This window comes from Molossus molossus, unplaced genomic scaffold, assembly GCF_014108415.1.
Source record: "Molossus molossus isolate mMolMol1 unplaced genomic scaffold, mMolMol1.p scaffold_m16_p_6, whole genome shotgun sequence".
In the NCBI taxonomy this organism is placed as follows: Eukaryota; Metazoa; Chordata; class Mammalia; order Chiroptera; family Molossidae; genus Molossus; species Molossus molossus.
The window spans coordinates 17579804-17630745 of NW_023425399.1; the positions used below are offsets into that span (position 1 = coordinate 17579804).

At 49.3% G+C, this 50942-nt stretch overlaps 1 protein-coding gene and 1 pseudogene across 1 annotated transcript; one reads left to right on the forward strand and one right to left on the reverse strand.

Annotated features, from left to right (window-relative positions):
• Positions 1-7283: 7283 nt before the first annotated feature.
• LOC118619100 (bactericidal permeability-increasing protein-like) lies at positions 7284-35216 on the reverse strand. The gene is made up of 15 exons (XM_036245793.1): positions 35024-35216; positions 32813-32927; positions 31484-31612; positions 29855-30016; positions 28612-28675; positions 23716-23779; positions 22114-22205; positions 19158-19334; positions 18042-18101; positions 16304-16471; positions 15155-15222; positions 12872-12914; positions 10260-10323; positions 9225-9301; positions 7284-7627 (listed from the first exon to the last, which is right to left on the reverse strand). The coding sequence occupies exons 1-15, from the start codon at positions 35151-35153 to the stop codon at positions 7589-7591; spliced, it is 1452 nt and encodes a 483-aa protein (XP_036101686.1). The 5' UTR covers positions 35154-35216; the 3' UTR covers positions 7284-7588.
• An 11693-nt stretch (positions 35217-46909) lies between these two features.
• Positions 46910-47297, forward strand: LOC118619365 (annotated as a pseudogene).
• The last annotated feature ends 3645 nt before the right edge of the window (positions 47298-50942 follow it).

Here is a 50942-nt window from a genome sequence, read left to right on the forward strand (position 1 = left end):
TTGAGGCGGCGTGGTCCTGGGGAAATATTGTATTTGCATTAAGTAAAGATGATGAAATTTCATTTTGGAAAACTTAATTTGTAATAGGGATTGTGCTAACTTCATACGGATCCCTTCAGGACTCCCTATCTTTGTGAGCTTTGCTCTACCCCCACCTCCAGGAAGCCCTCCCTGATTACCTCTACTTTTCCCTGGGTTAGAGAAAGGTCTCCCTCTGAGGTCTTAGAATCCCCTACACTTTCTTCCTCGTAGCATTAACCATTCTCTGCTTTTTCATAATTGTGGGCCTTTAAAAATATGGCCAAAAAGTCTTTGATACTCCTCCCATCAAAAGGTGGGGTCTCTCCTGGCCAGGCATCTCAGTTGGTTAGAGTGTCATCCCGACTTGCCAAGGTTGTGAGTTTGACCAGGTCAGGCACATGCAAGAGTCAAGCAACGAATGCATACGTAAATGAAACAGCAAATCAATCTCTCTCTCTCTGCCCCCTTCCTCTCTTGCTCTCAAATACATTTTTTTTTTAAAAAAAAAGGTGGAGTCTTTGTGCCCTCCCCTTGAAATTTGGGTGGGCATAAATTGAGTGGGTCTTTGTGACTGCCTCAACAAATCAGACGTGGTGGAAGTAACAGTTTCTCCCCAGCGGGTCGTAAAAGGCACGAGAGTCGGGGTTAAGAGAACTTCCCACACTGAGCGCGGGAAAGTCCACAGCCGCCTCTCTGCTCCGCTGTCACCTGCTGGAGGTCTGTCGAGGTCCCGGCTGTTGCCCACCAGCTGGGTGCTGCTGAGGGCAGGGTTGGGAGGACTCAGCCATCCTGGGGCATCTGCTTCCTGGACCCCACCTGCCAAGGTGGGGACTGGTCCTTTGCTGGGAGTCAGGAAACCGTTGTTCTGACCTGCCATGTGACCCTCAGCAAGCCTGTTTCCTGCTGTACCTCAGTTTCCCTCTGTGAAATGAGGACAGAGCAGGTGACTCCCATGGGCCCTTCAGAGCGGGGGGAGGACAGTGTGGAGAGTGAGGACCTCATGGGGACACAGATATCACTCTTCTGGTGGCAGTTTGCAGCTGTCCCGGGGGGTATCTCTAAGGGGGGTGCAGATTCCCACAGCAGTGGACTTTGGACCTGAGACTTGCCCTGGCCAGTGTACCCTGTGGCCCAGGCCAGGCCTCCACCCCCTCCGTGCTCTCCCCTGCTCGAGTGCCCTTGGTGACCAGGACCCAGCAGAGGCCGCCCGCAGCAGTGTGACCCACAGGTGGTCAGAAGCCCGGCCTTTTTCCTGCCAGGCTGTCCCTCCATTTCCGTGAAAGACACGGTTGCTGCCATCCTGTCACCAGCAAGTCCGACAGCAAGTTCCTTTTCTAAAGAACAATACTGGCTGCGTTCTGATTACAAAAGTGCTGGTTGAAAAGACTAGAAAACCCAGAATCTGGAGACCACGTGCTGGGCCTACTGAGTGGCACGTAGGAGGAAAGGGTCCGAAGAGTGAATGAACACAGAGCAGAACACGGTGCAAGGCGTAGGGCGTGGGCTCCGGGACTGGAAGGCCTGGGTGTGAATCCTGACTCGACCACTGGGTACCTTGGGCACTGTGACTCAGTTTCCCCATCTGTAGTTGGGCTTAGCCAAGAGGTAGCACGCCAGGCAGTCAGAGGGTTCTGGCCATGGCTGTGTCACCCCTGAGCCTCTCACTGGGCTTGGACACCCCGACATCATTTTTGCTCTTCGAGCTTAGGAATGCTAGTTCCTGGAGCCTCAACATCCTTCACCGATTTCCTTAAGCCTTTCCCCCAGCTCTACAAATAGCCCTTCATCTGAATCCCAAGAGCCATCTGAGCTGGACTCTGGTTCCCTGATTGGCATGATTAGCACACTGATCTTTCGTAGCTGGTGCCTTCCCCTTGTGGAGAGCTCTGAGTTCTTCTCCAGCATCTGCAGGTCCTGTGCAGGGACAGTGGACTGAGAGAGGATGACACTCACGCTCTGCCACCACGGGGGTCTCTGGGAGCCACTGAAGAAGCCTCGTGGAGAGCTGACATACTCCTGGATCTGGAGGGTCAGAGGGCGGCTTGCGGAGGAGGTGCTGCCAAAACGAGGAGCCATAAAAGGGGAAGGACCGGCAGCAGGGAAGCCTTTCTGGGGTCTTCTCCTGATGGGCTGTGTGACACGGGGCACGCCATGTGCCTCTCTGATCTTCACTTTCCCTCCAAGTGCAGGGGAAGGTGTTGGACCAGGACAGCATTTCTCAAATCCTCCAGGGATCTTGTCTATTTATTTTTAAATGCATTTTTAATGAAATAGAGTCAACCTATAAGTGTAAGGTGTAACTAGCGTGTTGACTTGATATATTTATATCTTGTAATATGATGGCCACGGTGGTGTTAGCAGACATCTCCATCCTGCCACATAATTATCTGTGTGTGTGTGTGTGTGTGTGTGTGTGTCAGGAACAATTAAAATCTAGTCTCTTCACAACTCTGATGTTTATAATACGGTGTTGTTGTCTCTAAGCACTGCTGTGTATGAGGTCTCCAGGGCGTATTTATCTACGCGTTCTAATGTTGTCTTATCATCTCTCCTACTCCCTGCCCCCAGCCCCTGGTAACCATCAGTCCACCCTCTGGTTTTACGAATCTGGCTTTTAAAAATTCCACAGATAAGTGAGATCATACAGTATTTGCCTTCCTCTGTCACTCTTATCTCATTCGGCATAATGCTCTCAACTGTCACCCACGTTGTTGCAGACGGCAGAATCTCCTTCTTCCTCGTGGCTGAATAGTCTTCCACCGTATACACATACCACGACATCTGCATGAGGACTACCGTGCGACCCAGCAATTCCACTTCTGGGTATTTATCCAGGGAAAATGAAGACAGGGTATCGAAGAGATACCTGCACCCCCGTGTTTATTATAGCATTTTCCACAACAGCTGAGCCATAGAAACAACCCAAGTGTCCGCTGATGGATGCATGGATAAAGATGTTGTCGTGTATATATACCAAGGAGCTTGTTTAAACGCTAGGTCTGTTTCATGAGGCTCCTTTGGGGGCCAAGACTCTGCATTCTAACAAGCTCCCAGGGGGTGTTGACACTGGACTGTGCTTGGAGTGCAAGGGACAAAAGGAGCTCCAGTTCCCTCTAAGCTCAGCGGTGCTATAACCTTGTTCACTTTTATTTTCAATGCGGTTTCCCCTGACGTGCCCACACTCCTGAGAACATCAGCTCTCGCTGGAAGACAACGATGCTATGAATATATGAAATTCTGGGTCTCTGTAGGGCGCTTTAGATTTGAGGGTTTCATATCGTTGGCCCCTCTCCTAGTCCTCTCTCTCTCTCTCTCTTTTACACACACACACACACACACACACACACACACACGCACACATGAGCCCTGAGCATGTGGCTTTATAGAAGAAAAATAGTAATATCAGTGACAATCCAGTGAAGTTTGAAGCTTGTGTGTCACCTACTCGGGGTGCCAGGAGAGCCCCTGGAGCAGGGCTGGATGTATGGGTACACAGCCCCTCACCCCAGGGGGAATCTGAGGAACCCGAGAACCCTCTCCTCTCTCCCCCCCTCATCCCCTTTCCTCTGCAACCGGCCGCATCTAAAATCCCAGCAGTAGCCTCGTTTCACTGAGTCTTGATAGCTTTGGGGACCCTAAGGAGCTCCTGTTAAAATGAAGTTTCTCAGCGAGGAAAGATTCTTTAATATTTGCCAGAGCTCACGTTATTGGATTCCTTTCCCGGAGTCCCAGAGGGCCCTGGCTTTCACAGATGGCGAGACTGAAGCCCAAGAGGGAGAGGGGCTGATCCGAGTCTCGCTGCGAGCCCAGCACCGAACCCAGCTTTCTGGCCAGCCCGTGGTTCCGATTCTTGGGGTCAGGCCCATCCAGGCAGGCAGCCCAGGATCATACTTTGAGAACCACTGACATGGTAGCTTTGAGACACTCAGATGTGAATTCAAACCTTAGGTGCTTTTTAAAATAAATATTTATTGAGCACCTATTGTGTGCCAGGCATTGGGAATACAACAATGGCAATTCAGTCCTTCCAGTAGGAGGGAAGAATGGGCTTTACTCGTGTCTAGAGCTAACTTTGAATCCTACTTGTCGGGCCCTGGGCCCACAGACTGCACGTATACTTGATTCTCATAACGACCCTGTCAGGTTACTATGACTCAGGTAAGAAAAATCAAAGTCCTGGGATTTCATTGCCCAAGGCTACACAGCTGGTAAATAGCAGAGCTGGGGCTTGAACTCACAGAGTCTGGGGCACAGCCCCTGCTCTTAGCCATCGTGCCATGAGCTCATTGATGATACCGCTGATTCCTCCCAACAACCTCACGCCAAAGACAAGGGCAAGGTGTTTCCCTCTTCAGAGGAAGAAATGGAGAATCAGAGAGGTTACGTAACATTTGGAAAGTTGTGCGGCCCTTTCGGGGCTGGGTTGACTTTCAGAACCAGGGCCAGGTGCTTGGGCAGGCCACATCACCTCCCTGAACCTCAGACTCTTCATCCGGGGAATAAGGGCTCCTTGTCTACTCTCAGAGGTGTCCTGAGGATTAAATGAGATAGTCAGTGTAAGAGAGTGGCCCAGGGCAGGGACACTCATGGCCAGCAACGCGATGTGGGCAAAATGCTGAACACAGTGGTTAAGTCTCTGCGTGGCCCGCCCCTCGTCTCCCCACAGAGGGCACCCCTCCATCATATTAATGTCACCATCTCTAAAAGGAACCCCAAGAAGGTGACACTTAACCCTGAAGGGAAGCTGATTAAATGGTGAGCTTTTAGGCAGTGTGGAGTAGGCAATTCTTTCTGCTTTTTAGCAGCTTTATCGACATATATTTCACATACCACAACATTCACCCATTTTAAGTGTACAGTTCAGTGGTTTTTACTCTATTTACAGAGTTGTGCAGCTACCCTATGATAGACCACTCCCAGCACCCCCAGGGACACAGGCGCACGTCCGCAGTCCTGTGCAGCCGCGAACTCGGAGGGAGGAGCCGCCCTGCCAACACTCCGCAGGCAGCCTGGCAGATCCTCGACTGTCTCGGGGGGTGCGCCTCGGATCGCACCTCCAAACAGCTGCCTGTTTCTTAGCCATCAGGGAGAGGTCCCAGGGCACAGTGTGTTCCACTCACCAGTCCTTAGGTCAAGAAATACTGCTTTTTTTTTTTCTATAGAGAGTGGGTAGGGGCTGCCTGAATGCTTTGGAAAGTAGAGGGTGTGTGTGTGTGGGGGGGACGATGTGCAAAGAGAATGGCGGGAGATGAGAAGGTGGGGAAAGGCAGGGCTGTGTCCCTGTGCTTCCCAGCTCTGCTCCCGTTCCAGAGGGGTTATTTATTTATTTATTTATTTATTATTTTGTTTAGTCCTCACAGGAGAATATTTTTCTATTTATTTTCAGGTAGAGTAGGAGGGAGAGAGAGAGAAACATCAATGTGAGAGAGACACATCGACCGGTTGCCTCCCACACAATCCCCGACCAGGGCCAGGGACGAACCACAACCGAGGTATGTGCCCGGAATCGAACCCGCGACTCTTTGGTCCACGGGCTGACACTCTAACTGCTGCACCAAACCGGCCAGGGCCAGAGGGGTCTTGTGAAAACACGAAGTGGATTGTGTCATTCTCCTGCTCGTCCCGTGTGTGTTCCCACTCACTGTCTTCCTGCCTCACTGGCGGCTTTTCTGTTCCATTTCAGAGCCTCCGCCCGGAGAGCAGAAGAAGGTGCGTCCTCTGGGCGGGCAGATGAGAGGAAGGCTTTTGTTTGTCCCCTCTGCCAGACACCTGTCCTCAGTGCACAACCAGAGCAACGGAACATGGCAGTTCTGCCCTCAGCATCCCCGGCATCACTCAGACAAGAGTTTGACACCTGGGAGAGTGGAAAGGGCATGGGTTCTGATGCCAGAGGGGGTGGCAATCCAGCTCTGCCACGTGCCAGCCCAGCGATCCAGGGACAGAGGCTCAGTCTGAAAGGACTGACCGCTTCCTACTCAGGGGGTGAGAGTGCTGGGGGTTAAATAAAATTATTCATGGACGGTGCTTGATCAGTGACCCTCCCTTCCCCTGGGTGGCCCCAGAGCCTCTGCCTCCCTTAGAGAATTGATGATGTTTGCAGAACCGTGTGCATTTTTCTTTAACAACGCCTTTGATCTGCTTCTCATCGCTACAAACGCTATTCTCCATTTTTACCATCGCCGGCCCGGATGAAGTCTGAACAACAGGTTCCGAATTTGTGTCCACCCTCGTCCACTCTTGCCCCTCCAATGCTCTCGAAAACCACAGCCAAACATTTTCAAAGCGAAATCTGGTCACGTCACCCCACACTCCACTGACTGCTTCAGTCTTCCTCACGCTTCTGGTCTCAGACCACATGTCCACAGCTCAAACAAGCCTTCCAGAAATGCTCACTCAATTTGAAATAAAATGTTCTTAGGACCCATTTAATGGCCTGAGATAGCCACACCTCATGTCCCATGGCAGGGTCCCAAAGCCCGGGAGGAAACTCACTGAGCCCGAGGACAGTCTTGGCTGGTGATCTGGCTTCCACACCAGCCTGAAAAGTCATGGGGAAGTGTTCATTGTGGTTGATCATGGACCCATGGACCAAGAGGTGGCTGGTTTGATTCCCGGTCAGGACACATGCCTGGGTTTTGGGCTTGATGAGGGGTGTGCAGAAGACAGCTGATTGATGTGTCTCTTTCATTGATGTTTCTATCTCTTTCTCCCTCTCCCTTCCTCTCTAAAAAAATATATTACATATATAGATATATATAAACATATATATAAATATTTACATATATATATATTTCCATGTACATATATGGAAAACTCCAGTGGCCACTGTCTTCTGGCTCAGTTCTGCTTTGAGCCCAATGGCTGGGCAGGAGAGGAGAGCACAGATTAAAGGAATCACCGTCCTTGGGCAGGGAAAACAGGCTGTGCAAGATAGCTGTTCAACAGCGACACCATATGGCAATGGCAGGAACAGCATCCCAGTGGACCCATCCACTCTGCAAACTGTCTGGCATTAGGAAGCAAGACTTACTCCCTTTGGATTCTTGGCCAGTGTGGAATGAGGGGTGTCCTCAAAGAGGAACAATGACACTTTTTTCAAACAGAGGTGTATGGGGGCTCAAGAGAATAATTAGAGAAATAAACAGGTGACTGTATCTGTGCTGTACACTGATGCTACAGGCCATGCTGGGTACAGTCAATGACTGACTGAATGAATATAAAACAAGAAACAATACCACCACACAGAATGCCACATTTAAAAAAACCCAGGTATTTTTTGTGTGAGGCACAAAGAGAAATATTGTGGTTACTACTGAAATGCACTTCTAGGAGGAAATGTCAGAAGCTCATAATCCCTGAAACACACACCACACACTTTCCCGAGAAAGAAGGCTAAGTTTAGGTTATTTCTGAACCTGAGCTCAGAGAAATTTGCAAGGGTCTTAGAGTCAAGAGCTGGAGGGGGACCCTGGAGAAAGGTGGCCTGTGCCCCACGGGCCTGTCAGGAACGGGTAGTGACGACCCCTCCACTCCTGGTGTGGCTGACAGTCCCTGGCACTGTGCGACTTCAGCGGTAATGAACATCCGCTCCAAACAGCAGGAATTCCTAGGAAGAGATGTAAACTGTCGTCAGCAGGAAGTGCACGCCTCGTGAGGGTGGGGCTGCTGGGCTGTTAGAAGAAAACTGGAAAGGGGAGAGCAGAGTGGGGCCTGCCTGCTCACAGGGAGGCAGAAGTGAGTGGGGGCACTCGGGGTCTTGCCTCTGGGGCCTGCACATCACAGAGCCTGTGAATCTGTCGCAGTGTCCCTGGCAGCCGCTCCCTTCTCGGAAGTGGAGACCCTCCCAACTCCCTCCCCCAGGGCAGCCCTGGAGGCCTTCTTTGTCATCCGGGTCTCATGGCAGCTCCAGGGAGCCCTTGTTCCAGCCAAGGCTGCAAAACCACTTCCCTGTGTTCCTTCGTGCCCTTCACTTAGAACCTTCATAGGTAAAGAAGTTATACTGTGCCATGGGGTCATTTGCTTTTTTAAGGATAAACGTGGTAAAGGGTGGGCAACATAGGAGTTGTGCTTTCTCTGTTCTCTCATCTTTTTTTCTGTTAGCCCCATTAGTTCCCTGGTCTAAAGTGCCAGGGGCTGATTGGACGATGGGAGTGAGGGAGGGCGAGGAATCTGGGTGATGGGGTTTCCCATGAGGACCACGAGGTTGTCAGGAAAGCCGTTGACCAAGGTAAGGAATGCAACAGCAGGTGATGGTTTGTTGCAGAGTGACCAGCTTCGTTGGGACTGCTAGGGCCTTGGGGTGGCACAAAGGCGGCTGTTGAGCCTGAGTTGATGAGAGTGACCAGGGGAAGCCCATAGAGGGGGGAGGCAGAGGCCTGGGCAGGAACCCTGGAGAACACCCTCTGGGAAGGAAGGGGAGGCAGGAAGCAGCAAAGGAGACTGTAAAGGCCCCAGTGAGAGGCCACTGGAGAACAGGGAGAGTGGCGTCTTTGAAGCTAAGGGAAGAATACTCCCAAGGACGGGGTAAATAGTGTCCAGTGCTGTTGGGGTCAGGCTGGGAGAAAGGCAAGAGGAGGTGGTCCAGTCTAGTATCTAAATTCACCAGACGCTGACCAGGCTTCATGCCCCAGGGGACGAGAATGATGCTGATGCAAAGGGAGGCGTGCAGCGCTGTCTCAGTGAATAACGCAGCCACCACAGAGAAGGGGCTCCGCGCCAGCGAGGGGTTCCGTTTCCACTGAGTGCTGGCTGGGAAGGATGCAGCCCCCAGCTAGGAGCAGGGACCTGGCCTGGCTCGTGTGGCTCAGTTGGTTCGAAAGGTCACTCCTTTCATTCCTGGTCAGGGCACATTCCCAGGTCGTGGGTTCGATCCCTGGTCAGGGTGAGTACAGGAGGCAACTGATCAGTGTTTTCTCTCACATCGATGTTTCTCTCTCTCTCCCTCTCCCTTCCTCTCTCTCTGAAAAGTCAGTAAAACACATTAAAAAAAAAAAAAAGGCAGTGACCTGGCTTTGCAGCCGGACTTCATTTAACAGCCCTGTGGCATTTCTAAGCCGTAGTGCTTTTTCTGTTTGAGAGTACTCACCTTCCAGGCCATGGTAAGGGTAGGAGGTGTTTGGCACAGGGCTTGCTCAGAAATGCTTTTCAGCACCAGGCTGCTGTGGTGGTGGGAGACCAGATGCAAAGAGACTTTGGGGACTCACCTGGTAAGGCTGAAGCACCAGGTTGTAGAGCTGGACCCGGGAGGGCATCGGGAGAGGGAAGCCTTTCTGCAGCTTCTCTGCAAGGGAGGTGAAGATAGGGACCAGGGGAGGGAGAAGGCAGCGGCTAGGGCAGGGGGCCCAAGAGAGCCAGGTGGGTGGCCTCCCTGGACCGGAGAGAAACCTGGGACCCTCCCATTCCTGCCCCATCACCCAAGCTCACGTCCAGGACCTGTGCCGGCCTCTTGACCACAATCACCTGCTGAGGTGACGGCACTGCAGGTGGACACCAGGTCAGAGTGCCGCCAGGGGGCGCTGCTGGCACCGGTGTGGACAGCCCGTGGATATGCGATTGGGGGTATCTACTTGTGTGTGCAGGGAGCCCGTCGATGTTTAGGATAAAATCAGAGATGGGCAGTGGCCAGGGGCCAGCTCCTTCGACACCACCACATTCTGAACTGGAACTTCAGAGGATGCTAAATTCAAACCTGGTCTCCTGCTTCGTTATGAAGCTTTATGTGTTAAGGTGGGAGGATGAGTCAGACTCTATAAGCTAATTTGTTGTTTTTATTATTTTTAAATAGTCCAGGCGCATGTTATATGGGCCTCTCTGTGCGCCATTGCCCCCAGCTATGCCAAAGTTAGCATAGGCCTGCCGGGGGCCTTTACCAGTGTGGTGAGTGTGAGACCCTTCTTCCCTGGCCTTCCTCCCAGAGCTGGAAAAAGACCAGAGCTCTGGCTTCAGAGGTGGGATGAAACCCCAGCTCCATCCCTCACCCGCTCTGTGACCTGGTCATTTCACTTCTCTGATCTCTCATGAAAACTGGAGATATTAATAATCCTCATAAGGATTGGATGGGCATGTAATAGAGCTCCACCCACATGGGTTCCCTTTTCTCCATTCCTGTTCTGGGTCAGAAGCCATTTGAGGTGACCACCCCCAGCCCCCACAACTGGGGCCAGGTATTAAGTGGCTCTAGGAGTCACCCACGACTTCTCCTGGGACTAAAAATCAGTTGTGTCTCCAAAGCTTCTTACCATTAACCTTGGGAAGCACAATAGACGGCACGACGTAGTTCATGATGGACTGTAGCAGTTCAATCTGGAAAACAGGAGGACGGGCCCACGTGAGGGCCTTGAGGCGTCAGCAGGCCTCCATCACCAACTCCCGGCCCATGCAGGACAACCTCACAGCTGAAAAGCTGCTGGGAGATGGACCCAAGAGATGTGAAAACTCTGCAGTCCGATCAAGTCTCAGAAGTGATCTCTTTAACTCTAAAGGGCCCACATGTAAAGCAAGTTCTAGACTGTAAGGAGCAGGGCAGAGGTGAGGATGGTCAGCAGAGAGTATTTCAATGTGAAAATCTTTGTGTGAGTAAGTGCATTATCCCAGGCACTGCGGGCTAGAGGGCACCCTGGTTCACCCTCTCCCAGGCTGTTCGGCAATGTTCACCAAAAGCCTTAGAAATGTGTGTGCCTGGTGGCTGCAAACATGCCTCTGAGGCATTTATCCTAAGGAAGGGACTAGGGTGTGGGCAGAAACAGATGCAAGGATACTCAGAGTGATCAATATAACCGAAACAATGGAATACTACTCAGCAATAAAAAAGAATGAAATTCTGCCCAACATGGATGGACCTGGAGGGTAAATGATTCAGAGAAAGACAAATACAGCATGACTTCACTTATATGTAGAATCTAAAACAAACAAAACAAAAATGCCAAACGAACGAACAAACCGAAATCAAAACAGACTCATAGAAACAGAACAAACTGATGGTCGCCAGAGGGGAGGTTGATGGGGGGGGATGTAGTCAGTTACAGTGTGATAGCTTTGCACAGTGACAGGTGGATAGTAGACTTAGTGTGGTGATCACATTGTAAGTTGTATAAATGTCAAATCACTATGTTGTACACCTGAAAACTAATACAATATTGCCTGTCAACTACACTGTAATAAATTTTTTTAAAGGAGAATTTTATTTATTTATTTTTTATCCTTACCCGAGGACATTTTTCCATTTTTTGTTCAGATAGAGTGGGAGGGAGAGAGAGAGAAACATCAACGTGAAAGGGACACATCGAGTGGTTGCCACCTGCACGACCCAACCAGGGCCTGGGACAAACTGCAACTGAGGCACGTGCCCTTAGCGGGAACCAAACCCGGATCTCTCTGGACTGCAGGCCAGTGCTCTAACCACTAAGCCAAACCGGCCAGGGCAAACTTTTTTTTTTAATTTGGGGAATCAGAAATCTCTTATCCTTTGAGATGACACGGAGGGACCCGGAGAGCATTATGCTAAGGGAAATAAGCCAATTAGAGAAAGACAAATACTACATGATCTCACTTATTTGTGGACTGTAATGAACAAAATAAGCTAATGAACAAAATAGACCCAGAGACATAGAAAGAAGTATGGTTCAGACTGACAAACCTCAAAGGAGGGGGTGGGGGGAGATAAGAGATAAACCAAAGAATTTATACGCATATAAGCATAACCAATGGACATAGACAACAATGCTTGGGGTGGGAGGGCGGGATGGGGAGGAGGGTATCTGGGGGGAAAAAGGAGAAACATCTGTAACAAAAATAAATTAATAAACATTGGAAAAAAATAAATTAGGGTAATCATCTGGAGGACATGGTGGCACTTTGAGGCTAGGAAACTATGCAACTGTTATGCATGACTTTGTAGAAGAATAATTAGCATCACAGAGACACTCGTGATATTTTTCGAGTAAGGAAAAGCAGGCTGTCGAAACCCCAGAATTCCATATTGTTACTGAATATGCAGAGCGAAAGGTCAGGAGGAATATACTCCAAATTATTTACTAGTGGGGAAATTAGGAACTGGTTTTTATTTCCTCTCTTTTGTAAGCCTGTAGCTTCTGATGGCTCTATAATGTATAGTTCTATAATGCTCTGCTTTTGCAATGATAAGAAGAATTCAACAATAATGTAACACCTTCAGGAGAGTCCCTGCAGGGGTCGCATTTGCCACTTGTAAATATGTACATTTTTGTTTCTGGAACAATGGAGTCTTCTTTCCCAGGCTGTAATTCTCTGGGCTCAGCAAATGTGGTGGCCTTCTTCCCATGAATCTAAGAACTTAACATTTTTATTTTCTGCAGGAGCAGAAGTGGGTTACCCACTGAGCCATCCCACTGCGAGAGCCTGGGCAGCAGGAAGTCCATGGAAACACAGTGAGGTAGCCTTGGGCCCTTTGGTTTGCGGTACTCTCATCAGATAGAAATGGCTGGGTGGAGTTCCATCAGATCTGGGGGGATTGGAACCGTCTGACTTGGTGGGGATCCTGGGGGTGGGCATTTCAGAGATCCAAGGACATGTTCTGCAGGGATTCACCAAGAGGCCACATGCAGTAAGACTCTGTGGACAGAACCCCTGATTTGGGGGGAAGGGCTAAAGTTCCGAAAGGGAAGGTGACATGCTCAGGATCCCTAGTGAGAAGGCAAGGAGCAGAGATTGCAGCTCAGGTCTCTCTGCCACAAAACTCCTCCCATCGTTACCTCACATGCAAATTTTATGGAAATGACCAATGGCCTTCTGAAATGAGGCCAGAGCCCAGTGGTCTTCAAGACCGTTATTCAAGATCAGGGGAAGAAAGGAGCCACCACCACCTCAGACTCACCGAGAAGGGGCCAATGTCCGAGTGCTTCAGTTCCAGCAGCAACCTGTGGGAAGGGGATGGGGAGGCTGAGACACCATTTTCCTGACTTGTATGAGAATTCAGTTACTGGGGAGAAAGGGCCCACTCTGGGGAACACTGCCTGGTTTTCCCACCCAGTATTTATCCCCTTTCCTCTGGTCACAGCCCCCTGATTTTTCCTTTGGGGAAATCACCCATTCTCTACATTGTTAGTGCTGAGCTTGGGGCGGGTGGCCAGAGGGCAGGTCACCACAGTGATTGCTTCAGGAATGAACCTGGGACTCCTGCTAACTCAATAAGAGTTGGTCCCAGGAATTCTGTTGGAAATACTGGCAATGAGGGGTTCTTTTTTTCTCCAGGAAAGTTAGGGAGCTGCTGGTGACCATTTTTGTCACCACTTGGTGACAGTTTTCTAGAAAATGAAGCCAGCATAGGGGATAGCAGAGCCAAGAGATGGAGAGAGTCAGAGCCCCAAGGACCTATTTAAGCACCTGGATCCACCCATGCCTGAAACCCTTGGACTTTTCAATGACCTGAGTCAATAAACTATTTCCTCTTTACAGCCTTTATGGTATTTTCAATGTGACCTCAGAGAAAGGGAGAAATAAAGGGCTGTTTACTGAATCCCTGTCATTCACTATGTTGAATACCTCGTCCCGCTGAATTCCTACGACACCCCAAGAGGCAAGGGCCGTCAGGCTCCCATGTTACAGATGAGAAAACAGACACTCCGAGAGGTCAAACAACCTGCCCAAAGCCACTCAGCTAACAATGAACAAAGTAGGACTTCTAATAAGTCTCTCTGATGCCAAAGCTTTTGCTGTCTCCAATACCCTACAAAACTTGAAAACTCCCCCTTGTTCACCAAGAGTGAGGAGCCCAGGACTCCGCCCTGTGGATTCCACCCCACCCTACATATTTCAGAAAGTCTGTGCTCAGCCGACACCCAGCTGTACCCTCTCTGGCTCCTCTACTTGAGGGGCCCACGGGTGTTTCAAGGAAAATCAAATCCACGTGTTTCCAAAGCATTAACACTTCTCAAAAGGGTGTCACAAGACATGAGCAGCATGTCTCAAAAGGGTGTCATGAGAGACCGCAGGCGCTGATCTCAAGGTTAAGGAGGACGGCTCTGTGCCAGGGAGAAGGCAGGCATGGGCAGGAGTGTGGGTTAGAACGCAATTTAACCAGCGAGGACGTGAGAAAGAGGTGGATGCCAGGTCTAAACGGTGGGGCCACCCCATCCACTCTCTCCGAGTGTGCCCCCTCTTTTTCTTTGTGTCACCTCTTTCTCTCCCTCTTCCCTCCTTTTGTGTCTGTCTGTCTTTCTCTGAGAAAGACTGTGCCTCTCCATGCATCTCCCCATCTGCCTGTCCCTGTCCGTCTGTCTTGTTCTCACTCTGTCTCTTTTTTGAAGTCTCTTCCTTTCCTCCTTTCCTTTGTGTGAATGTCTCTCTTGGAGTATCTGTCTCTGTGCCTGTCTCTCTCTGTCTCTCCCCCAATTGCTGCGTTTCTCTTTTTCTGTGGGTCCCTTTCTCTTTCCCTCTTGCTTATTGAGCACCTATTTTTTTCCCTTGGGTGTTCCAAAAACGTCAACACAGATTGATGCCTCATCTTATCCTCACGACCTCGGGTTGGCCAAGAACAATTATTGGGCTTGTTTTACAGCCAGTGACTCTGAAGTTTGGAGAGTGGGTTGCGTACCACAGCGAGCTGAGCTTCAAATGCAGGACGCCTCGATGTCAGAGACCGCCCTCCCACAGCGCCCTCTGCCGGCTTCACGCCTGCACACGGCTCCCAGAGTCCCCCAGCGGGGCGGGCTGGCAGAGTCCCAGGGATGGGGGTGAAGAAGTTGAAGTGGGTTTTCCAAGTGCCAAGGAAGGCCGGGGACATGGGGTGGCTGGGGCGGCTGTCATTCTGTGTTGAGTGGCATTAGCCAGCACTGCCCAGCTATGAGTTGGCCCATGACTGAGGGGTGGCCTGGGACGCGGGACGTTCAGTGCTAAAACTGGGACACTCGGGGCACACTGAGATGGTTGGTTACCCTACGAGGTGTGGCCTTGGGCAAGTCACTTCATCTCTGAGTGTTAGTTTCACTGTCTGCAAAATGCGAACCCTGTGCCCTCTGCACACTGTTTGAAGCTTCAGTGTGACGGGGGAACAGGAAGCAATGACGTAGTACTTGGCACATCGCAAGGTCATTGCTGGCCCTTGGACACCACGAACGAATGGGTAGCTCCCTCCCGTTGTCCCCACAGGCTCACTTACTTGTCCAAGTCGAGCTCCCCGACCAGCCTGTCGGACATGGCGCCGACCTCCACAGAAACGTTCGCGCTCTGCAAAGCAACGACCCTGGAGGTGAAATCCTGAGCCAGGGCCTGGGGGCTCTGGAAGGCCTCCAAGACTGGGAGGGTCAGCTTCAGAAAGCTGGCAGAGGAGCCCACACTGCAGGTCAGACCCACAGAAGCCAGGGCCGGGGGTGGGGCAGGCTGGAGAATCTTCCTTTTGCTTCTTGCTTATTGATGAGTCTTGGCCCATGGACCAAGCACCGTTTTCTCCCAGGCCTCTTAGTCTATATCGGAGTTGCCCAGCTACCTGTGAGTCAGGCCATGGGGCTGGAATCTAGGCCAGCCCTGTCCTCACAGCTGTTCATTTATTTATTCATTCAACATATTTAGTGATTCAGAAAACTGAGGTTCCTGTGTGACCTTGGGGGACCCTGTCAGAACCCATTTCCTCTGCAAAGTGGGGAAAATGGGTCTCAGTTTGAGACTAGGCAGACCTGCCAGAGGTCTGTGAGTGCCTCATGGTGGGGAGAAAGTCTGGCCTTTACTCCCAGTGGCCAGAATGGGTGTCACCAAATGTTCACAGAGTGACACAGTGATCAAATGAATGAATGCACAAATCAACCATGGAATAAAAACTTGAATAAGTGAAGGACTGAACACACAAGTGAAGGAATAAACAAAGATATATGTGGATGAATAAATAATGAATAAAAGAACTAATATACAAATGAATGATCAACTGAAAAAAGGTATAAGTAACTGAATACATGAATAATACTGCATGCATGAAGCAGAAAAGGTATTGCATATTTCAAGTTCGTAATCTAATGAATAACTGAATGAATAAATGAATGAACAACACACAAATGTATGAGTAAATGACTGAAGATATAAGTGAATGAATCAGGAACAGTACACAGATTTCAGCCAACAAAGGAATGAATAAAAAAATGAATGAATGCCTGGAGGAACCCAAAGCAGTTGGTGTAATGGCTCTGGTCTCAGGCCCTGGTGCTACACAGTCCAGGTTTGAATCTGGGCAGGATTCACACTGGTCCCCTGACCCCGAGGATAGTGCTCTTGGCCCTGTCCAGGGCTCCCCATCTTCCCACACCCTGGAACAGCTTACCATGCCAAGCAGGAAGAGAGGGGCCAAGGAGGAGTTTGGGAGGACAGCGAAGGCCTGGGCCTCCAGGGCAGGGGTGAAGGCAAGGCCAGCAGGGGACACAGTGAGGTACGGTGGAGAGGAGGCTCTGATGAGGATCTCCATGTTCATGTTGGGGAACATCTTGGCCACCTGCAGTCCCCAGGGGGGGAAACCAACAGAAGAGGCAATTTTATCCTATCTCGTCCTGGCCCTGCATAAACACCGCCAATGTCTTCCCATTGCATTTTTTTTTTTTTTTAATCCTCACTGAGGACATTTTTTCCGTTTTTTGCACAGATAGAGTGGGAGGGAGAGAGAGAGAGAGAGAAACATCGACATGAAAGGGACACATCGAGTGGCTGCCACCCGCACGACCAACCAGGGCCGGGGACAAACTGCAACCGAGGTACATGCCCTTAGCGGGAACCGAACCCGGGTCTCTCCGGGCCGCAGGCCGATGCTCTAACCGCTGAGACAAACCGGCCAGGGCCCCATTGCATTTTGATTAAACTCTAAAGCCTGCATGATCTGGCAGCTGGCGCCCCAATACCTCATGCCATGCATCTCCAGTGTCAGCTACATGGGACTCCTGTTCCACAAATATGACCTGCTGTTTTCCTAAGACCCTTTGCACTCTCTGTTCCCTCTTGCTGAATGCTTGTCCCTCCATTCTTTCCTAGCTTGGCTCTTTGCCTTCCCTCAGGTCTTAGTGCAAATGTCACCTCCTCCGAAAGCAGTGGTGGCTTTAAGGGGGAATGAGGAGAGCTTTGGTGACACCCCATCTCTGCTGGCCTCCAATCTTCCCCCAGCTAAACTCATAATCTGAGTGAAAATAATGTGATTGTTATACAAATTAAACTTTAAGACAATTCCCCTGGCCACCTTATAAGTCACATCTCCACGCCACTACCTCCTGTATAAAATTTTCTATAGTATCACCACTGAAGAGGCTGTTAAGGACTGAATGTCTGTGTCCCCCCCCACCCCACCCCTCAAATTCATATATTGAAGCCCTAACCTCCAGTGTGGCTGTATTTGGAGAAGGGCCTTAAGGAAGTAATTAAAATTAAATGAGGTCATAAGGGTGGGGCCCTGATCCGACAGGATTAGCGTCCCTATAGGAAGAGACACCAGAGCCCTCTCTCTCCCTAAGTGCTCACAGGAAAGGCCATCTGAGGACACAGCAAGAAGGCAGCCATTTACCAGCCTGAATCCGCTGCCACCTTGATCTTGGCCCAGGAGAACCGTGAGAAGTAAATGTCTGATGTTTAAGCCACCTCGGCTGTGGCATTTGGTTACGGCAGCCGGAGCTGACTAAAGCAGATGCTTTACCTGGCTGCCTTGTCTAATGTGACCTCATCAACCTGTTGGCTTCACTTATCACAGTCTGCATTTCTTTCCTATTGTTTTGAGTACCTGAATAATAATGTTCTCTCTCCACTGGGCTGGAGCCCCAGGAGGGCAGGGACGTGGTCTGTTTGGCTGGATCCCCAGAAGAGGGCCCCCAGCCCACGGCCACTCTTCCATCTGAGCGCCTGCCTGCTGGGAGCCTTTCTCTGTTTGCAGATGGGCTGTGCAAAGTGTCCGCCACTCTCCCAGACAAAACCACCTCTGGATCTGGCGGCGGGCTCCCATAGGCCACCCAGCAGAGCCCTGTCCTCTCAGCACCCCCAGGCCACCTCCAGAGCTGCCTGCAGGGTGGGGGCAGGCCTTTTCTTACCTGGGGTATGAGGGTTCCAAAGAATTTGGTTGTCAGTCGGATTTTGGATTCCTTTGGAATCTGTAGCAATAGAAGAAGAGGAAATGATTCTGGGGGATTATGTTATAGATTAGGGGGGCAAATCCCATATACGAGGGGTGAGAGACTGAATATACCAACGACAAGGGCCAGACCATATATGACAGTGGAACGCTGACCCACAGCTTCTGCAGCAATCAACCCTGAATGGTCAGGACATGCGCCGTGACTGCCAGCTACCCTTTTATTTATTTAGTTTTTGCCCCGAAAAAGTCAAATATGCTCTGAAGCCAATCGTATAGGATGCCCGGCTTCTATTAGCCACATCCAGCTTCCCCGTCTGACAACCTCCCCGAGCACACACCTAAAGCCCTGTCTCTGTCTCACTAGAGAGCTTTCCTGCTCTTGCCTGTCTTTGAGTCTTTGGCAAATGCACGTGGTGGTAGCTGACCCTGCCCCGAAGAGTTCTCATTCGGGTAGTTTATGTCCACAGGGGACAGGCGGGGGCTCAGCATCCCTGGGCGCCTTTCCAGAGAGGGAGGGTATGACGTCTCTTCTGAAGTGGGGGAGGAGGAAGCCCACGCAGTTGGTGACCCGGTTGGGATTAGGTTGCACCTACACTCTGGAGAGGATAATCATCTTCTCACTTTACAGGTGGGTAAACTGAGTCTCAGCCACGAATACATGGAGACAGTGAGGGTGATGACAATAACGGTGATGTGATGCTGAGACTGGACTACAAAGCCTGACACAGGCAAGTACTCAGTCGGTGTTGGTGTTACTCGGAGTACTCTCCGAGTACTTCCCACATGCTAAGCCTGTGCTGAGTGCTTCCCACACATGTGTATGTCATTTCATCCTCATTACCCCCTTTGGAGGTAGATACTGTACTGTTTTTGGTGTTTTACAGATGAGGAAACTGAGATTCTGAGAGGTTGAGTCACTGGCCAAAGGTGACCCCACTGGGAAAGAGGGGGCCAGTATTCGAACTCAGGTCTGGCTGACTCTAGAGTCCAGACCTTGATCTCCCCAGTGTGAACAGACTCAAGTCCAGGCCATCTGTGGCTCTTCCCACACCCACCCCCAGCCTGGACTTACCATGTCGTCCTTGAGGGTCAGGTTTAGGACTCCAGCCTGTTGGTACACAAGCCCAGCCGTATTGAAGAAATAGTCAGAGATGCCCAGGTACACCATGTGGTCATGGTCAGCAGGAAAAGCCAACGCTGGCGGGGCGAAGGGAGGTGGGCTGCGGTGGGCCAGGCTGAAAAACTCCCCCTGGAGGTGGAGGGGACAGAGTGAGCCTGGGCATCCTTCAGGAATTATAATTCAACATGTTTGTTCCAGGAAAAAGTGGGCTGAGGATACCAACCATACACTCACAGAGACAGCCATGGCCAGAAGCCAACAATAGCACCAAAGGTCTCCTGGATGCTAGGGTCACGTGCCCTTCCCACCAACCCTGTGAGGCAGGTGTGAGCATGCTCGTTCTGCGGGAGCGGACACAGGCACAGGGAGGTGAAGTGATCATTCGGGGAAGTGGCAGAGCCGGGAGTGGGGCCCGGGCACCCCGGGTCCGGCAGCACACTCCCAACCATTGCACTGGCTCTGCCTCAACCTTGCCGGGGAGCACAGAAATTCTACCAGAAGAACAATGGGTTCTGTTTGTTTGTTTTTTCATCTATCAAATTAGCAGTAATTTCAAAGAGAGAGGTGAACTGTTGTGAATATCTTTGTACTTTAAACCCATGCTATCAGGTTTTGGGTAAAATTGTTCACAGGCTTGGAGAATATATGTTTATTATGTTTCTGAAGAGCAATGTAGCAACACATTGCAAAAGCAGATAATTTATTTAGCTAAAAAATAATAACGCTGAGTTATAAGGAAGCAAACTGTAGATGGATACATATGGTAAGATACAGTTTATATAAAGTTTAAAGGCCTATAAAATATACTGTGTAAGAATGACTGATACAGATATATATAGAGTAAAAGTAAGAAAAAAAAAAACACAGGCAAACCCTAGCCGGTGTGGCTCAGCAGTTGAGCATTGACCCATGTCAGGGCACATGCCCAGGTTATGGGCCCAATCCCCAGTGGGGGCCATGTAGGAGGCAGCCAATCAATATTCTCTCTCATTGATGTTTCTATCTCTCTCTTCCTCTCCCTCTAAAATCAATCAATTTTTAATCAATCAAAAATTTAAAAATTTTTTAAATAAAATGAACAACCCTGACACCCATGTTAGAGATCACCATGAGACTCTTCAAAACAGTGAGGCGGACCTATGTACCAGTGAGGACTCATCTCTAAGACATGCCATTAGGTGAAAAAGGCAAGTGGACACGCAGTGTGGATTTCTTCGGGGTGACAGATCGGGAAAATCTAGATGGGTTTTCAGGTCTGTGTATTCAAATGCTTAGAACGAGAAACTGGGAGTAAACCCCCCACCCCCACCCCTGGGCTGACAGTCATTTCTTCTGGGCAGTGGCCTGGGAGGGGGGTGCTTGAAGGTAGTAAATAGGACCTTCTCATCCTTCATTCGATAGGGATAATTATGTATCCTCTAAATCCTTTATTCTGGTGTGTTGTGTAAATTTTTTGTAAGTATACTATCTGGTCCAACAATTTCACTTCTAGGAAATATTCAAGGATGGGCAGGGATCCAGCTGCAAGGATGTTCCCAGCAGCTCTGGTTCGGTTTGCAGGAGGAAAAGTAGAAAACAGTCCAAATGGCCCAGGAAGGGACACTGTCCTCATCATAAGCTGTCCCCCGAAAGACCTGGCATCCAGTAAAAAGGCCACACACAGGAGGACATCAGGGCGAGACGCTCACATTACATGGTTCTGTTTTACAAAAGTTGTAAACAGTAGGTCCTACATGACTCATGCAAAAATGTGTGTGGATTGATTTCTGTCTATGTATGTGGTTTTGTTGTATATTTGTTCTTGCACCTTTTATGTGCGTGTGTATGTGTGTGTGTGCATACATGTGCGTGTGTGTGTGTGTGTCTTCTTGTGTCTTGGTATAGACAAGGACTGGTGTGCTGGAGGGATCTAACTTATGTGTCAAAAGTGCGTATCTCTGAGTTGTAATATTTGGGTAATCTCTCTCTCCCTTCCTTCCTTTCTTCCTATTTATTTATCCCTCCTCTGTAGTTTCTAAATTTTTTTACATCAAATGTGTTTTAGAACAAACAAGTGAACAGTAAACAAACAAGCCGATGGCTGACAGGGGAGAGAGGTACATAGGTCCATCCAGCTCAGGTGGTCAGGCAAGGCTGCTCGGGGACATCCCAGCACAGACCCCCTGGAGTGTAAGAAGCAGCCAGCAGGTAGAGGAGGGCTTGGGAGGGAGGGGAGCTCAGGCAGAGGGACCAGATGGAACCAAGTCCCTGGGGAGGGAACAGACCTGATGTGTTGAGGAGGCACAAGGCCAGTGTGTGTGTTTGGAGGGTGGTGAGTGAGGAGGAAGTGGCTTGAAATAAAATTTCATTCATCCATCTGATAAATATTTATTGAACACCTACTGTATGCCAAGCACAGTTCTAGGTGCTGCACATACAATAAAGAACAAAGCAGTCACAGCCCCTTCTCTTTCGTCCAAGTGAGTGTCTGTGTGTGTGTGTGTGTGTGTGTGTGTGTGTTGTGTGTGTGTGTTTATACATGCACATTAGTAATAAATTTCTGCTGGGAAAAAAAAAAGCAATATATGGGGCAAGAGAGGGAGCCATTTCAGTGACAGCAGTCTGAGAAGGGTCTCCAGGGAGAGAGGATATTTGAGTAAAGACTTGAAGGAAGGAAGGGAGAGCTGATGTGGATATCTGGGCAACAGCCCCCTGGGCAGAAGGAGCGGCAAGTGCAAAGGCCCTGGGGTAAAGCCGGCAGAGTGTGCTTCAGGAATGACAGGGAGGGGGGTGGGACTGGAGCGAGGAGATTTGGATGCAGGGTGGCTGAGGACAGAGAGGAAGGGGGTGGAGTCTTTGTATGATTTATTTCCAAGGATGATGGGGAGCCCCGGGAGTGAGGGTACATGATTCTCAGTGTAAGTCTCACCTTCAGCTGCCCATCCAGGGTCTCAGTGGTGGCTATCGGAGGTGCCAACAGGGAGTAATCAATCCCGGCCACATTATCTATACTGGCTGTCACTAGAGGGAAAGGAGATGGACCATGAGCTGGCTCATGGCAGCACCTTTGGGGCCTTTGAAATAGGGTCAGTGCTCCCTAAAGTTGAATTAAGAACTGCAGTTCTGCCCTGGCCAGTTTGGCTCAGCGGTTGGAGCATCGGCCTGAGGACCAGAGAGTCCCGAGTTCGGTTCCCACTAGGGGCACGTACAAAAAAAAAAAAAAAAAGAACTGCAGTGCTAGTTCCATTTCCACCTCCTCCAGGGAGCCCACTCTGAGCTCCCTTCAAAGGAAAATGAACCCACACCCCACATTCATAGCCATCATCTTACCCTCTTCTTCCAACAGCCCCTAGATGAAGCTAAAACACAGAGTCAGGGAGCAGAGAGACCAGGGCTTGGATCAAAGTCTATATGACCTTGGCCATGACCTATTGCTTCTCTGAGTCACTTTTTGTCACTTGTAGGATGGGGTGATGGCGGTGGCTCGCGGTGCAGGCGGACTGAATGAAAAGGTGTATGCCCGAAGCTACATGGTGGAGCTCAGAAGCCAGAAGGCATCGATATTAGTGGTGACAATACCCCAGGCTGGCTCAGATCTGAATGGTTTCTCTGTTTCCCAGCAGTAATCAATGAAAATTAAATAAAAACCTGTCCTTCCTTTAGCCCTTCCTTCCCATGTTAGAGGCTCAGAAATGGCAGCTTGTCCAAGATGGTGCAGCTGATGAGTGGCTGAGCTGGGACTCAAACCAACATATTTTTCCTGCCTGGGGCCAAACCTGGGCCACTGCCACTGCACTGAACATCCCCGGGATGGGCTCTGCCCTGGAGGGGCTGGGTGGTGCCTGGGAGGGTGATGCTTCAGTAGGCTAAACCATGTGTTCGCCACGCCAGGCTTCCCAGGGAGGGAGTCCAGGGAGCAGTTTGGGGCACGGGCTCTGGCATAAAAAACCCTGTATTTGGACCCTACTTCTGCTTCTTACTGGGTTTATGACCTTGGGCAAGTCATGGCTCCTTTCTGAGTCTCAGGTTCCTCATGAAAAAAATGGGAGAATATACAAAGTCATTGGGGCATTGGGAGGACAAGAAGAGACAATTCTACTGTGTGCGAGGCGCATGGTGAGCACTGGGCCAGGGGTGTTCTCCCCCACCCCCTGTGGCTCTGGGGGACAGAGAGAATTGTCTCCATTTTAAAGATACAGAAACAGGCCCAGAGAAGCAAAATATCAGCCTCAGATCTCAGGCCAGTTATGTGTGTCTGGCCTCAGGGAGCTGTGGGTATTTGGTTGTTTGGTCCCTGCAGGGGTAGGAGAATGAGTGGGTGTGGGCTGCTTTGCCACCTCATTTCTGAGCCTGCCACATGGACCTGGACCAGTAGGGATCCGATGCCAACTTCCATTTGAAAAGGATCCATTCTACCCATTCACACCCAGGCCCAGGCCTGTCGGGAAACCTTGCTGGCTCCATCACATTCTCCCCGTCTCCCTACCCCTTCCGTTCTATCCCAGTCTCCTCGACCCCATCTAGCACTCACCTGGCAGTGTCTGGAAGAAAGGTTCCAGCTTGGAGGACACAGAGCTGGTCACCACCTCGCAGATCTGGGAAGAACAAAGGAAGTGATCAGTGGAGACCTTCCATAGTGTAAAATGTTCCTTGGGAATAATGATCTGGGCATGTCTTACTTTCCTGGAATGTTTCCTTGACAGTCATGTAACTAGTCGAGTTTCCCTTTTCTCTTTGGCCACCAGGAAGCTCAGAGTAGCTTGAAAATAGAAATTGTATATGACTGGATGACCTCCATATTGCATTTTATTTCCTATTTGAGTGTGGAACTTTCCTAGTGGGTATTTACATTTTTAATTTTTTAATGTGAGATATTTTTTTGTGTGTTTATCCATTTGTTTTTGCTGTCTCAGATCCTTTGTGGAATGAAGTGAAAAATAAGAGCTGGTCAGTGATCAACCTTCTCCTTTCTGTGTTTCTTGGAGCAGGGGTCAGGCCCTCTGCTCAAGCCTGGGTGGGCACCCTCACCTTTGCTGAGTGTGGCCAGAAAAACCCTTCCTGACCTCCCTGCCCCTCACATGACTCACAAGGAAACAAGCACAATCTGAGAAGTCCTGGATTCTATGCTAATTTCGCCACTGAGGAAGTAACTCCATTTCTCTAGACCTCTACTTTTCCATCTGTAAAATGGGACATGGCAGGTTATATTTTCCATTCCACTTGCTCTTCTGGAAGGTGGCTTTGCCACACCCCCATCAAGAGGTAGAGTCTGTGAACTTTCCCCTAGAACCTGGGTGGGCATGGTAGCAGAAGTCACACTGTGTAACTTCAGAAACCAGGTCATAAAAGGCTGTGCAGCTCCCACTTTGGTCTCTTGAAATGCTACCCCTCTGGTCGCTTCCTCTGGGAACCCAGTGACAAGCTGTCTAGCTCCATGGAGAGGCCACGGGTTGTTGCTCAGACCAACAGTCCTAGCTGAGCCGAGCCTTCCAGTCTTCCCAGCCCAGGACCAAGGCCTGAGCTTCGCGTCCTCCCAGAGGAGACCCAGCCAGCATGGAGGAGAGACAAGCTAAGCCGCCCCACCCAGCCTGTTGATTTCCTGACCCGTGAGCATTACAAAGTGGTAGTTGCTTTATGACCCCATCTTTGGAGCTATTTGTTTTGAAGCCATATATAGCTGGGAAACAGGATTAAAATAGCAGGCTTCCCTAACTTGAAGACATTGGGACTGGGGGTGGGGTGGTCAGATAAGTTCCCACCTTCACCATAGGGACTTGCCCCAAGACTCTAGTGACTTCCACCTCATTGGTCCAACTGAGTCTCTCCAGTCCTTGCCTGTCTTGACTGTTGGGCAGCCTCTGGTAGGTGGACCACTGTCGCTGGAAATGCTCCTTCTAGAGTCCCAGGACCTAGGACTCTCCCGCTCTCAACCTGTCCCTTCCTCACTGTTCCCCGGACACCCTTGTGAGCTCCTCTTCCCTCTTAAATACTGGAGCTCCCTGGGACTTCTTTCGGAGTCCCCTCCTTCCACTCGCATGCTCTCTCGGAGCCTGGCCATGCATACCCATGGCCCCTGCTATGGTCCACCCAGAGGTCGCCTGCCCCTGGTGTGAGCAGCTCCCACACACCCGTGACCCTCCGAGCCTGAGCACTTTCTCTTCTGGGCCTTGCTCCCAAGTGCCAAGGAGTTACAGTGCCAGAAACAGCCCCAACCAAAGAGGGCCGAGGGCTGGTGGATAAATACCCTAGTCTGCTCCCCTTTGGACAGTTCTGAGGTGTGTGCCCCACGGTTCCTCTGAGAACTGCCCACAGGACTGAGCCCCAGTGTCCCCAGCATACACCCACTCAGAATGTCCCAGCTCCCGTCTACCCCCTGGGATCCCCTCCCAATAAACCCGAATCTTTGCCTCCGCTCCTGCCTGAGCAGGGGACCCAAGTTAATTCACCTCCTCCAAGATCCCAACATGTGGCCGGTACCCGGACCTTGGTGAGCAGCCCAGGCTCCCCTGAGCTCCAGCCTGAGGGCGCAGCTGCCTCCTGGCCCCAGGCCCCCAAGGCCAACTCGCCTCAACCAAACCCCTCAGGTTCTTACCCCTCCGCAGGCCGTCTCCGTCTGCCCAGAGGACACCCTCCACACTTCCCTTCTTCCCCTTAGTCTATCAACTTATTTCATCTGAGGGAGGAAGGGAGAGGAAAGGGAGGGGAAGGAAAGGAATAAAGGAGGGAGAAAATGTGGTTTCCTGAAGTGTTTCTATCATCTAAGATTCTACATTTCCTAAGAGGACTTAGAATGTCATTCTCTGAGTAACCTGTGCTTCTCCTCCAAGTGGCCCAGGGGTGGAAAGGACAGCACATCTGGTAACTGGAGCCAGCTGGACACCTGGGCTGCTTGCCCATCAGCCACTAGTTTCCAGTGCCACTCACCCATGTGCCTCCAGATGGCTCCAAACCACTGCAAATCACATCACAGCCTGGAGCCTGGCTTCCTGCGGCTGCCTCTTCCCGGGCCCCATCCCACCTCCACCCCACCCCCACCACACACACACCTGACATGAACTCTTCTTCTCTCTCACACCACCCCTCACTCTGGATTCCCTGGGAATCCAATCCCCAGCTAACTCTTCCCCATTTCCAGTCCTTCCTAGCATCATGGACACCCTTTACCTCATTTAATCTTTCATCTATCCATCTATTCATTCATTCAGACCAGTACTCTCTTCTAAATAATATCTTATTATGATTAAGAGCTTTGCCTCTGAGGTGGGATGGCTTGGGTTTGCATTTCAGCACCAGCATTTCTTCTCTGTGTGTCTCAGTTTACTTATCTCTAAAATGGGAATAATCATGACATACACCCCTCATAAGGATTTTATGTGGATTAAGTACTAGAATTCTTGTAAGGAGTTCTTAGCATCATTCCAAGCCCATTGTAAGCACTCTGCCTATGTAGGCCATTCTCCTCACCAGCACCACCATCATCTTCACCATCACCATCACCACCACCACCTTCACCACCACCACCTTCACCACCACCACCTTCATCACCACCACCATCACCACTATAACCTTCACCATCACCACCTTCACCATCACCACCTTCACCACCACCACCTTCACCACCATCACCTTCACTACCATCATCTTCACTACCATCATCTTCACCACCATCATCTTCACCACCACCACCTTCACCACCACCACCTTCACCACCATCACCTTCACCATCATCACCTTCACCACTATCATCTTCACCACCATCATCTTCACCACCACCACCTTCGCTACCACCACCTTCATCATCATCATCTTCACTACTATCATCTTCACCACCACCATCTTCACCACCATCATCTTCACCACCACCACCTTCACTACCACCACCTTCACCATCATCATCTTCACTACTATCATCTTCACCACCATCATCTTCACCACCACCACCTTCACTACCACCACCTTCACCATCATCATCTTCACTACTATCATCTTCATCACCATCATCTTCACCACCATCATCTTCACCACCATCATCTTCACCACTACCACCTTCACCCCCACCACCTTCACCATCACCATCTTCACCACCACTACCTTTACTATCATCTCCACCACTATCAATTATCTTCACCATCAGCAGCAGTAATATTGCATTTTAGCTTGGCTGCTATCAAAGGGCCACTCTTAAGGTATCGGCAAGAAATAATCTGTCGTAATAGTTACAAATGTTAAATATATGCTAACACTCCCCTCATCCTATTACTTAACAACAAAGACAGCATGGATCTGCCAGGCTGGTGGGTAAGCACACTGCCTGCATCATGTCAGTAACCCTTACAACAGCTTGCAGAGGAAGGTATTAGGGTCCCCATTTCACAGATGGTGAAAAGGGTTCAGAAAGGTCAACTAATTTTCTCAAGTTTATACACTTAGTCCATGAAGCCCTAGAACCAGAACTAAAATTCAGAAAGTCTAACTCTAAAAGACATCGTATAATCCACTGTGTTATACGTTTTGACAACCATGCATTGATTTAAAAAACAAAAACAAAACTTCTGACAGAGCCTTCAGATAAATGATCTCACTTGGTTGATTTCTCCCTACCCACATTGCCAGTGCCTTTGACTGGGAAACATACGTCTCCTATCTGGAAGACTGCACAGCCTCCTCAGTCTCCCCAAAACTGCTGCCCCCACTCCTGGCCTCGCCAGCCATTCCCACAGCAGTCAGGGAGACTGTTCTAAAGTACAGATCTGGCGAGATCACCCCTTGCCTGTAACCTTCAGTGGCTCCCCAGTGCCCTGTGGAGAAAGCCCAAGCTCACTTGGCTTGTTGACAGGCTCAGGGGATTCCTAGAAGCTGGTGGTTTATTAATGAATGGGCTATTTTCTCTACTGAAGAAGTTGGCTAGGGGCAGGGGAGTAAGGGTGAAGGCAGGGTTGGAGGACTTGCCAGTGCCTGTCATTCATACCAGTTCCAACCTCAGGAAATAGCTTGGCCACATCAACACCTGCACATTTTCGGGGGGGGGGGGGGGAGCACCGTGAAGGGGGCTGGGGGTGGGCGGGGATGAGGAAGGAGGCCAGAGGGCTAAGAGAAGAGAGGGTTGGTGGAGAGAGGATGGGTTGGTGGAGAGAGGATGGCAGTTTCTCTGCAGGGACCAGAGTTGGGGGGAAAACAGAGGTGATCCAAGCCGACATGGTGGTATGCCGTGAACGTGAAATATGACCCTTTCTTAGTCTCTCACTGGACTCCTCAGGAAAATAGACGTGCCTGATTTTTAGAGCTGGAGTTGTGGTTTCAAAGGGCTGGAAGGACTGCTGCGGGGGTCTGGATGAGGGCAGCGTGTCCAGTGATGCATAAAGTATGTGGACATGGAGGGGCGGCCCCTCCCGCTCTGGCCCGTGAGGAGAACCTGAGCCCCTCCTACCTTGTTGTTCATGGCGTTTTGGAGTGAAGACTCGATTTTGTTGTGGAAGAGTTGGATCAGCCACCTGGAGATTGACATGTGGGGACATGCATGAGGCTTCCCACGTGTCCCTGGGCTGCCCTGGAAAGGCTGCCTCATCCGGGAAGCCTTCCTCCCTTCTGCAAATAGGCAGCCTTGTCTCTGGGATGCACACAGCCCATCAGACACCTCTCCCCCTGTGCGCAGTGACCCGCTTATGAGGTTATTTTTTTAATAGGGCCATGGTTGGGCCCCTGCCCTGTCTCAGCCTCATTCCTTGCCACTCCCCTTCCTCTCTGCGCTCCAGCCACTCTGCTCTGCCATAACCTCTCGTGTCCTGTGCTTCTTCCCACTCCAGGGCCTTTGCACATGCTGTTCCCTCCGCTTAAAACACCCCCTGTCCCCAACAATGACCTCATTAACTCCTACTTATTCTTTCCATCTCAACTCAAATGTCATTTCATCCAGGAAGGTCTGGCCAACCCCCAGACCAGGTCAGATCCTCCTGTTCCATGTTTGCCCCACTCTGCGCCTCTTTTCTTTAGTTCTCATGTCCGTTTGAAGTTCTCCGTGGGCCACTCAGTAATGCAATGATGTGGTTAATGTGTCTCTTCCCCACTGGGCTGGAGGCTTCAAGAGAAGAGGGACTGTGTGGCTAAGGGCCTGGAGCCAGGTAGTCTTGGGCTGAATCCCTTCTTAATAATCAGCAGGTATGAAAACTCAGGTTATTTCCTGTCCTTTCCAAGCCTGGGCAGGCTCCCCAGACTGACCTCGGTGTCACTGTGTGGATGAATGAGGTGATGCACACGGTTAAAACACGCAGGGCACGCGGGAAGCCTCCACGTGTTGTTAACTATTGCTAAATCAGTATTGGCCACTAACGGTTTCCCGAGCATTTGAATCTTAGTAGATGTTTGTTGACTGGCTGGCTGGCTAAATGCCGCGGCTTTGTGGTGAGGACTGTACAGTTTAGGGTACATCCAGTGTTCAGCCCAGAGCTTGGGGCAACAGTGGGAGCTCAGTAAAGTGTCTGCTGAATGCATGATGAATGAACAAGTGACCCCTCGAAGGAGGGGTGGTGGACTTCTGTTCCCTCTCCCTACACCTGAGGCCTCTAAACAAGGCCTGGCAGGGAAGTGGCACTCAGGACCTGTTTTCTAAATACAGGGATGATTAAGATCGTTCTTGATGCCCCTCCTCTGTCCACAGCCCCAGGAGGTCATACCCCAGTTGGCTGCCTGAGACGTGCAAGTGGACACTGTCAATGTGGTTCCTGCAGCTGGAGCAGGTGACGGTGGAGTGTCCTGAGGCGGGGTCACAGCTCAGCTTCAGCCCAGCCGAAATGGAGATGCCCTCCACGCTCAGGTCAAAGTTGCCGCTGGTTTTGCTGAAGAGAGAGAAAGAGAAAAGACTTAGAGCAAGTACCTTCCGCCCCTCTGCCGTTTGAACTGCACGCCAATGTTAGAAGGTAGGTTTAGCTATTATCCTCACTCCAGCTAGAAGATGGAGTTCAGAGAGGGAGGCAGCTTGCCCAAGGTCACACAGCAGCTGAGTAAAAGATCCAGGAGTCCACCCTGAAGTTTCAATCCATGCCTGCCTGGCAGAACCCTGCTCTCACCCACTGCCTCAGTCTCCACCCATGCTGTGTGGCTTGGGGAGTGTTTCTTCACCTCTCTGAGATCAGTTTCCACATCCAGACCCTGCATCAGCAGTGGGCCCCCAGCTTTACCGCTAAAAAACTGGTTGTTTGGGGTCAATAACTTTAATTAACGAATGCCCTTGTTTATTGGTGGGGTTCATCACTCCTCCCTAGGGGATGAAATGAGTTTTGGATATGACAGTGGACATGAATGTAGTTTGTCAACTCCTCTAATGTAATAAAGGATTGATAAGTTGTGTGTGTGTGAGATCAGTAAGTGAAATGGTAGATACAAAAGAGCTCAAGGGAAGACCTAAGCAATTCTTGTTGTAGGGAACGAACCCAGTGGCCCGTGAGGGAAAGCGGATCCATACCCTTCTCCCCACCAAACTGCCTTGTCCTGTTTTCTCCCTGGATTCCTCACAAAGGAGAAAAGTTGCTAAAGTGATGGGTCAGTCGCGCCATTATCACTAGTGGACAGGGTCACTGTGGTGAGAGCCCTGTATTCAGATTCAGAGTTATAGTTTGGATGATTTGCCCTAATTTTCCACCCCTCCCTGCATCCATACCCTCACCATTACCTGTGTTGGGGGTGTGTGCATTTTAATGCTCATGACTTTGATTATGGCCATGTGACTTTCTTTGGCCAATGGCATATAAGTAGGGGTGACCATGGGCCAGTTCTGAGTCTAGACTTTAAGGGGACCTGCATGTTTCCTATTGCGGTTTTTGCACCCCTGCCATTACCAAGAACATGGTCTGGGTAGCCCACTGGTCCAGAGGAGGAAGATACAGGTGGAGAGGAGCCACCTCAGCTAAGTGCAACCTAGATGGGGGAACCCCAGCCAACAACACATAGATGTGCAAGTGATAATAGATGACTTGTGTTAAGCCACTGAGTTGGAATGTTTGTTACACAGCTGTAGCTAACTGATAAAGGGGCAAATTAAAGGTCCCACTTAGCTTTTCATTCTGAGCTATATGCACTAACTCAGCCTTGCCAATATCCTACATTGAGACGAGGTCAAGTGCTCAGCTATTAACCAAGGGTTATATTGAATCTTCTTCTGTGAAAAATTCCCCCAGGAACCCTGTGGGGACAAGTTGTGATGGGCAAGGCAAAAACTGGGCATTCCTGAGACCCTGGTTCTCATTCCTTCCAAGTATCACAAGAGCTCACCCACAGAATCAAAAACCCCAGGCTTGGAAACACACATGAAATTCTTGCGTGCCTTCCATTTTCCGCTGATCTTGACATTGGCATTTGTCACGGAGAAAGCAAGGCCCTCATTGGGCAACAGTCTTATCTGGGAACTGGGAAGCTGAACTTCACGGATAACCAAGCTAAAAAGAAGAAATGTTCAATTAGCCTTTTGGGGGCCCACATAAGGACTCAGCCAATTGGTAATGTAGACTCATTCTTACCCCCCAGGCCCTGCACCTCGTTCATTCCAAGACCACCCAGAAGCCTTGGGAACCCTGGGTGTTGGACAGTAGCTAGGCTTTGAAGTCAGACAAATCTGCCTTTGAATTCTGCTCTTAAATGAACTATTGTGTAACCCCATGCAGGTCACTTAATCTTCCTGAGCCTCAGTTTCCTCATTTGTAAAATGGGCACAATAAATTCTATCTTACAGGGTGTGTGATGATCAATAAAGATAGCAATATTATCCCATTGACTACAAGTTCTGTAAAGGGGTGAAATGTGTCTGTCTTTTTTCACTGTTGTAGCAAAGCCTGCTGTGTCAGACACATAGATGCACAAAAATATTTGTTGAGTGAATAGGTGTATAAAATTCTCTACAGAACATTTATGGTTTTTCTCCCCAGCACCCATACCCCCTTATTGCGTTAACAGAACTGTCATTGAACTTTTCTATGTTGCTCCAAAGAAAGTTGACTCTGCCCTCATCATCAGGGGGGTTGGATTTGGGTATAAGCTAATTAGCATATTCTACTTCCCAGACCACAGTGATTGGTTCAGGAGTCTACATAACCTAAGATGAACCAATCAGAGTGAATCTTAGGGGTTTTGCTTGAGTTGCAAGAAGGTGCTCTCCTTCTACAGGACTTGCAGTGCTGAGGAGATGCTGGTGGCCATCTTATGTCTTGGAGGAGACACCCCATCTGAGAATTAGACTTCCCCAAGGAAGTGATACTGAGAGGTGGCAAGATAGAAAGAAAATCTGGTGATATTTGAGCCTGCCTCCAGTTGAACCTGAAACTAGACTGCTCCAGGGACATCTCAGACATGTGAGCCAGTAATTTCTGCTTAGGTCCTTTTGAATTAGGTTTACTGTCCTTGAATCCCCTCCCCCAAATCCTAATTGATATACTGGCCTAGCACGGGGTTTTGGGGCTCACGACCCGACCCCCCAGAGAGTCATGGTGAGTGCCTGAAAGAGTTTTCGTGGTGGAAGTATGGGGGATTGTGTCTCCTTGGACTGGAGTAAACACTAGCCTTGGGATCTTAACCTCTGAGTTTAGGAGTTTGTGGCTCTGTGATTCTAGGCTTTGGTGGCCCCAGAACATGACAGGCCTCACCTGTAGAAGCTATAGTCACCTTTCCCCAAATACTTGATCTTAAAGCTTCCTGAGAAAGAGGGAATCGTGATCTTCTCCAGCTCCTTCTGCAGCACGGCCACTCCCTGCTGGCAGGCTGAGGGGAGAGAGCAGGGATAATGGTCACCGGCACAAGCCGGGAGCCCAGGTTGGCGGCCCTCGCCCCTGTTCATCGCAAGGACAGTGGGATTGGAAAGGTCTAAAGCTACGGTTTTCTGTAAAGTAGCAGATAGTAAGTATTTTTTGCTCTGTGGGTTATACTGTCTCTGTCCCAACCACTCAGCTCTGCTGTTATTGCCCCAAAGCAGCCATAGACAATATGTAAAAGGATGGGTGTGTTCCAATAAAACTTTATGAACACTGGAATTTCTATTTTGTATAATTTTCACATGTTGTGAGATATTATTTTTCTTCTGGCTTTTTTCAACCATTTAAAAATGTAAAAGCCATTTTTAGTTCTTGGGCCATACAAAAACATGCGGTAGCCCGGATTTGGCCTGCAGGTTGTAGTTTGCCAACCCCTGGTCTAAAACAGCACCCCTAAACAACCAGTCATGCATCCTGTGCATATTTACTGCATACCTACTCTGTGCCTGTCTCTTTGCTATGCCCTCACAGATACCCCATCTCTCTGGCTCTTGGATTATGTCTCCACAGGACCTTTGCATGTGCCAATCCTGTTGCTTGGTCAAAGAACCAATGAAAAGGCAAACTAACTTACCTGAGAAGGAGTAATTTGTAAAATGAGGGATCGCAAACTTTGTGTTTTCCAAGAGCCAGTTAGGAAGCGATACTGAATGGTGTAAGTAAGGAGAGGGACACAGGCAGATTTGCTGCATTGGAGAAAACCCACTGTGGTTGCCATATGCGGTGTGAGTAGAAGGGGAAACTGAGGCAGTCGTGACAGAATTCTGGATTTAAAGGCTGAGCCGAAGCCTCTGCTCCTGGCAAGCCTCCAGAACCACCCCAGCACTGTTCAGAGAAGGGCCATACTCCTTTCCCCTTGGGATTCAGAGGTGCTCTGCCTGGGTTGGGGTAGGAATTCAAGGATGATAAACTGAGGCCTGTCCTGATGCAGCGTGGTACATGGAGGGCTGAGGTTCTGCCTCCTTGGTCAGATTTTTCCACTCTCCTGCAGTTCATTGCTCTGCCACTGGGAAGCAGCATCGAGCAGCCCCATTCGGGGACATCCGAGGAGACCGGAACTCAAATCCGGGCGGTTCTCTGGCTTACCCAGTACCTTCTCCACGTCTCAGTTTGCTCATCTGTAAATGCTGCAAGTAACAGTGTGTCCCACCCAGGGATGACGTGAAGATGAAACGAGGTCGGGTGTGTAAAGCTCCTAGCACAGATCTGAGTGGGTCAGCAGGAGCTGCTTCCTGACTCACACTCCTCCAGCTGGGGCTGGGGGACCCTCTCGGGGTCACCAAGATAGGCAGTGTGCACAGCATGTCCGTCAAACCGCTGCCCCGGGGGAACCATCAAGAAGGGCCCTGCCGCCCTGGCCGGTTTGGCTCAGCGGTTAGAGCGGCGGCCTGCGATCCCGAGAGCCCCGGGTTCGGTTCCCGCTGAGGGCGCGTACCTGGGTTGCAGTTTGTCCCCGGCCCTGGTTGGGTCATGCGGGAGGCAGAGATGTGTCCCTTTCGTGTCAGATGTTTCTCTCTCTCTCTCTCTTTCTCTTCCTCTCTTCCCCTCCCACTCTGTCTGAATAAAAAAATGGAAAAATGTCCTCAAGAGAGGATATAATAATAATTTTAAAAAATATTAAAAAAAAAAAAAAAAGAAGGGCCCTGCCTATGCTCCCCGTGCCCCCCGCCCCCCTGCAGCCTCCTCACGGCCTGAGCTCTGCCCACGCTGAAAACTGAGCCAGTGGTCTGGAGGCAAACAACGGGGCTGAGAACACGCGAGGAGGAACAGTAAAGGGCCTAGAAGCCGGAGCTGAAGTTTGGGTAGAGGGAGGAAGGGGACCATGAGGACGCTCAGGGGCCCGGGTACTGGACTTGGAGTCCTCCAGGCCCAGCACTCTGGTCCCAGTTCTGCCACTTCCCAGCCCGAAATCTAGGGCAACTCGCCTCGCCTCAGTTTTTATATGAAAGACAGGGTGAGCTAGGAGCATGCCATGCATTGGAGTTAAAGGGCCACACACAGCAGGTGCCCAATTAATGCTCCTCGGGGGAGGGAAGGAAGGCCTACCGTAGTCCAGGCCCTTCTGGGTGATCCTGACCACGATGCCAGGGTTGGTGGCCTCTGTCACAGCTGTGCCCAGGGCGGCCAGCACCATCAGGGTGGCCCACCTCAGTGTGTTGTCGGGGTCCCTGGCCATGTCTTTGTCCTCCAGAGCTGGCAAAGCCTTGAGGCCTTGGCAGGGAACCAGGGACCTATAAAGGAGAAGGGCTGGGGAAGTGCAAGTTACACTAGACTGTAGAAAGGAGGAAGGAACTGGGGTGGGGGCGGGAGAGGGGGAGGGCAACCGCCTGTGGTTCCCCATCGAGGTTGGGGCCACAAACCCAGAGGCAGCCAGAGTGGACTCTGGCAGGTGTGCGTGGGGGTAAGTTGGGAACCTCTGGCTCTGGGCATCATTTTCTTCTTAAGGCACCCCATCCCCCTTTCTGAGCCCCCACCCAAGGCCCTTATTTAAGGACTTCCTGGAAGCTGGTGATGGGTACATTAGAGTTCATTATATTTTTATTTTTCTTTTTTCCTGCCCTATTGAGATACAGTTGACAAACATAATAAAATTATATACATTTAAAGTGTATATACAATGTAATGGTTTGATATATGTATACACTGTGAAATGATTGCCATAACCAAACTAACACATCCAGCATCTCACATAGTTATAATTCTTTTGTGTGTGGTTAGAATGCTCAGAATCTACTCTCTTAGCAAATTCCAAGTATACAATATAATATTCTTTTTTTTATCCTCATCCGAGGGTAGTTTTCCATTTATTTTCAGATAGAGTGGGAGGGAGGGAGGAAGGGAGAAAGGGAGAGAGAAACATTGATATAAGAGAGATACCAGGGCCTGGGATCCAATGGCAACCAAAGTTATGTACCTTTGACTGGAATCAAACCCATGACCCTTTAGTCTAGGTACCAGGGCTCTAACTGCTGAGCCAAACCAGCAGGGCAACATAATATTCTTAACTACAGTCACCATGCTGTACATTACATCCCCAGAACTTAACTCACTTTATGACTGTTATATTTTTCTTTCTACTTTTGATTTCCTTGATATTTTCCATAGTAAAACATTTAAGAAAACAGAACCTTTAGTGTGTTCTTGTTCTGAGAGGCAGTAGTGGTAATAGTTAAATGTTTGGAGTCCAGTATCTTAGCTGTGATTTTTTTTTTTTTTTTTTTTTTTTTGGTACGTGCCCCTAGCAGAAACCGAACCCGGGACTCTTTTGATCCACAGGCCAATCGCTGAGCCAAACTGGCCAGGGCTTAGCTGTGATTTTAAATCTTAGCTCTGCCACTTGGGTGGTTTAACCTTGGCCAAGGCTCTTAACCTCTCTGAACCTCAATTTCCTCTTCTGTAAAGTGGGGATAATCAGAGTACTTTCCCTCCCTGATGATTGTGAAGACAGAAAGGGTTTTAAACCAGGTCAAGCACTTCTTAGCCCAATGCCCCTGCATAGTAGGCACGCAAATTGTAGCTATTAATGCCACTGACTTTAAGAGTAATTCATATTCTGGCCAAAATTTGAGAAAGAACCAAGAAGATAAAAATGTCATGCTATCCCGGTTCTAGAGACAACAAGCAGAAGCGTCTTTTGGAGTTCCTCCGCCTCCCCCGCTCCTCGTTTTGGTAAGCATAAATAAGTCTGTTTTTTTCTAACCGAGAGAAATGGGATCATACTGGTCAGTTTTGTCACGTTCCTTTTTTTCAATAAACAGTGTGTAATGAACATTCTCCCTGAGCACTAAATATTCTGTTACACGCATCCTATTTTACTGCTTCGTCATCCCACAGTTTTCTTCATCAAGTTTTTTTTACCCCTTCCTTTGACAGATGTGAGAACTGAGGCTTTGAGAGAGGAAGTGTTTTTCCCAGTCGTGAAGCTAGCTGCTAGCTGAGCTGGAATCCTGACCGCCAGACCCACCAGGCACATCCCACACCAGACCGAGTCCTTCTGTGCCTTGGGGTGGGGGTGGGGCGTAGACACTCTCCCCCCCACCCCCAGCTTTCCAGACAAGTCTCTGTCTGCTCGGCTCCGGTCCCTCCCTTTGTAGCAGCTTCCAGTCCTGGGTGGGCAGGAACCCTGCAGGGCAGCCATTTGGGTCTCCATGGTGATGAGAGAAGAGGGTGGGTCTTCCTAGGGGAGGCCAGCTTCTGTCCTGCTGGGTCCTCATCAGCCCCCTGGAGTCCTGTCTCCCGGACTTTGACTTTATGAAAGTCTAATGAAGCCCGCTGAGCCAGGAGGATCTGAGGCCTCCAAAGCTGTTGTTTTCCCTTCTCTTTCCCTGGTTCTGAACGGGGTGCCCTTCGTGCCCCCATCCACAAGTAGTATCCTTCTGGCTGGTTTCAGAATGAAAACTGTGGCTATGCACAGCGTCTACTTTGTGCCAGACGCTTTATTTTATTTTATTTTATTTTTGCATTTATCTTCATATAGAGTGGGAGGGAGAGAGGGAGGAAAAGAGAGAGAGAAACATGGATGTGAGAGAGGACGCATCGAGTGGTTGCCACCCACTCGACCCCAACCAGTGCCAGGGACAAACTGCAACTGAGGCACATGCCCTTAGTGGGAACTGAACCCGGGACTCTCCGGTCCGTGGGCCGATGCTCTAACTGCTGAGCCAAACCGGCCAGGGCCCAGAAGCTTCACATACATGATCTCCAAGCCCAAAAACAACCCAAAAGGGAGGGATACGTTTGTCCCATTTTGGAGATGAGGGAACTGAGGCACAGTGACTATGACCCCATCAAGGTCAAACTGCCTTTGATGAAGAGAAGACTTCTTCCCCCACCTGGGTCATCACCCCAGCTCTGCCTTCCTGGGCCTCCAGAGTCAGATGTCTGTACCTGTACAAGAAAGATATTGCTAAGGAACAACCAGAACACATAGATCAATGACCTGTCATAAAATCAGATTTTTCAAAACTGACCTTACACAGTTTTGAACACCAGCAGCTCTAACCGCACAAATTTCCTGAGTCCCCTGGGCCCAGGCAGATATTACATCTGTGAGGGTGGCAGGAAAGGAGCATTAAGTTGAAATTCACATGACTATGACTTACATTGCTACAAAATCCGAATCTTAAAACCATCTGGGAAGTTTCTGAGCAAGTCACCCCCCACTGGCTTCTCTCTGATGACTCATGCCCAGCCAAATCCAGATGCATCCATCAGTGACCCTCCAGCCTCCTTCAGTACTACTGACACCGTTGTAAATAACGTGGTTATTAATTAAGAGAAAAGGAGCTGCAGTTTAGATGCATGCCGGGTAAAGTCGGGGTGCTGTAGGAAGGTTACACCTGGGAACAAGGACAGCATGGCCACTGCAAGGGCATAAAATTTGGGATACCTAAACTCCTAAACGAAGGGGTTCCCTCTCTTCTTTGCACCTGACTCCTGGCTTGCAAGGCTCTCATGCTCCTGCAGTCGCCCACATGATTCATGGCCATGTGGACCCCACACACAATAGACTGATGGACTGGAACTAGCCTGGTACTGGACTGGACCCAGCTCCACCATGGAATGAAAACTCTGGACACTGGCATTGCTTCTAGCTCTGCTGAATCCCCAGCTGCACATTTTCCAGGACTGGTTTAAGGGAAATTGGACTTTAGAAATGCAGAGATGTAATTTCATGCGAATAAAAATCACTTATCCTCCAAATGAGTCTTAGAACATTCTTTTTCACAAGATACATAAGAACCTGACCCCCAACACCCACTGGGGAAAGGAATTGCCCACTTCCACCAGTGGACACCTCACTTCTACTGAAAACACTTCCACTGACCATGGAGTTGCCCCACTGCTTCAGATCTGACTCTTCACTTTATATGAGTGTCATGTCTTCAACCCAAGTAACAGAAATCCCCAACTCACATTGACTTCAACAATAAACACATTTATTATCTCTGAGAAGAAGGCCAGAGAGAGGGCAAGTCTGAGGCTCTGGTGTATTCAGCAGCTAACAGACATTTACTATCTCTCCATCTCTCTGCTCTGCCATCCTAGTGTCTCAGATTTACCATCACACTGGCTTCTTTCATGGTTACAAGATGGCTGCAGCAGCTCCAGCCATTGCATCGAAACAGACTTATTCTGATGTCTCTTCCTCCTCTTCCTCTTCTTTCTCCTTTTTTTTGGAGTCTTTTTATTATTATTGTAAAATATTTCAAACATAAAAATAATAGACTACCCAGGTTTATAAAATCTTAACATTATTCCATATTTATTCTTAATAGTTTCTTTTAGTTTTATGAATTTTAATACATGTATAGTAACCAAGACCACTTAAGGATCTAGTTCCATCATCCCCTCAAACTCTCCTGCTATCCCGGCTCAACATGGCTTACATCATAAGGAAAATATATAATCTCTGCAGGAATTCAAAGGTGAAGTGGATTGAGAGTTGGTTAGTTCAGGGACTGGTTCTGTTCATTTTTCTTCTCTGCAGTTGTTAGGATATTGACTTTTTCCAGAATAAAGTGCATTGGGTTTGGAGCCTGCAGACTAGTGTTTATAGTCCCAGCCAGGCTGCCTCCTCTGTGTGTGACTCTGGTCAAGTTCTCTGACCCTTCTGAAATTTGGGGAAACGGTACCTGTCATGGGGATTGTTCTGAGGATTAAATGAGATAATGGGTATGAAGCAAGTGCATGGAGAAAGCATTCAGTAAACAGTCATAATTCAACCTTCCGCACTAGCTGGCTGGAGAGGCCTTCAGCCCCCAGGGAAACACCCCAGTGGCACCACGAACAAGCTCCCAGCGCTCTGGTCTTGGGTTTGGGTTGGACATGCGGAGAGAGAGGAATTCACAGCTCACATGGCCCCTGTGAACCTGCCACTGACAGCTGGGCTGTGAGAAGCAGCCAGTCCCAGCCCAGCACAGCAGTTAAGAAGTGGGCTGGGGACCTACAGACCTGGGTTCAAATCCCAGCTTGTTACTTGCTGCGTGAGTTTGAGCTTAACCTTGCTGAACCTCAGTTTCCTCATTTGTTCCCATGGTCCAGGCCCTTCTTCAGGCCCAGATGCTCAGGTTTGAGCACAAGGCCCTCCCTGTGCTCCACTGAGGCCCCATAAGCCTCTCCTTTCCCCTTGGGCCTGGATTCTCCTGCTCTTTCTCTCTCACCCACCCTGTCCTGCCTCCTCTGTGTGTCCGGCTTCCAGTGTATGTTGTTGGCCATTTTCTGATCCTGAATGAGGGCTGCAGGAGTAGGAGGGGCTCGGGTAGCTTCTGGGGGCCGAGGGGAGGAGAAGAGTGGGTCCTCAAATGATCTGGCCTCTTATCTAAAGGACAATCAGACATTCTGCACCATGGAAATCATCTCTTGAGAGGGTGTCTCTCCTACCTTGTTATGATCAAATGGTGTCTCTCCTAAGCCTTGAACCTCATAAAAGGGCCCTTTTAGGTATCCTGGTCCCGGAGATGGGGGAAGGTATTTTTCAGGGCATTATTTTGTATTATTATTACTATTATTATTATTATTATTGTAGTTCCAGAGTGGATCACAAAATATATTTAATAGTGAATAAATTAAAAAAGGGTCAGAACCCAGAGCATATGTTCCAGAAAATAAATGTCTGGAGACTGAGAAGGACAAGCTCAGCCTGCCCTGGCAATCCCCCCGGGCTTCCTGGAGGAGGCAAGAATTGGCCTTGGCCCTGGGGGAAGGAGGGCAGCCCACTTTGGTGCCCCAGGGCTGTTAGAAGGTCTGTTCTGAGACCAGAGGCATTGGCTTGGCATGAAGAACAGTTTCAGGATAGGGCTGAAGGCTGAGGGGAAGGAGAACAGAAAAGAAGTTGCTGGGGTTGGGGTGAGGGGTGGCAGGGGAGGGAGAAGCTGCTCTCACTTCTCCCTTCTCTCTGGAAACTGGAGAACTTGGCCTGTGTTCCAGCTTTGGCTCTAGTAGGCTGGGCCTCCTCCAGCCTCAGGGAGGATCACAGGAAGTGTAAAGCAACAGGCACTTGCCAAATGTCCAAGGGCATAGGACACCCAGAGCCATTTCCCCTCAGTCACATTAGGAAATAGGTTTGTGTGCTCAGCCAGCCCCAGGGGGCCGAGGGCTGGTCCCAGAGGGAGCTGTTGCTGGTAAAGAGCAAACTGCTCCCTGCCTGGTCCTGCCCAGTCTGGGGACACAGACGACCGGAACTAGAGGGAGGTCAGGGAGGAATGGCCTGGCTTTGAGCCCTGTCTCGCCTCTACTTGGCTCTGTGAACCAGGACGAGTCTTTGCTCCTCTCTGAGCTCCAGGCTCTTCATCCATAAGAGCAGCCCCATTTTTGGAGGGCTTAAACCACCCCAGAAACCACGTCAAACCACTGGCTAACATCCTCTTTTGATCATCCATCCTTGAAAGTTGGTCTCATTGGCTCCATTTCACAGATGAGAACATTGACGCTCAGAGAAGTTAGGTAGCTTGTCCGAAGCCACACACCAGAGAAGGGGCAGAGGGATGCTGAGGGCTTGAAAATGAGGAAGGGTGGTGTGACGCAGGTGAGTGCGGAATGCCAGGGCTCCTGGAGAAACACGTCCCCTGAGCTGCAGGTGGGGGAAGGCCAGGCCAGGTGGATGGAACAGCTGAAGCCAAAGCAGAGTGGGTTCGAGTTCCCAGGGCCCTCAGAGTGGGAGTGCAAGTGGGGGGAGGCGGTGTGAGTTGGGCCATGGGGTCATAATGTGATCTTGTCCTTGGAGGCCAGTGACCCCCAAGAGTTTCAAGCAGGAAGGTCCTCCCATGAAAACAGTTAAGTTTGCAGCCAGCAGGTTGAGAAAAAGCCACTACAAATTTAGCAATTCTTTTCAATGAATTTTCATTTTTCTGGCTCCAGGTTTACAGACATTTGAAATGTGGAGAGCCAGAGACACGTTTGATGACAGTTGATAGTGTTCGGCTACAGGACCTCTAAATGCCCCCAAAATTTGCCCTGCCCTGCGCCCTGGTCCCCACGGCACCTGGGGAGCTGAACCCAGAGGCCATCATGCTCAGAAACAAAGTACTGACTCATGGTCAACAGGGCCGGTGGCCAATGGCGGAGGCTCTGCGCGCTCCTCCTCCTCCCAGCCTTTAGCAGACCGTGTCCGGGAGAGATCCCAGGATGACTGGCTTGGGTGGAGGGTGTGGATGCAAAAGGGGCCACATACTAACCCTGACAAGCTCAGGGGAGGCCTGTGTGGCGGCCTTACATACTCAGAGACCTAAAGTAACCACATGGGATGGTTTGAAATTAAACTTTCTAACTAAAAGCAGTTCCTGGAGGGGAGTCTCGTCCTAGGCTGATGTGTTTCCTGAACAAAGAAAGGTCAATCTGGGCCTTAACTGAGCCTGTCTGTTGTCTTGTTTTGAATCTACAATTACATACCTTTGGAATTTCAAAGTCATTTCCTTCCCGCCCCTCCGCCCCTCAAACACAACCACCACACCAAAGCAGAGACCACAAATCCCCTCGTTGTTATTATCATGTTAATTGGTAACTGTTAACTATCCTATACCTACCTATGTAAAAGAAATACGTGTTTATTCTTTTTACTTTTTATCCAATCCCAGATTTTCCCTACCTTCCGCCCCCACTGTGCTTTCTCCTGCCTCCCAAATCTGTCACCAGTGGATTTCATGTGACCCCATTACGTCTCCCCCTTTGATTCTGCTGTGTAACGAAAGTGGTAAAACTGCCATTTTCCAGAGCATTTTCTCAATCCATTGAGTTTTCGCTTCCCGACAGCTGTTGTCAGTTTGGCTCGAGTAAACTCATAAAACATTATTACAGGTTTGGACGTTTCTTGCATTGACATTTACTTGGCATAATGCAGCAGGATTCCAAAGAAGCCCACCCAGGACCACCTTGCAGACCCAGGGCCCATTGTGCCCCACCCGCCCCTTGTTCTGCACCAAGTGAACGTGGGTGACTTTCCCTTGGAATTCTGGACCTCTTTGTTTTAAGGTAAGAGGCCCTGGTTTTATTTGAGCCGTTTTTTTTAAAATCCTGGAAGTAGAACTAAAGGTCAAGGGTCGAAAGAATGAAGTTAATGCTTGACAGGAGGAAAAACGGGTGGCTGGTTTTTAAGTTTGGCTTTTCAATTAGAATTGCTTTCTGAGAGCCTGAACAAACACCTTTACTGCATAAATGAGAAGCTGAACTTGTTCAGCTCTGAATATAAGGGGTACTTCCTCCCTCCACCTTGAATCTCGGGTATTCTTAGGTGACTAAGAATCTTTGTGGAGGTATCAGGGGACATCCCCTATGACACACAGGAGCCCTGTAGGGATTTCCAACTTACCTGTGGGTAATTAATTGACTCATCCAGGGACGCTCGAACCAAGGTTGGTTAATGAGTGCTGCAAGTCCTCAGGGCTGTACTAGACAGCCAGGGAGAGAAACTGAGGCATGTAAGAGAGTTGAATGCAACTCTGGAGGAGATAGCCCCTTGGAGCTCAACTCATAGGCAGCACACTTCAACCCATCACACAATATCCCTAGAAATTTGTTTAGACTCTACAGATACCCCAAAAAAGCTAAAATTAACAGGGGAAATTGTGCCTCCAAGGCTGAAGGCGCCCAGGCTCCAGCCCCCATTAATACACCTATGGATACACAATAAATAAGAAGTCTTTACTTGCAATTACTTACAGAAATGGGAAGACTTAACTATAAATGATATCAAATTAAAATGACCAAACTGGAGGGATTTCTTGGTGCCTAAATTAATGTTTTGCATGCAAAATTAGAAAATGCCAGCTCTGGCCCTGGCGAGGTAGCTCAGTTGGTTAGAGCGTCATCCCAACATTCCAAGGTTTCAGGTTCAATCCCTGGTCAGGACACACACAAGAGGCAACCAATGAATGCATAAATAAGTGGAACAACAAATCGATGTTTTCTCTCCCTCTCTCTGTCTCTCAAAGCAATAAATTAAAAAAAAAAATTAAAACAAACAAAAAAAATGCTAGCTCTAAAATCAAACTGAATGAATGGGAAACACATACATATACAAATATATAAGTATATAAATACACACACATGTTTGTCTTTTGTTAATCCTCTCCAGAGGATATTTTTCCATTGGTTTTTAGATAGAGATGAAGTGGGAGGGAGGGAGGGTGAGAGAGAAAGAGAGACATCAATTGGTTGCCTCCCACAAGACCCTGACCAGAGCCAGGAGACGAAACCTGTAACCTGGTACGTGCCCTTGACTGGGCATGGAACTCGTGATTCTTTGGTCCTCAGGCTGACGCTCTAACCACTGAGCAACTGGCCAGGGTGGAAGCATATCCTGATTGGAAATGAAAAGCTTCTAGAGGAGCACAGACAAATTCTTTTAAAAAAATTTTTTTTCCTTTATTGATTTCAGAGAGAGAGGAAGTGAGAGGGAGGGAGCGAGAGATGGAAACATCGATTGGCCGCCTCCTGCATGCCCCCCGCCCCGGAGATTGGGCCCACAACCTGGGCATGTGCTCTGACCAGGAATCGAACCAGTGACCTCTTGGTGCATGGGTCAACGCTGGGCCAGATACATTTTTAAAAAATAAGTTAATTGGAAATTTTAGAGATTGTCTCTGAACTAAAGAAGGCTTCTGAAACTAATAAATGTCAACACCCCATTCCTCTCCCTTCTACAGCCCCTCCACTAGACCCTTTGCTCTCTGAGCCTCCTTGTCTGGATCTGTCCCCCCTCCCTTCTTCCTTCCCCTTCTATCTCCTCCATATTTCCTCCACTACCACTGCCAGCTGACCTAGAGGAAAATGAGAATAGGAATTCAGACAAGATTAATCTAGCAAGCTCCCTTTGAAGAAAAGCTGGTCTCGGGAAGAGGGGAACCAGCACTTGTATATATTTTTTGGATTAGAATAGAATTAAGGAATCTACCTAAAAATATCCCTGATTTTCTCCGGGACCATGATGGATTCGCAAAGGAATTTAACTGTTAGAACATGTGATCTTGGCTATTCTGACCTATTCCAATTAATATAGCTACTGGTTTCTGGGAGCAAAAGAAACAGAATTACTAAATAGGATTGGTTGGGGAACTCTTGCAGAAATCTCTTTTTTTATTGTAGAAAGCAAGGCCACCTTAAGAAGGATGACAGGGAACTGAAATAGGATCTAGAAAGAGAAAATAAACAGAAACAAGCATATGATTGCTTTGAGGACTATGAGAGGGTGTTTTCCCTTCTTCTTACTGATAGTTTAGGAGAAATTAAAGTTACCATAAAAAGGGGAAATTACTAAGGCCTTTGTAGATACCGTGGCTACTGTATCTGTTCTTAATGTAACCATGGGGGATTGTAACTCATCTCACCATTCTTTTGACATTGTTTCTGTAAATGCTGACTCTGACTGATATGTAGCTTGTAGATAAACAGCACGATTGGATAAGAATCCTAGGAACTAACTTCAGAAGATGCAACTCTAACCTTCAGTCATCCCAGTTCCAGGAGATCTGCTGACCTTTAGTCGTAGAACCAGGATGACAGAGACCCAGAAGGACACAGACCAAGTTGAAGAACACCAATCACTTGACCAGTTTCCAGATCCTTATCAGAATGGCCTGTGCTGGCCTGCATGTAGAGAACTTTTCAACCCCCTCCCATTGATTTCTTTCCGTCTCCTTATAAATTAGTGATGTTCATGGCCCTGGTTGGAGTGGCTCAGTGGTTAGAGGGTCAGCCTGCACACCAAAGGATCAAGGGTTCGATTCCCAGTCAAGGGCACATGCCTAGGTTGCAGGTTCGATGCCCAATCCCAGTCAGGGCACAGGGGGAAGCAACCAATCGATGTATCTCTCTCACAGCAATGTCTCTCTATCTCTCTCCCTCTCTCCCTCCCTCTCTCTTCCCACTCCCTCCCTCCCTCTCTCTCCCCCTCCCTCCTTCCCTCTCTCTCTCCCCCCTCCCTCCCTCTCTCTCTCTCTTCCCACTCCCTCCCTCCCTCCCTTTCTTCCCCCTCCCTCCCTCTCTCTCTTTTCTCCCTCCCTCCCTCTCTCTCTTCCCCCTCCCTCCCTCCCTCTCTCTCTCTTCCCCCTCCCTCTCTCTCTTCCCTCCCTCCCTCTCTCTCTCTCCCCCCTCCCTCCCTCTCTCTCTCTCTTCCCACTCCCTCCCTCCCTCCCTCTCTCTTCCCCCTCCCTCCCTCTCTCTCTTTTCTCCCTCCCTCCCTCTCTCTCTTCCCCCTCCCTCCCTCCCTCCCTCCCTCTTCCCCCTCCCTCCCTCTCTCTCTTTCTCCCTCCCTCCCTCTCTCTCTTCCCCCTCCCTCCCTCCCTCTCTCTCTCTTCCCCCTCCCTCTCTCTCTTCCCTCCCTCCCTCTCTCTCTCTTCCCCCTCCCTCCCTCCCTCTCTCTTTTCTCCCTCCCTCCCTCTCTCTCTTCCCCCTCCCTCCTTCTCTCTCTCTCTTTTCTCCCTCCTTCCCTCTCTCTCTCCCCCTCCCTCCCTCTCTCTCTTTTCTCCCTCCCTCCCTCTCTCTCCCCCCTCCCTCCCTCTCTCTCTTTTCTCCCTCCCTTCCTCTCTCTCTTCCCCCTCCCTCCTTCCCTCTCCCTCTCCCTCTCCCTCTCCCTCTCCCTCTCCCTCTCCCTCTCCTTCCCTCCCTCCCTCTCCCTCTTCCTCTCCCTCCCTCTCCTTATTGCAATTTTGATGTGGTTGTGGCAGGAGGCGATACCACATTTACCTATGCTGCATCTTGACGGGAAGTCTTCATTGATTTTTAAAGTGAGTGGAAAGGAGGGAGGGAGAGAGGGAGAAAGAGAAACATCTACGTGAAAGGAACACATCCAGTGGCTGCCACCGCACAACCCCAGCCGGAGCCGGGACGAACTGCAACCGAGCGCCTACAGACGTAAAGGACCCAACGAGGAGGCCCTCTTCAAAATCCAGACCCAGGCGCGCAGGGTCTCCCGAGGGAAGCGGACTGCCGGTGAGGATGGTGCTGGAGAGTGTGGCCCGCATCGTGAAGCTGCAGCTCCCCGCGTGTCCTAAGCGGCCCCCAGTCCCCGAGAGCGTGACTGGGTTCGGCGGCTCACAGTTTCGAATGGCCGGTTATTCCTTTCCTCGGTGTACTCACACTCCTTGGCTGCCTTGCAGTTCGCCCGTTTCTCCCAAAGAAAACACAACGGAAAGGTAGCTTGATTAATCTTAAAACACAAAAGGAGAACCCCAAAGTGGTGAATGAAATAAGCCTTGAAGATTTGTGTCTTATTGTAGGTGTTGGCGTTCTAAGATTTCGTGCCTGTGATGGTTCACATAATACACACAATGAATTGACAGGGGATAATGTGGGCCCACTAATACTGAAGAAGAAAGAAGTATGATAGTAAAGACTTAGGGTTGAATTGTTGTGTGCTGTGAACAATTACAATGATATGTTTTCATTCTTTGTGTATAGATCTTTCAAATGGTGGTCTTAATTATTACTGCTGGTGGAGTATGTCTGCCAGTTTATTTTCTTGCTACACTACTGTTTATATTTGATATTTCATATATTCAATCATTTCTATAGAAATTAAATTGTTCAACCCTTTCAAAAAAAAAATTGCAATAAAACTACAGAACCAACACCCTTCAGAGCCGCCTGACATCGAGCTGAATGGAAGTCCTACAACTACGAAATTAAAGAAGTCACATCGAGACTGGTAGGAGGGGTAGACAGGCTGGTCCCACACCCACATGTGGCGGATTAAGTCAGAAGGGACACCTCGGCTGGGAAGGTCCTCCATGAGGAGTGAGGGGTCCGAATTCCACACCAGAACCCCAGCTCAGGGTTCAGTGCCAGGAAGAGAAGTCTCCATAACTTCTGGCTGTAAAACCAGCAGGAACTGAGGCTGAAGGAGGCTGAGGCTTCTGGAGCCCCAGGGAGTTCCTCTTAAAGGGCCCGCACTCGAACTCCCTCCTTCTGGGCCCCAGCATCGGAGAGGCAGCTTGACAAGCACCAGAGACATACGAGGAAGAACTGAGTTGTTTGGCTTTGGACTGACAGCTGGAGAGGCAGCTTTCTCCTAGACCGACGTGCTGGTGGAGGGAGGCCTCTGTTCCTTTGGTGAGCCCTTCCCCCAGAAGGTCAGCAGATGGGCGCCCATATCTGGGACTCTAGTAACCTGGCTCACACTGTTTGCCCCACCCTGGTGATTCCCTGAGGCCCTGCCCCACCCAACTTTTGGGCCCACCCAAGCTGTTTCAGGTGACTTTACCATAGGATTGGCCTGTCTTGGATTCTGCTTTAGATTTTCCTAAATCGTCTCAAACAAGCAACATCTGGCCACAGCAAGTCCCATACCTCTCCCTAAGTGGCCCCAGGACCTGGCACTAGAAGCAGCCAGACTTGGTTCACAGCTTGGCTTTGCCTGAGCACCTCCAAGCCCAGCACAAGAAACAGCCATTGGCAGATTGCTTTGTAGCTTATGCTGGGTGGCCCTGGGTAGAAGACAGGCAGTGACTGACCTTGGCCCAGAGCCAGCACACCCAGTGAAGAGCTTCAGGCCATGTCGAAGCACCACCACCCAACCACCTCCACAAGTGACACACTCAAGGAATGAACTCAGTGGGTACCAGAGCCCTGCTAAACTAAGTCTTGTTCCGGGTGGTGGGCCCCTGCACAGCTGGTCATCCAAGGCAGTCAGAGGTCAGTGATTAGTGGGCACAGCCAGTCCTTGCAGCTGATAAAACTGAGTAAATCCCTCCCACTGAAGTGCCAACAGCAATCAAGACTCAATTACAACAGAAAGGTACAAAGTCCACACGAGGGGTGCACCTTGAGGGCCTAGCTGGGGTGACCAGGAGGCTGTGCCATTGGACCCTACAGGACACCTACTACAAAAGGCCACCCTAAGAAGCTTAGGAGACATTGCAACTCTACCTAATACATAGACACAAGTACAGGGAGGCAGCCAAAATGAGGAGACAAAGAAATATGTCCCAAATGAAAGAACAGAACAAAACTTCAGGAAAAAAAATAAATGAAATGGAGATAAGCAATCTAACAGATACAGAGTTCAAAACACTGCTTATAAGGACACAATGAACTTTGTGAGAATTTCAAGGAACTTCGTGAGGACCTCAAGAGCATAATAAAGGACCAGTCAGAAATGAAGGAGGCACTAACTGAAATAAAAAATAATTTACAGAGAATCAATAATAGAGTAGGTGAAGCCAAGAAGCAAACCATTGATTTGAAATATAAAGAAGCAAAAAACACCCAATCAGAACAGCAAAAAGAAAAAATGAATCCAAAAAAATAAGGATAGTGTAAGGAGCCTCTGGGACAACTTCAAGCAAGCCAACCTCCTTCAGGGGTGCCAGAAGGAGAAAAGAGAGGGTAATAAATTGAAAACCTATTTGAAAAAATAATGACAGAAAACTGTCCCAACTTGGTGAAGGAAACAGACATACAAGTCCAGGAAGCGCAGAGAGTCCCAAACAAAACGAACCCAAAGAGATTCACACCAAGATGCATCGTCATCAAAATGCCAAAGGTTAAATACAAAGAGAGAATCTTAAAAGCAGCAAGAGAAAAGCAGTTAGTTACCTAAAACAGAGCTCCCATAAGGCTGTCAGCCGATTTCTCAAAAGAAACTTTGCAAGCCAGAAGGGAGTGGCAAGAGATATTTAAAGTGATGAAATGCAAGGACCTACAGCCAAGATTACTCTATCCTACAAAGCTATCATTTAGAATCGATGGCCATATAAAGATTTTCCCAGACAAGAAAAAGCTAAAGGAGTTCATCACCACCAAACCAGTATTATGTGAAATGTTGACAGGTCTTCTTGAAGAAGAAGATAAAAAAATATGAACAATAAAATGGCAATAAAGCCCTGGCCAGTTTGGCTCAGCGGTTGGAGCGTCGGCCTGCAGTCCTGAGAGACCAGGGTTCGGTTCCCGCTAAGGGCACGTACCTCGGTTGCAGTTTGTCCCCGGCCCTGGTCGGTTGTGCGGGTGGCAGCCACTCGATGTGTTCCTTTCACATCGATGTTTCTCTCTCTCTCTCTGTTCCTCTCTCTCCCTCCCACTCTACCTGAACAAAAAATGGAAAAATGTCCTCGGGTGAGGATAAATTAAAAAAAAAAAAAAAAGGCAATAAATACATATCTATCAACAAAAGGATCTACAAACAAAATGAGCAAGCAGAGCAGAAACAGATTGATGGATACAGAGAACTTTTTCTTGGTTGCCAGATGGGGAGGGAGGTTGGGTGAAAAATATGAATTAAGAAGTAAAAATTGGTTGTTAGACTGAGGAACCGCAAAGGGAACATCGTGGGGGTGGGCAGGAAGAGCGAAATCAAAGAACTTATATGCATATATGCATCACCAATAGACCCAGACAATAGTGTGGGGAAAATAGGAGGGGGGCGGGAGTAGGAAGGAAGGGGTCAGGGGGGAAAAATGGGGGACATCTGTAATACATTCAACAATAAAGATAAGTTTAAAAAGGGGAAAAAAAATCAGTGGAAAAAATATCCTCAGGTGAGGATTAACAAAAATAATAATAATAAAAATATTTAAATTAGTGATATCTGTTTCACAAGTGTACTCCTGGGAAACAAAGACTTCAAAGACCACGGCTTACAGCCAGGAGATTTTATCCATTGAAAAGACATCAATTAAAGACTCTCTCCAATATCGTTGGAAAGTGCCTTACCAGGTGCCTAGCCTCAAATGGATGTCTGCCCCTGTCTCCAACACTGGCCTCCACCTGCTGTAGAAACCAGAGACTTCTTGAGGATGAGAAGCTCTAGACATCTGACATAGACAGCTACCCCAAGACATCCACAGTCCTGTATACCTACAAATTGATGTTGAAGTTTATTAGTTTGATTGTCTTTACCTGTCTGCTAATAGTAATCATCATAATAATAGTTACACTTGTTCTTTAGGCTTTTCTCAAACTTTATGTATATCGCCCAACTGTTAATAATTGCTGAAGGTGTATAATGTTTGTATGATCAATAATAGTCTTTTTA

Excerpts from the sequence above, each read along its gene's own strand:
- LOC118619100 (XM_036245793.1), bottom strand. The coding sequence starts at position 35,153 with ATGGCCAGGGACCCCGACAACACACTGAGGTGGGCCACCCTGATGGTG. Across the intron at positions 32,928-35,023 it reads CCAGAAGGGCCTGGACTACG|CCTGCCAGCAGGGAGTGGCC; the intron begins GTAGGCCTTCCT and ends CTCTCCCCTCAG. Across the intron at positions 7,628-9,224 it reads TGGTGCTTCAGCCTTACCAG|GAATTCCTGCTGTTTGGAGC; the intron begins GTGAGTCCCCAA and ends ATCTCTTCCTAG.